Raw genomic sequence first — 72089 nt, 5'->3', positions numbered from 1 at the left:
AAGGGTTTTTGTTTAATAGTCAGTATAAGGGTCAAATAGTCCACTATACTAGATTTTTGGATGATCTGTTCCTGATTTGGAAAGGTACAGAGGACAGCCTCAAGGAATTTTTATTGTATATCAATGGAACTGTAGAGTTTTTCAAATTTACCTTTGAATATAACAAGGAACGTATAGTATACTTAGATGTTGATTTAACCATTGATTATGCCCAGATGAAATTTATGACAAAAATACATAGGAAATCAACCTTTTCCAATACATATTTAGATTATGGGAGCTGCCATCCTGAACATCAGAAAAAGGGAGTAGTCAAAGGACAATTGATTAGAGCAGCCAGGATGGTTAGCTCTGATGCAGATTTTCTAGTTGAGTTGGACTTTATTAGGCATATGTTTAAGCAGAGGGGATATCCTGATTGGCTTTTGGATGAGTTAACAAAGGAGGTTATGTTCAAGTGAAACCATGTGGTATATAAACCAATTTTGGGTTATGGGTTTGTTAGAAATGCCAGTAGTGTGACATCAGGGGATTTATTCAGTTTGTCTCTAGTGTTAACATACAATGGGCTGGCAAATTCCATAATTGAGGTGTTAAATGACCATTGGGATATTTTGCAGGTTGATGCCAGTATAGGTTCCAAGTTAGGTAAAAGCCCCAAGCATGTGCTTAGGCGAGAGGGTAAGACCAGCACAGAGGACCAGTAGAAGAGTCAGGAATTTCAAATGTTACACCTGTTCTTTTTGTCAACATTTTTTGGAAACTGGTGATTATGTCAAAATAAATGGACAGAAGTTGTCCATCAGGAGTCATTATAATTGTAACAGTAAAAGAGTGATTTATATGGCGAAGTGTCAGGAATGTTCCATTTTCTATATTGGGAAAACCATTAGGAAGTTAAAGACTAGAGTGGGTGAACATTTAGGGGACATTATACATGCTAGGGTGACCAGTTCATTGTTTAGACATAAAAGTGAAAACCCCACACATAATTTTTAATTTTTAGTGCTACAACAATTAAAGGAAGATGAGAAAGAGGGCATCTTGGATATGCATTTGGATGTCATGGAACTGAGATGGGAATTGTTCATGAATGCCTCCCGATATCCAGGGATAAATGAGACTATTAGTATTGCCAGTGTCCTAAAACTTGAACAAATTTCAGGCTAGTGGTTAGGAGGTTTATATATATATATATATATATATATATATATATATATATATATATATATATTTTTTTTAACAATAATTTTAAGAACAATATTGGGTTTTAAATTTGTTAAAAGTTTATTAACGGATTGATTTAGTGTAATTTACATGTATTGAATGTCTTTATGATTTTAATGAGGTTTTTGTGTCTTAACCTTTGTTGAATGTTTATAGTATTGCTTTAAAAATGTTTAATTGTTGCTCATTGAATAATTGATGGGGGTATTTAATTTGGTTGGGTGAGGTCAATTTTGTGTTCTGAGGAAGTCTCTGTAGTGGAGAGGAAAGCACTTAACTGTTTGGAATAAACTTTGGTGTCTGTTGGAGTGCTCACATTCTTCTGTTTTTTGTTCTGTGGTTTGCTGTGCTCCAGTAGTGATTAGGGTTTTATCTATGCCTGCCATGTATCATTCCTAAGTTTTAAATTGGGATTTCAATTCAGGAGTTAAACAGTCATCTATATTTGATTCTGAAGTTAAACATTAAAGCATCTACTCCTTCTAAAAGTTTATAATACACCCATTAGTTTTATGAGCAATTTTCACTTTTTTAACATTGCAATATTTGCTTTAACTTACTAGCTTGTTAAACTTGTTGGATGGTCGCAGAAAAATACTAAAAGTAACAATACACAGAGTGAAATTCTAACTCCTTGGAAAGTGAAATATGCAATCTACAATTTGATGTTTCAGTCATTTCTCCAAAAGCTGAATGCACATTCATTGAAGCTTATTAGGAAATTACCTGAATTTTTAATTGAGAATAGTGATTTTAGACAACAATATCCAAATCAAATCATAATGCCCGTAGCTTCTGCACATATTATACTGTCAGTAAATTCTGTGTCAATATAGCAAATCTTACTCTCTCCAATAACAGGGCTGATAATTATGTACATAGCTTCAACATGCATATTTCTTTCCTCCTGAATAATATAATTAATATTCTGGAATTCTGGATATTTAACCTGACTTCTGCACTCACTCTCAAGTGTACCACATTTCTGAGAAGTGCACTGTGGTGACTTTCTGCACAGCAGTCCAAACAAACAAACTGTGTCTGAAATATTTACTAATAATACCAAAACCCTGAGAATTTCTACACACCTCTTTAACCTTGGTTCCCAAGCCTTATACCATCTAAACAAGATCTGTCTGTAATCAATGTATTGCACATCCTGTTATCACATGTTATTCTTGTCAGTATTCTTGACTGAAGGTAATTTTTACAGATTGAAAGTACATTCACTGAAACTACATGCAAAATGTAAAGACCTGCATGTCTAGACTTATGCAAAGTGAATACTGCATTTTTGTCTAACAAACTACATTTAAATGACTCCTGATCTTATCATTTTTGGACTTTATGTTTTGAAGAGCAGGACAAGAAAACCATCTTAATCTTTAAAAATAGTTAAAGCAGAAGAAAAACAAAAAAAAAATATGGCCAAGACTCTGTTCCAACTTTCCAAATGCTTCTGTGGCCAGAGCCTCATTGACCCATAAAACATTTTGCCTATGTCCAAAATGTCCGCACTGGTGTCCTTATTATTAACATATTCATATCTAATATTTGAAGGGATGAGTAACAGAAAGATCATACTTGCAAATTATATAAAAATTATTACTGTAATCCCGGATGGAAGAGAAAGCCAAAAATATACCCAGTAGACCTGCAAAGAGACCACAGAAATTGCAACTTATTTACTTGGCAAATATATCTTTGATCTGATTAATCACAGCAGCATAATTAATTTCTTAATGCTAGAACCTACTGCTCGCCTCTTGCTTTAAACATAACAGGGCTCTCAGAACCTTTTCAGAGTCAAACAAGCATCCAGTATTTCATCTTAGTCTGCTCAGACCACTGTACATGCTTAATTCCTTTTCAGCCTGTTCATGAGCTGTAGCATCAGTCCTTCACCTCTGTTAGCATTATCTGTTAGTCTGCCATCTTGTTGTCTTTAGAGTATCTGCAGCTCATCTAACTGTCAAACAGGAACTTCTTCAAGATTGTCAACACTGTTTCATCTAGCTGTATAATGAATGACTGACTTTACGCTGGGAAAAAAATAAGGTATTTTTGATTCTCCAGCAAGGACTGCATGCATCGTATTCTTCTTAACTGAAAATAACCACAGTGAGTCTGTTAACATTGTCAAAATACCTAGGACTTTTTCAGAATTCTTCCATCAGTTTGACAATCCATGTTAAAACTCAGAACCAACTGTACTTCCTGTGACACAGCATTCCAGCTTTTGCCCCTAAAGCTAGAGCAGCAAAACCTAGGGTAGCCTTCCAAGTGCAACTATAGCATGGCCATGCTGTCTAAGCCAATGTATGTGAAAAAACTAGTGTGACCTTCCAATTATTTCTAAGAGAATATGCAGATTTATTCTTCTTTTTCCTCTTCAGTATGGAAATAACATGCTGACCTTCAACAGCTGTTGCCTATGTACAATATTTGTATGTTATATTTCTTTTCGGATGCCTTCAAGACTCTATCCCAGAATAACTCAGCATTTTTTCATGCCTCAGTCTGATAATATCCCAAGGTTCAAAAACCCTCTAAGTCTTTGGTTTCTTCTAACCTTGCTTTCTGTATATTGGTCCTAGGATCTTGTATAACCATCCTACTAAGATCAGAGATAAACAAATCACCTCCAAATTTGTATCTAAACTATTTGGCTTCTAAAAATTTGTGTAACTTGCTTCTGCCTCTCTCTTGCTGCATTAAGTAAACTTAAAATACTGTAAGTTACCTTCATGTACATAAAACTAAAATAGTCCAAGTCACTATCTGCTCCCTCTAACCTTTTTTCCTTAATTTCTCTTTAAGACGCACTAACTAGATTCTACACTCCCTTTTTATATTCTCCTGTCTCTCTTTCTTTAGCACTATTTGCCACATTTTAGGCTACTCACCACCACCACCTTTCTAAGTACAACAGTTCTAGCCTCCTTAATGTAAGATACAGCATGGAATTGCTTTTTACATGTCTTGATGAGTCACGTTCTTATGACTTATATATATTTTTTATTTTATATATTATTTCATATTTTTATTTTTATATTTTTATAACTTAGGTTCATGGGTTCATAGGTTTATACTAGGCTATCTGCCCTACCTTATATGAAAAATACTGTGCCCATTAGTTTGTTGTGCCTGTCCAGCAGTGACACAGAGATGATTCCTGGGGGTAACTACGCGATCTCCCCATCCACAGGTCTAGATTTCTCTTGAACAGAGCCAGCTTGCCTGCTCTGCCATGGACCGGGATTTATTTTACAGCATAGGAGTCTCTGAGTGATAGATTCATCCCCTCCAGCACGCCCTATTATCCATTTCATAAGGTTTAAGTCCTAAGCTCTAGTGGTTTTTGGTGGTTTGGATTTTTGGAGGTGGGAGCATGTCCATTATTCCGTTGGACATTGGCCTTGTATGTCAGGGCCATGTATGTCTGGAGCAGACGGTATCACGACTGAATAGTATGCATTGAATAGAATCTGGCAGCGCAGATGTCGGGTGAGATACATCCCTAATGGGCATTGCATCATTGGTCTGATAAGTGAAGAAGAGTAGGAACAACAATGACCTCCACCCTGGATGAATCCTTCAAGGATCAGGTGGGTGGGCAATGGTAGCTTTTCAACTAACCACACTATTTGAGTGCAAAAGTCAAAAAAGGAAAAACCATCAACCTGGGTCCCCCTGATAACCCTTCTGTGCTGTGCTTAGTGGATTGCCACCTAACTCTAACCCTGTGGGTTCTGTCCTTTAGCCAGTTTGCAACCCATCTTGTGATATATGGGTTTACATTTCTCATCAATGGCCTTGGTGACTGTTTGAAGAAGTCAACCAAGTTCAAAAGGCATGATCTTCCCTTTGACAAAAGAGACTGGGGTCGGTCCCAATGTCTGCAAGTCCCTATATCTTGTTTTGAGCTCAGCTCCTCCATTCCCCTCTCTTTGCAGACTAGACTTGCACTGAACCTGTCTGCCAGTATGTTGGCAATGTCTGTGGGTTCAGTGTGATTTTTTGTATCATTTTGATTTAATTCTGAGCATTGGGAAGTTTTCCACCCAGGTCCTAACATAGCTGAAAAAGGCCTATGATTGTCCTTTCCATGGCAATTTTTCTCATAGCTTTCTCCTCTTATTGTCTGGAGCATTTTGTCCCCATGTTTGTGACATGAGATCTAGTATATTTTCTCTCCTCGTGGAACAGTGACTGACTAGCTGTTCCATGGCATTGAATTTATGAAACAACCGAACCGTAGAAAGTTAGGCTTGAGTAATGTTCCCAGTCTATATTCGGTAGTTGAAGTCACCCAATATGATGTGTTTTGGAGATACATTTATACCCTCACTACCTCCCAGGAAGGCGTATCCTTTATGAATATGGATACATCCCCTTTGAATGACACCAGACATTAAGCCAATTGTTAAAGCTGATCATCTGCTTAAATTGTCAGTGTATTTAACTAAAAACAAGTTTAAATAATATGTAAACCCTGCATTTCTGATTGCATTATTGTGACTACATGGCTTACCATCACTTGATACAATTGCAGTTGCTTTAAACTCAAATGGTTGAAACAATTTGACTGAAAATCTTTTAAAATGAAACCTCATTTCACTGAATGACAAATGACAGGAAAAGTGAAGATGTGTAGAGACAGTATGTAATGGTTTGTCTCTGTCAATTTAATAGGGACGCAAGTCTAGAAGATTATGTGTGAATTGGCAGTACCACTTGTCATCTTGCACCCGCAAATTTACAGATGTTTGTGCACCAGCACTAATTTGTGTGTTTTTTAAATTTTCTTCATTGTTATGCAACCATGTATGGTTGTGCATGCACCCACAAATTTATAGGTGTTTCTGTGCCACCACTAATTTTCTTGTGTTGTTTTCATTTTTCCATTATTGTGCAACCATGTATGTTCATGTATCCTGTTTCAATTTCTTCTATGCCAAACAGATAAACTCCCTTTTTCTCCTTTAATCTTTCCCTTTAATGTTTAATTTTTAATCTTTAATCTTTCCCTCTTCTACTTATTTCTCACTTCAGTGTAGTCTCTTCTTCCTACAACCCCTTTATCTATTTCACCCAACCTTCTCTCATTTTCCCATCTATTATACTCACTCTCCAAAACTTCTCAACATCTGACTTCTCTACCCCTTTTCTTTCTTCTAGCCTACTTCTTTGCTTAACTTGCCTACTAAAGCTACTTTACTATATTACCACATCTTCTTATTATCCCCATATCTCTTATTATAAAATTTATGATGAATGTTGATTTTTGCATCTCTGTAAATTCCCACAGTTCTTTCTCAGTTTATGAACTCTCTTGAAATCATGCTTACTAACTAGAAACTTATTTTTACTTACGTTTCTCAATCCAGCATCATGTAGTGCAAACTTTTTGTATCTGAAGTTTTTCTCCTATAGATATATATATATATATATATATATATATATATATATATATATATATATATATATATATATATATATATATATATATATGTCTATGGATTCACTTCAGATGATCGAGTTTCCCAAATCTCGAAACTCATATGGTGGAGACCATATGATCGAGTTTTCAGAAACTCGAATATCTGAAGGGGGGGTTAAATAAGTGTTGTGAATATGTTAAGTGAGGGATTCTGCAGTGGGGCAAGCCCTCTGCACCCCTGCTACTTAAATATACTAACTGCGAGATTGCGCTACATCTGGGAACAGGGAAATCTCCCATTTCATAGTGTCTGTAAAAGCGCAGAATGGGAGATTTCCCTTTTATCAATTGTAGCGCGATCTAAACTGGCCATAAGTAAGAGTCTGTGTGTGAGTGTGTGGAGTGGAAAAGCTACATAAGCAAGGCTAGCCACCCAGCAATGTAAACCTTAGCTGTAGATGATTGTCACTTTTGTAGTGACACCTCAACCTCATGTGCAAAAATGGGAAAGGGTTTTGTGTATGGATGGATATGGGGACAAAGTTCCCCATTTAGAGTTGCAGGGGAGATTGACCCACCCCCTGCAAAACAGTCCCCTGTATTTAATAAACTCTGTGTAGGAATAGTGTAATTCCTACATGGAGTGTATCATGGCCATGTATGCAGCTCCCCCTTGGCAGTGCACCTTGCATATAAATGAAGGTTTACTGAATCAGTGCTAGGGAGTTTGTTACAGTGCTCACAGATGTGTGACACATCCCTTGTACAATGAAAGTGCCATACAGCACTACAACATTACAGAAAGTGTCCTTGAACACTTTTTTATATAGTAATTTATTTATTTTACACAGGGTGTGTTGCAGTGTCAATAACATATTCCTGTACTGTCAGAGTGCTGTATTGTACGGAAATCAAATGAGCAAATGTGACTTTCTGTTTTATGTTTATCTTATTTTTTTTTTATTTTTGTCAAGTATAAGCATAGCTGAGCGTGTTTAAGCAGTGCAGCACATTGCTTAGCAGTGCTTAAATGTAAAGAAAAGCTACATGAAAATGTATAGCAGAAATTTTCACAACCAAGTTAGCTGAATGGTTAGAGTCATAGCTTCATGTGCAGTAGGTACATGGTTTGAATACCATGACAGGCCATTCAGCTTTTACATCAGAAAGCATTCCTATTTATATTACTACTTTTATACTGATGTAATTATTAATATTTGCCAACCAGGTTAGTGCAGCTAGTCTAGAAACCCAGTGTTAGTGGAGATATGAGGTGAAAAACTCCAGTTAAACACAAGTGACCAATACAGTTCAGTCACACACCAAGGTAATGTAATTAAAGTACATAGGATGAGTTCATGTAAAGTAAAATACAAACACCTAATAATAAAGTATCAATAAGCATCATCTTCTTTTGGCTGTTCCCATTAGGGGTCGCCACAGCGGATCATCTGTTTCCATTTCTTCCTGTCATTTGCATCATGCTCTGTCACACCAACCACCTGCATGGCCTCTCTCACCACATCCATAAACCTTATCTTAGGCTTTCCTCTTTTCCTGTTACCTGGTGGCTTCATCCTTATCATCTTTTTCCCAATATACTCAGCATCCCTCCTCAGCACGTCAGAACCAACATAATCAAAGTATTAATAATGAGTAATTAATATCAATATATATTTGTTTTGCTATGTACAAGTCTTGTTTGCCCTTAGTTAAATTTAGCTAAGCACTGCTAAGCCAAGCTAAGCAATGGTTAAACAGGATCTGTCTTAGCAATAGTTAGCAATACTCAGCTCTGCTTAGCTCATTTGAGCATTGCTAAATAGTCCCATTCTAAGCAGTCCTCAGCTAAGCTATGCAGATTTGCGCACCACTAAGCACTGCTAAGTATTTGCCACTTTAAGCAATGCTCAACTCAGCTTAGCAGGTTTGAGTGTTACTGAGCTTTGCTTAGCATTTTTAAAAGTGGTCCAGAAGCAGAAAATGGTGGGAAAAATAGCCTTATTTAAGCTACACAGGCTGGAATATAGCCAGACCCTGTTGGAGTTTGACCCATGCAGGAACTATGGCAGGAGTTGGAGAGGGAGTGTACTTTCTGGTGCAGTGCTCGAGCATGTTGGAGTCCAGGGCCATAGTTGGGCTCCTAGTGAAAGACCATGATAACAGATTGCTCCAGGGCCAGTACCAGGGCTCCAAATATAAGTCTGAGGCCTGAGACCATCTGGCATGTGAGCTTACCAATGCCACTGGAATCCCCCACACTGGTGAGTAGGTGCATCATTATGATGATCTGAAGCAAAGGAAGGGGTGGGCTTCACCCAATGGATCCAAGATGCTTGGGATGGGAATGCCTAGAAGTTTGTAAGTATAGGAACGATTGCTTCATGAAATTCTAGCATGAATATGTGATAGACAAGTATGCATAACGGTGTGTTTCCCTTCCCACAGCTGCAGAGGAGAGGACTCACAACTTAGAGGTCCATGCAGGGTGTCTACCAAGAATGTGCTGAAAATGTGGTGAGTACATACCTATATTGCAATATATAGTACAATAAATAAGAAAGAGCACATTGTTTATTGCCAGTAGGTATAGTATGTTCTGAATGTACTGCAATAAATGTGTTCTTAGACCCACATTGATATAACTGAGTAATGTCAGGTACTATGCAACACAGATGAAGACATCAAACAAGCTACTACTGATGAAAGAAACCTAATACTGTAGTAATAGTGTGTAGGAATGACAAAAGTATATACTGTATTAATGCTAAGAATCTTGTAAAAAAGTACACCATGACTGAAATTGTGAAGGTAATAAATGACATTCATTCACCATCTATAAAATATGCAGTACAACTGAAGTCAGAATTTTTAATGTAATAAATCACTGTGTCATGTCACCCTCAATAAAGTTATTTCCACCAACTGTTGTATTTATTCTGGTCTGTTGTTGAAAAAATACAGTCGTACAGGTCCCCCATGCAAATATGGCTATGACACCATGAAGTGAGTGAAGTTTGGCTGATAAAGAACTGCTATGCTAAAGTGTAGATGTGGAGCTGTACAACAAGATACAATCCAATTTGATATATCTTCTGCATTAAGATCTGAACCTTGAAGAGTAATGTATAATGTATTATAGTGTGTTTCCCTCAGCATTGTCTTGTGTTAACCTTTGGATTTCAGCTACATGTATTTCTGAATGTAGGTACACTGATACAGAGAAGTATGAGACTGTAATAGCTGGAGATTGCAAATATGGTCTGTACAGACTACACATATTCACATGCACAAGAGGTTAAATGTGCACACCTGCATTCCAAGTATGAATACACAGTTCATCTATCTCTGTCATGCATGAATCTCATGCATGTATGTTCAAATGTCACTGCACTCGTCTGTGACACTCTAGGTTCATAGGTGTGTACTAGGCTAATGGCCATGGAACCTTTGCAAGCCTAGCCCATAGAATTACCCTGGCATTGTGCCACCTGAAGTTAGTTCCCAGTGCCTCTATCGAGTAGAACCACATGATCCCTGGGGTGAACTTTCCATTTCTCATCCACTCATCAAGATTTCTTGTGAAGAGGGCCAGTGAGGTGCTCTGTTTGACATGTATGGGAAGTCTATTCCAGAACATGGGCAGTCTCTGGGATATGAACCTATCCCTCCAGCATCAGCATGTTCTGTTGATTGTGGTAATGAGGTTGAGGTCTCTGGAGATTTCTTTAGATGTAGCATTTCTGACAGAGCTGGGTCAGATATGGCTTTGTAAGTCAAGCAGAGATCGCCTCTTTTAGACAATATGGGACAGAGAATAGCTGGAGTTTTTTGAGTCTGTCCATGTAGACATGTGTTTAAAGCCTACGATCCTCTTTGTGAGGTACTTTTTGGCCTCTCCAGCTGTTGCAGGTGTCTAATGAGGTACATGCCAAATGGGGCAGTATACTCAATAATTGGTTTAATGAGAGAAGAGTAGAGAGAGATGATGACCTCATTCTTCCTGGATGCAAAACCCTTGGTAATGAGATGTGTCACATAGAAGGACTTTCTGACCACAGTGGCAATGTGGTGGTCAAAGGAGAGGTTGCTGTCAACCTGTGTCCCCAGATCTCTTCTAACACCTTCAGTGTTCAGTGGGCTCCCAGTGTTGTGGTAATTAGTGGGAACTGACTTTTTCCCAAAGGGGATGATGACACATTTTTTGGCATTAAGCTTAAGGCCATGTTTTCGACACCAATCATTGGTCTCATTGAGGCCTTTCTGTATGATGTCTGCATCACTTGGGAAGTTAATAATGGCTCCCAGCTTGCAGTCATCTGTGAACTTGGTCAGCCAGAGTCCGTCCGCGTTGGCCTGGACTTTTGAGAAGTAGATGCCAAACAGGAGAAAAACCAGGACCAGTCCCTGTGGGACTCCACTAGTGACTAGTCTGCAGTCTGACTTGGAGTCTGCTACTTTCACACTGTGGGTTCTATTTGTGATCCAATTTGCAAACAACCTGGTGATATAGGGGTCAGTACCTAGACTGGTGAGTTTATCAATAATTCCTGAGTGATGAATGGTATCAAAGGCCTTGGCCAAATTGAGGTAGGCTGTATGAACTACCTTACCCTCATCCACAGCTCTAGTGGCTGACTCAAAGAAGTCGGCCAGTTTGAGCAGGCATGGTATCCCTTTCATGAAACCAAATTGCGTGGGATCCAGAGTTTGGAGTTTACCTATATCCTTGTTAATTAGGTCCATGATGATGTGCTCTATAGCCTTACATATCAGACTTATCAGGCTAATGGGGCAATAATTCCCATAATCTGTAGTCACTCCCCTTTTATGGAGATGGATGACTGTAGCAGTGTTCCAATCAGTAGGGGCAAAGCCTGAGGTGAGGCTGTGAGTAAACAGGGCATACAGATGTGGTACCAGTTCACTTTGCAGTTCATGCAGAACACAGCCAGGGATATTATTGGGCCCCAAGGAAGTGGTATTCTTGGCCTTGGACAATGCAGCTTCAACCTGGCTGCAGTAATGCTGCATGCCTGGCATTCTTCCGTCATTGTGATCGGTTCTTTGGGGGGGAGATGGATAAAGTTGGCACTGAATCTTTCTGCCAGTATGGTGCAATATCTGTTGGCTCAGTATAGGAGGTACCATTGTGCAGTAACTCAGAGCATATCTGGGTATTGACATCTAGATTTTTGATATAACTATAGAAGGCTTTGTGATTGTTTTTAGTGTCTGCCACAATTCTGCCTTCATAGGTGGCTTTAGAGGATTGGATGAGGAATCTCAACTTTTTGTTGAGGCTAATAAGGGAGTTTTTACAGTCTTGGGACCTCACCTTTTTCTGCAACAGTTTCTACCTTCTGTTGTGCAGTCTATTAATGGTAGGGGATCACCAGATTGGCTTCCTTTATTGGAGGAATGTGTCTTGGTTCTGTTGGGTATGGATAATTCCATGCATTTATGTGCATGTTCATACAGTACATTGGTATATGATTTGGCAGTCCTGCATCTATTTTCCATTGACATGGGTGCCGTGAAGTTAACCACCTCTGTTTTTAGGAGCCCAAAGTCAGCTTTGGAGAAGTTTTTCATGTTGGTTACCTTTGCGGGGGTGTGGGTGAGATGTGGATTTCCATGGTAATTAGTTTGTGGTCTGATCTAATCAGGAGAAAACTGGCTATTAGTGTACAGCAATGATTGCCCATGTTAGTAATAACCAGGTCAAGGATGTTGCTTCCTCTAGTGAGAGTAAGAATGAGCTTGTCCAAGGCATTGGAACTGATGTATTCCAGAAAGCATTGGGCCAGTGTATTAGTGCATAAATAGTTTTCCCAGTTGATAGAGTGGTCATTGAATTCACCTAGTATGAGGGTGTTGGGCTGGACTCTAATAGATTCCAGGGTGCTTAGGAACATGGATTGGGAGTCTTGGGACATAGTTGCGGACCTGTAGCAAGCTACGACCTGAATCTCTGTCTTACTCAATGTTAGCTCTACCTGAAGTATCTCAGATGCATTATGCTGGGCTACTAGTCTGGAGGCATGCATATCCTTTATGAATATGGAGACACCACCACATTTGGAGCTTTGGTCCATGTTCTGGGACCAAAAGGTGTGAAATGAATAATAGCCTGGTAGTGCAGGGGTGCCTTCTGTCACTTTAAACCAGGTCTCCGTTACAGCACAAATGTTGGTCCTCTCCATTTTGAGGAGTGCTTCAAGCGAGTGCATCTTGAGATTTAGACCTCTAGCATTGAGCAGCATGACCCTCAGATTGCATTTATTTGTAGCTGTTACAGTGGTAATTTGGTCTTTGGAGCACTGTCTAAAAAAGGCACTATAGGGGTGGCAAAAGCCTTAGTCAGTACCTGGAAACCCAGGGATGACAGATGCAGGCCATCTCTGGCAAAGCATTAAGGTCTGCCAATCATGTCATCCCAAGAAGACAGTGGATCCCCTTAGAATAACACAAGAAACTTAGCCAGTTGTTGAAGTCAAACATTTTCTGCTTGTAGTGCAGTATCATTCTGGGCAATGGTAGGATCCTGCTCAGGGCTAGGGTCATACCTGCCTGGTCCACATAGTCTGAGAGTTCCAACATGTCTCTTTTCATGTTATCCAGGGAGGTGCATCTCAGGTTATTCATACTCACATGGACAATGACAGAGTCATACTTGTACTTGTTGTGAACTGACCTGAGTGTGTGTTATGTGACAGATTCTGCCACCTGATATACAGCTGACTGGTACCTTCTCCTTACTGAGCCTAATGAGTGGGACATATGTGTGCATCACTATTGAGTCAACCATTATTAATGTATTGGGCAAGTTGTAGGTGAGCTACGTATCTTGTGATTTGTGCTGTGTAGTGGTGGTCGAGTGCATTTCTGCCTCGGAGGACTCTGCTGTTTGGATAGATTTTTTATTGAGAGCCTCCATTTAGGTGGGTGTGTTTTTGCATGACAGCTGTGATGGTGGGTGTTCTGGAGGGTTATGTGTTCCATGTGGTGTGGTGCAAGTGTTGACCTTCTCCTCTTGACCAGCTTTTCTGGTCTTGGCTGGAGAGTGTGTGGCTGCCAATTTGGAGATATAAGTGTATCTCTCACAAGTCTGAGTGTTGGGAGGTAAGAGAAGATGGTTGCCTGTGCACATGTGACAGTTGCTATTCTGCCTCAGAATTCCTAAGTTCACTAGGTTAATAGGAGAAAGCACAGAGAACTGTCCTTTAGATATGATAGGAGGGATGGTCATCATTACTAAGTACTGGAGCTGTTTCCTTATAGGACGTTTAGTGCTGATAGCACTTATGTGTGTCCCTTACCCCTTGCATACTTTCCTCTGAAGTTACCTTCCACTCCATTGATTATTTTTTTTTACTTCTGATTCTTCCTTCCCTTGGCTCTACCCACTCCATTCAACCTGTGGGCTCACTCACCTCCCTTAACCTACCCCCAAATTCCACCCACCCCATTACCCCTATACTTATACTTACCTAGCTACTCCCACCACTTCCACAATCCAATCCAAACTACCCATCATATCCCCCAAAATCCCCACCCACAGTTCACCCATTAAAGTAAGCCTACCCTTCAGAGTTTACTGCCAAACATAACTTATCCTGATAAACTACCAATCAACCTAAACCATAATCTCTTACTCAAATAAACTAACTTCCCAACTTAACTCACCCTTTACTTCTACTCTAATAACCATCATAATGACCTTTAAACCTCTATCCCTATTTACTCAAATAATACTTCTAATTACCTAACTTACCTAAACTATATCATCCAACCTACTAACACAAACCACTCCCCCACTTCACACCACTACCCCATCCTCTACAAAGTACACATTTACTGTTACTCTTATATCTCCCAGTCTCTACCCCTTCAACACTAGCATATAGACTCTTACCTAACTCTAAAAACACTGTTCCCAACTACGCCAGTCTAATGTCCACAAATCTCTCTACCTATATACTACACCCCAAACAAACCAAATACCTCATCCATCATCTTATCTCTATCCTTCTCTCCTGGGATATCAACCCAAACCCAGGTCTATCTACCACACATAATCCAACCCCCCCAACACCACCACTACTCTCGCCAAGCAACAGTCAAACCTCTCTGCTTTTCAGCTCTAAATGCTCAGATCCTATGTAACAAAATTCCTAACCTTCATCCCTGGCTTCTACATAACTAGCCTGATATTCTCTCCATCTCAGAAACCTAGCTTAAGCCCCACATACAAGATTCTGAAATAGTTCCTACCAACTACTGCATGTTAAGGAATGACAGAACACAAAAAAAGGGTGGTGGTGTAGCACTCCTTTACTTGGCATCCCTCTTAGTCACTCCTATACCAAACCCTTTCCCAAATTTGGCAAGGCAGAAATAATACCAGCCCTACTCCACCTAAACAATCATAAACTCATATTTGTTCTCTCCCTCTATATTCCCCCTGGAGACAACAGTATCTCATCCCTTGAATATATTCCCTCGGATTCACTAATCTTCTGTGCAGGACTAAGCTAGTCCTGCATGGAAGCGGCCATTTAGGAGGAGGACAGCAGCACACCATGCATATTAATGAAGGCGCGCTGCCTGACCGCCTAATCCTACATGGAGCATGGATGAGTGCTGGGGGTGTGTCTGAGAGCAGAGCTCTCAGAATAAACATACCTCTGCAAAGTAGAAGAGAAGAAACTGTAAATAAATGAGCGAGACCACTCATAGGTGTCAGCATATCCCCACCAACAGTCACCAGTGCATATAACAGCAACATGACATAAAAATAAAAAGAAGTAACCTCTGTATTTATTTCTAAAACTCTGAGTACAGCTAACCATAGGTACACAGGTGTGCCCACTACTTAGCTACAGTTAAAGCAGCTTAAAAGGATGAAGAGGATAACAAGGAAGATATGCAAATGAAACAACACAGCGATAGTGTAGTGGTCAGAGCATCCACCTAACACACAGGCATTCCCAGTTCGAGTCCCACTGCAACACATACCATTTACCATGAGAAATCTGTAGATGAACATATATTTACATTTTATTGCTGTATAACCTACTAAATAACATTTAAATTTGAACTGGAGTACTGCATGAAATGCAAATGTGAAGAGTCAGTACCATAATTAATAAGTCAGCAGTAAGCAGGCATAAGCACAGATAAACAGTAGTAAGCATATGCAAGCACTAGTAAGCAGCGCACGTGCGTATGTGTGGGCTGAAGCACCGCCAACACAGATTAAGCAAAGGAGAAGCTAACTACGTGTAAGACACTCTGACTGGAAGTCAGCAGTGCTTACCGCTGCGCAAACCCACTAACAACCACTTGAAAGTGCCTTAAACACACCGTATCTAATGGCCAGTGTTCTGCCCAGCAACAAAACAAACAGCCTCCGCAAGGCCGAAACCCAGGACCATGCACACCCTACATGAAACCATTTACCACTAAGCCATGCCAGATATGCAGAAATTGTATGTTGTCAGAAACATAACCCCACCCCAGTCATGCAACAGTACATAGAATTAATACCTACAGCTAGATGGGCGTGTCTGCAAATATATCACTAACTAAATGGATACAATATATCTATAGATGTAGTCACACATATATATATATATATATATATATATATATATATATATATATATATATATAAATATCCAGAGATATACACATATAAATACAAATATATGAACAGATATGCATGCAAATGCTGAAAGCTACCCATATATATGTCAACATGTATATGTCCACATATACACATCAAGTGACATATGCACGCAGATATATGTCTCTGTGGGTATATTCCAACATAGTTAGACAAATATAAGCAAATATATATACCCACAGAGGTATATATGGCCAGACATCTCTAGATACCAATTGTAGATGAACAGAAACATATATGCCCACATGCACCTGAGAGGCTCCAAACAGAGGCTCCAAACAACAACACGTCCGCCCTGCCATACACTACCAAGCTCATAGTATTGTACATCTGTCATTGAACTAGGGAATTAAATCAGCCCTCTGTTATGTGACACATGTTGACATCACATACCCCTCTCCCCCACCCACTAGGTGGGCCGAGCAGTACAGGCCCATCCAACCCAGGCCATCCCCAACCCATGCATGCTTAACCCACAGTTCTGCTTCCCTCACCTGCAGCACACACACAGTAACCACCCCTACCCTGGTTACTGACCTGTAGCTATCACACCACCACACATTGCCGCCCCTTCAGGACCCATCCCGTATGATGTCTTGACAAAAGTATTCTAGGTGTGGCACACGCCAGAGACCATGCACATAGCCAGGGGTGCCTATGTAACCCTGGGTGTAGACGAAGGTTGAATACCCAATGTTTGGGTTGTCCAGCATGCAAAAAATGTATTCCTGGTACTAACAATAGATGTCACGTGTGACTCTGTGTACACCAATGGATGTAGTGGTAGGTATCCTAAAGCATACATGGCACACAAGGCTGGCTGGAATGCACACGAAACACAGTATCCAGCAATACCAGTCAACATTACTGGATATGTAGCTAAAGATTTACAGGTATATGTGTTAGTATAAGTACCCATAACTAAATAGATATATACCTACCCCTCTCTGTAGTACATATGTATACAGACATAGAGATAGACATATAAATAAATACCCACATATACATATATACATATGCAGACACCCATACATCCACGTCGTCAGATATATATATATATATATATATATATATATATATATATATATATATATATATATATATATATTTATATATATATATATATATATATATATATATATATATATATATATATATATATATATATATATATATATATATATATATATATATATATATATATATATATATATATATATATATATATATATATATATATATATATATATATATATATATATATATATATATATATATATATATATATATATATGTATGTGTGTGTGTGTGTGTGTGTGTGTGTGTGTGTGTGTGTGTGTGTGTGTGTGTGTAGATATACACAGATATATAGCTATGATAAAATACAGCACTTAAGAATGACAAATGTTCACAGGTCAGCTAATTAAGGTGAGGCGCCCAAGCAAGAAACGTGTAACACCTAGCATGAACCCCCCCCCCCAGCTGGACAGGGGAAACATACAAACAAACCCACAAACAATGTAAATGATCCACTGCTCCCCAGACCACAGGCATTATACAATGGGGAGGGGGACATAGTGGACCCAAGAAGTCTAATTTTGGAATAGAGACAGGCGCGTCCCTTGCAGGACACCCCAAACATGTCTTGTTATAGGAGGAAGCCTGTGCAATGACCTATCAAGTTGGGACATGTACATTTATGGACTACAAGGGTGGGAAAGCCTAATGAACAATGGTTCGAGACAACATATGAGATGGGTTCCATGAAGTGGAGTGTGGGCAGTGTGTAGTGGTGTGTTTAGACCTGACCTGCACCCAGAGTAAGGATGAGTGCTGTAGAGGAGGCATGGCTGGGGGAACTATAGGTATGTAATTATGTGTCTAGGCGTGCATCTGTTTGCTGCAAAGGGTCTATGCAGACTGCCCAGGGATGTAATCAATAGTGTTCATTGGGCATAGCTGCCACCCAACGTCTACACACTCACGCTGCGAGTCCCACTGCAGCACAGTCTATTTTACATGGCAAAGAACGGTATAACCAGATGTAGATGTAAATATGTAGAGGTATGTGTGTGTGTGTGTGTGTGTGTGTGTGTGTGTGTGTGTGTGTGTGTGTGTGTGTATGTGTGTGTGTGTGTATATAGATATATACAAGATACCCACATATATATATATATATATATATATATATATATATGTATGTATATATATATGTATATATATATATATATATATATATATATATATATATATATATATATATATATATATATATATATATATGTGTGTGTGTGTGTGTGCGTGTAAATATGATGCACATATATATAGCTAGGATATGATACAGCAGTTAAGAATTAGGGTCTGTATTAGAACACTGAACTTTCAAAATTTCGAGTGTTCGAATATCGACCCATTTTCAGCAAATGCTGAAAATATTGAAGAAACAGAAAACCAAATTTTTTCCTAGGGAAAGAATTTGGTAGTCTGTTTCTGTTGCTTGGGTATTTTCAGCACTGTAGTGGAAAGTTAGGGGTCGGGTTCAGGTAATTGTGCGATTGTGTGGATGTGAGGGATAGGGTGGGGTAGGTGAGTTAGGGTTAGGGCGTGGGTGAGGTGACTGTGCTATAGTGATAGACCTTAGGGTTAGTGTTTGGGTTAACGTAAGTGAATAGTTAGTGGTGCATGTATAGTTTAGTGTAGGGTTAGGTGTATGAGTTTAGGTGCATGTGTGTGGATTGCTGTTTGTTTGGTGTGCTTGCATTGTGTGTATGTGTTTTGGAACAGAGAATTTTTTCCCTAGGAAAAAATTTGCTGTTCTGTATGTTTGATGTTTTAAATTTTCGATTAATAGGGTTCGATATTAGAACACTCAAAATTTTGAAAGTTTGGTGTTCTAATATTGACCCACGAATTACATGTGTTCACAGGCCGTGCCAATGGGGGTGAGGGGCCCAAACAACAAACGTGTAACATGTAGCATCAATCCCCCCCCCCAGCTAGCCAGGTGAAACATAGAAACACAATAAAAGTAAACAAACCACTGCTTCCCAGACTACAGGCAGGATACTACCAGTGGGCGAGACCCACAAAGTCTAATCTTGAAACAAAGACAAGAATGTCACTTGCGGGACAAGCCAAAAATGTAATGGCTATTCAGGCTTCCAGCCATTACACAGATAACCTACGGCAGGGCATGCATGCTCCCAGACTACATGGTTGGGGAAGCCTGATGATCCATGGGGTGAGACAACGTATGTGATGGGTCCCGAGAAGTGGAGAGTTGGCAGTGTGTAGTGGTGTGTTTAGTCACAACCTCCACCTGGAGTAAGAAAGACTGCTGAAGAGGAACTGCGGTCTTGGAACTATGGGTATGACATTATGGGCCTAGATGTGCAGGTGTTGGCTGGAACGGTTTTATGTGGACTGCCTGAGGGATGTAAGCAATAGTGTGCATTGGGCAGAGCCGATGCCTAATGAGCAGCCATGCCCTGTAAGAGTCCCGCTGCAGCAAAGTCTAGTTTACATGGAAAAGGACAGTAAAACCAGATGTGTTGTTGCAAACCCACTAAATGACACCAAAGAACACATGGTCACAACACCCCACTGTAGGCATGTAAGCCAAACTATTTGGCATCACAAGGTATGATTGCCATCCAGACCTCTCAACTGTCCCCGATCTTCAGGGATGTCCCTGATATAGACTCTGATTGTAGGTCTGTCCCTCTTAATCCCTCTTAAAACTGGTGACTGCTGAAGAAAAGGTGGTGAGTCACCCTTTAATAAATAATGATAGTAATCCAGAGTTATAGACGTTTTACGTCAGAATATCTATATTACACCACAGTCTCTTAATCTGCAAATGTTTCAAGCTTATAGTACAAATATTTAAAGATTGTCCCTGATTGTCCCTGATTATTTGAGGATTTGTCTCTAATCGGTTGAGAGCTATGTTGCTGTCCTCACCCTCACCCAGGGGTGTGATTGTCCAGACCTACCCCCAAATGCAGGGTATATACACAGCTGTCACTGTAGAAGAAATGGCCAGGTGTGGAACTTCTTGTCAGCCTTCCTGCACATCCCTGGACATGTCCCCACTCTCAGCCCCTCTTTGTGGCCCAATAACACCACTTACCTATCGACCCCTGTTGCATTCGTAGTAATGTTCACAGTCACAGGTAGGTGACATCCTCCACACAACTATATTGGCAGAATCTGGAACCCCCAATCCAGGTGTATTACCGCAGCTGTCCCAGACTACACATGTACATAACACATGAAGGGAAACCCAAGCACACTTGGATCACCACCTTGCGAAGTCCGCCACCCCCCAACACTCCAGACCCCTACACCAACTACTGACACTGACACCTCCTGTCCTGCCTCGCATACATATCCCAATAAAAGTAAACAAGCCACAGAAATGGACAACCAAATTCTTTCCCTAGGAAAAAATTTGGTTTTCTGTTTCTTCGATATTTTCAGCGTTCGCTGAAAATGGGTCGATATTAGAACACTCAAAATTTTGAAAGTTCGGTGTTCTAATATAGACCCTAATTCTTAACTGCTGTTTCATATCCTAGCTATATTTATGTGTATATTTGCACACAGACACACACACACACACACACACACACACACACACACACACACACACACACATATATATATATATATATATATATATATATATATATATATATGTATTTGTATGCATACATGTGTGTATGTATATATATATCTATATATATATATATATATATATATATATATATATATATATATATATATAAATATATTGCTGTACATATCCCAACACCCTGAAAACCTGCACTACCACTAACCTACCAATCAGTCGAATGGCCTACTATACACCTACCCGCCTACACCTCCACTATTCACATCTATTCTACAACACAGGTATGGCATACCTAAACCTAACCTGAATACCTGAGTGCAGCCTAACCAGAAATGCTAAACTGGAATTCCACTTAACCTTACACTGACCTTCATGAACAGTCATACCTGACGTACACCTGATGTAAGCATGTATAATGACATGTACATGAAGTAACACAGAGGTATGCAGTAGCAAGTGGGAGTATGCCTGTGTAGGCGACAGTAAGCAATGCCCATACTGGTTAAGCAATGTGCAGGCCAACCCAGTGTAAGACGCAAGAACCAGAGGTCAGCAAGTCCAACCCTAGTGCATACCAGCGCATACCCGCCAACACTTCCCCCGTAGTGCCTTAGGCATGCTGTAGCACACAGCCCTCATCGTGGCCAGTAACAACATAATCAGCACTCCCAGTCCCCCCCCCCCCTGCACACTATAGTCCAAGTAAGTTACCACAAAGGCATGGCAGATATACAATCAGCTGCTGTTATCACAAACATATCATCCGGCACAGTCAGTCAACAGTATAGGAAATGTGTGTAAGTATGTACATTAATGCCAGCAAACATGTGCACACTGCTCAGTCACAGTATTCTGAGCAGTCTATGAGCACCAATGAACAATGCCTGCCACGCATACTGTGAGAACAGTAGTGTTGTATAATACTGAAGAGAGGAATGGAAAACAGGCCATGGCATGGGGGAGTGTTTCATCCGCGGAAGCGGGAGATGAGGCTGGTCTTGTGTGTGAGCAAACCACTGCATCTGAAAACCCTGGCAGGATGCTACCAGTGGGAGAAACAGTGTAGACCAGCAAAGTGTACTCATGACACAACAACAGGTCCGTCCCTGCCAGGATGCACGAGACTTTATGGGTCACAATAATGTTCCCACCAGTATCAGAGGTGGATGAAGGGAAGGCTCGAATGTACGTGGACTAAACTGATAATGAGCTTGCAGAAGGTTGCATTGAGACAGTAATATGGAGAAATACCAAGACGTGCAGACTGGGAAATATGTGATGGTGTGGTATGGCAGGGCTAGCAACTGCAGAATGGATGGATGCTGAGTATGTGGAGCTTAGGGGCTGGGGAAAGGGAGCATGGGTATGAACATTAATGTAGGAATATGCAACTTACGCAGAGCTGCAATAGTGTAGTGGACAGAGCATCTGCCTATCGCACACGCATTCTCTGTTCGGGTCCCACTGCAGCACATTCCATTTCCCATGTGAAATCGGTATAAATAGTTTTGCTGTATAACCTACTAAATGACATTTACACTTGAACAGGAGTACAGAACTACACATAGCCCACTCACTATTCATAGGACATGAGACAACACACAGATATGTATATACAGACAACTTGTAATGGTCTGTTTTACAATAATGTATGTCATTACCGACAGCACATAGATCTGCACTTATGTAATCAGTGAGGAATGCAAGACCCACACAGAAAAGTAGATGCAGACAGTGCAGATATATAACATACTGTGCTGTCCAGGACAGGCTCATCAATCCGTACAACTGTGGCCAAAGTATTTTGCATCAAGATAGGTAACAATAAACAATAACTGATGTAGGTCAGCAGCCACCAGTTACTCCCCGTAGTCAAGGCCTAGGGTGAAAATTATTACCTACGATAATGTCTATGTATCTGTCACATGTATAGACCCTGACCAACAAATGTTGTGGGCGTCCATGATATGACTGGGATGATAGCAAGAATGCTAGCAGTATATTATGATAGGCCAATACTGAACAACACCTAACTGTATCACAGCAGGACAAAGCCAGCCATATATGTGGAAGACGGTGGCAGGAACACAGGGCCATACCCATAATATTGCAGTTACACACCCTGCACATTGCTGGTGTTACAGAATTCAATGCAACATACCCTTATGCAGGAATAACACATCATGAACAGAACTGGAAGTAGCCATGTACTGAAAGCATGCAACAAACAGATTGATGGAGCTATATCTAGGACAAGCCCTGTGTGGTGCACAGGCAAAAGCAAACAGACAATCCACTGGCCATCATGTGGATAGGCCTACTGTTGAGAGCTATGCAAACAGACTGCATTCCATTCTAAACTACTATGTACACACAAACACTGCAAGACCAGCAATATACAAAGCATGTAACAACACCACTCACTCTGCCTATAGGTCTGGAACAACCTAAGAATGTGTAGTTGTCCTGTGTCTGCAAGCCCCGCTGTAGTAGGTACCGCAACCTGCCATCTGTAACACTGCTGCCAACATACAGGAAGGATGTCCTCCATACTGGAAAGGTGAAGGGACAACACCCACATAAGTAAGCATTTTATAGTACTGGGTTGCCATGACAATGGTTGATAGAATCACTACAAAGCAGGCTGCATGCAGTCAGCAACTGTTGCACACTGATTGGTGCACAGCCCATCACGTGATCATGTGCATCACCTACAAAAGCCATGCTGTAATCCATTCAAACCAACTTGTTCACTCTAATGGACAGGGAGAGAGAGAGAGAGAGAAAAGAGGAAACCAACCAAAGAAAAAGGGATATTGAAAACATACGTATACCACAGAACTTACACGGTAGGGAACACAGTACTACAGGCCACAACCGGGAAGGCGTCACATCCGTCCAAACACTAATAGGTATGTAAAACACAACTGTATGTAATTTAATGTAGGATGTGGTATAAATTAATAGGATGTACATTGTAGAATGTTTGATATGTGCCAACTGTAGTTGTCCCTGTAATGATGTCCCACTGAACAACTGCTCTGGACAATACTGTCTGTCCCTGTAAACAGTGAGACATACCTGCCAACTGTGCAAATCAGCAGTGAATGATAAAGATGTCAGCCATAATATCTGTGTATATTATGTTAGTATGGAGAATATCTGTTGGTGGATGTACTGCCGTCATGATAGACACATGTGTGTCAGTGCACAGCACTTGCAGGGCAGTCATGTGAATGTGTAATGTAGCATGCACAAATGCCATATGTGTGTAATAGGCATACCAGCAATCTCACACCATAGTTCCCAACCTAATATTAGGCTGTGTTCACATGTGGCACCTGTCTGTGTTGCAGCAAGTGCAGAACAGTGCAGCTATGAATGAAAGACGTTTACAGAATGTGGACCGGATGACTGTATGCACTCCACATATTTGTGTGATACGGACTGTGATGTGTATGTGTACAGATACAGACACTCATATAAACATAGGCATATCAACAACATACAACATATATCTGCGCATATATGTACATAGATGTATATTCATACACACATATATATATATATATATATATATATATATATATATATATATATATATATATATATATATATATATATATATATATGTATGTATAATGGCACTGACAATGCCATGCAGGTGCAATAGTCTGTAACAGGCCAGCAAAGATAAGTGTCCCCACAGGGAACATGACTACAAACACATAGCACAAAGCATGGCACATACACATAGCACAAGGCTTGGTACAATACAACATATGCCCCAATGGTAGGTAAGCAGCTGACATAACAATTGCAGTCTCTGAACATGTTGCTGTAGCTGATATGGTGGGGGAGACATATATGTGTATTAAGAACTATGGTAACCCTGCTGTATGGGTGGCTCATTCCTGTTTCCATCTTTATGCCTTCCAGGAATCATGTCATATTGTCGTCTTCCTGCGTACAGCGCCACAGAAATGGCTATCATCATTGACCACCTGGTACAGCACTATGTACTTCTTTTAGGCCAGACAGCCCACAACAAGCAGGAGAGGACTGCCATGTGGAACAAGCTAGTCCACAGGGTCAATGATGTTGGACTGCAGAACCACAGCTATGAGCAGGTCCAGCATCATTGCACCGACCTGCTTCACCATGTACGTCGATGTGCAGCTGCTGTAAGGGGGGACCACCTCACAACAGGGGGGCAACCCAACCATCCACCCCTCACCCGTGTGGAAGAGCTTATCAGCAGCCTAATGGCACCTGTCTGCCCACAACATCAACACCTGGCAAGGCACATCTTGGAGGTGGGTGCCAATGACACATCAGCTGTGGAGCATGCAGGTAAGGTCCCAGGGCAGATTGGTACACCACTCATGTGTATGCATCTGCAGCTGTACAGGTACATCATGCAGAACTGTGATGTCATATACTTTGCTGCTGTGTAATAGTAATAAACAGTTGTGTAAAAGCTGTAATATTGTGTAATTCTACTGTTGATGTAACGTAATGCTGCACTCACCTGTTATGAATGCCACAGCTGTGGCCACTGACATCATCTTTCTCACACTCCTATATAGGTCCCTCCAGGTTACAACCACAGCAGCTGCCTGTAGACAATGAGTATGGTTCATGTTCATGTGTTCATGTATGATGTTTAACTGGGCATGTAATTGCTATGGGTTATCCCCCATGCACACATCTAACACACCTACCCATACTGCATGCTGTACATGTTCACGTTTTGTTGCTGAGAAATGTACTGCATCACAGTAGAGACCATGCTGGGGTATTGCAAGGGTACAACAGACACATGCAAGATGACTAACATCCTGTCAATGTGCAATGTGCCCACAGTGATGTGACATTTAGCAAGATACACAGCCTACAGTGGGAGCATGTGTGACTCAACACCACCATGGCTGCAGCTGCACACAAGCAAGTTAATTAAACATTGCAGACATAACCCTGACCATACAGCACTCGTCACAGCAGTGTGTGCACTCCAAGGGATGTGCACATGTGTAGACCTTGCAACCATGCAGAGGTCTGGGACATGTGTAAGGGACCCCTCACAGCCATGGTAAGGTCCGATGGTTGTCAGTGCAATAGTCATGTACTGGTCATACATGCACTGATGATGTCGTGATCCATAACGCAGACATCAGGCATCCACAACTGATAGCTGTTCACATATCATCCCAGGTATGTGTTGCTACAACACACAGGGTCTGTGAGCACTGGAGCTGACATAACCAACACAGTACTACAGATGCATCAATGGTGTCTACATCTGCGAGGTATGGTGCACAGTACTAGGCAGGGTGTTGAACAGGCCACAGTAACACATTGTACATGGGTGCAGTGTTAACACGGGGATGGGCCATCACCTACCAACAAAGCCCATGCCTCACTCACATGTATACTGCGGCTAGCGTGATGTCACTATAGTTGCACTGCATGCTGTTGAGCTCCATGTGTAATGCATATTTACAGAAGGCTAGTGGGAGGACTGTGTGTACAAATGTTGTGCAACTCCACATGTAGGAGTGTGGGGTGTGTGTGTGTGTGTGTGTGTGTGTGTGTGTGTGTGTGTGTGTGTGTGTGTGTGTGTGTGTGTGTGCAGCTCGGTTGTGTTTGTAGTTGCAATCTAGTGGGGTGTGGATGATGCATGTCAGATGTGTGTGTGTGTGTGTGTCCATGTATGCTATGCACAGGCGATAGTGGGATTGGCCACTTGGCAGTACTTCTCCTTGGGATTGTGCCGTACATGGATTGAGACATGGGACACCAGGACAACCTGTCAGGTATGCGAACACAGGACAGCTGATAGCATAACAAGGGCTGTAGCAGGGAGCATGCATTGGGAGGTGCAGGACATACCAGGTATACACATCATATTGCCAGCAGCAGATAGGTAACCGGCTACCCACATATGCAGCACTACAAATGCAATGGAGAATTACCACAGCACATCAGTGAGTGTATCCAGGTAGTACTGTCATCCACATGATGGGTTGCTTGTGCAGCAGATGTGGCATGGACTGAGCAAGACTGTAGTATGAGGCTCTGGTGTGTGACATATGTAGTGAATGTAGAAACCCCAACCATATAGGGGCCTCGTACACCATTACTGCCCATACACAGGGTGACAGCTGTGAGGCCATGTACAACCTACTCCACCCAGGTCAGGGAGTCGATGGAGTAACAGGTCAGGTGTGGTAAGCACATGTGTAGGCATGGGAGGGATGATATGTTAATGGGCTGTAGTGATGAATGTGTATTAGTAAGTGCCATGCAGGAAGGTGAACATATGTAACTGATTGTGGGACTATCTGCAAACACAGGGAAGGCGAGGTTGTAAGGTGGCTATCAGTGTGAGTGTGTGTGAGTGTGTGCACTGTTATGCACTGCTGTACAGGTCTTAACATGTGTATTTGTTTCCCCCACAGGTGGCGAGGTGGGTCAGGGTCCCTCCTGCTCGTATACTGAGGTAGGTGTCCCTACAGACACCAATGATGATGAAGGTACAGGTGAGGCACAGGTGGGGTTGTAAGAGGCTTACACTGTGCCACCATGTGTCATCACCCTCTTAGCCACCCCAAGCCACAGTTACAGTGCCCACACAAACCCCATCACATGTGGCCATAGCAGAGGGACAGTTGTCACTTGGTGGCAATGGCCAGGAAAGTGTGGTGCCCATGCCACCTGTGATGGGTCACAGTCAGCATAGCTGGATGTCCAGAAGGCCACCACTTCAGCAGATATACTGTGGCACTAATGGGAGGACTGCAGGTCATCCTGCCCCTGGCAGAGGTACCACAACTGGTATCACCAGGAGCATATTTCAGGCTATAATGGAGGCACATGCATGTATGGAAATGCACTGCAGACAGGTCCTGAGGCTGCAGAGGTCTGCTTTTGCAGCTGTATGTGGCAACTTCCATGAACTCGCTGTTGCCTTCTGTGAATATACTGAGGTCATGGATAGACGGTGGGGTGAGGTGGTTGGCCTCCTCGACCGTGGTATGTCTGTGCTAGAACGTGTGGTGGGACTGGTGCAATGTCCGTGTGGACGTAGGCCAAAGACACCAGCAGCTGGCAGTCAACGTGGAGGTGCGAAGATGCACAGCCGCTCCCGTAGTGGCAATACCAGCCCCAGCACACCACAGGGGCTGCTGTCTGCACCACACCACAGCAGGCCACGTGCACGTGGCCCTGGCCAGGCCCAGGTGGGACATGGTACCAGCTGACATATGTCATCATTAGGGGAGAGTAGCACCTCAAGGTCTGTACCTGTACATGCCTATGGAACCCCTGGCAGGCACACTCAGCATGTCTGTGGCTGGAGGCGCTGAACTGCACACCCTGCCAGGTATGGTCTGCAGCTGTCCAACATTACCCATGTGGGACAGACACATTGTGGAACTGTGTGCATGTATACCCACACACTATGCAACCACACCTAGGGCGTCCCCATAAAGGCACACACCACATCACCATGCCCCAATCAAGGAACAACACTCCTCACCCACACACATGGTGACACATGTTTGGACCACCCTTGGCATCTGGCACACCTGCAACACACCCTGTGCATATGATGAAACCTGTGACACATCCCTGTCATCCATAACATTGATGATGGGACAGGCTAACATGGTTATGATGCACACGGTGACTGTAATGGGGGGCCGCAATGTACCACAGTGTAGAATGCTGTCAGGGGTAATGTGTACTACATACATATCAGGTAGTGCAGTCATGCAGCTAGGATGACAGTCACACACACTGTGCATATGATGATACCTGTGCCACATCCCTGCCATCCCTAACATTGATGCTGGGACAGGCTAACATGGTTCTGATGCACACGGTGACTGATAGAGTGCCACAATGTACCACAGTGTAAAATGTAGTCAGGGGTAATGTGTACTGCATACATATCAGGTAGTGCAGCCATGCAGCTAGGATGACCATCACACACACTGTGCATATTATGATACCTGTGCCACATCCCTGCCATCCCTAACATTGATGCAGGGACAGGCTAGTATGGTTCTGATGCACACGGTGACTGTGATAGAATGCCACAATGTACCGCAGTGTAGAGTGTAGTCAGGGGTAATGTGTACTGCATACATGTCAACCCATCCACATACAAACACATCCTGACTTGCTGACACTGTGTCTAGACCCCAATCCGGGTATGTAGTGCTACTGAACTGTGTGGCTGTCATTGCACATGCAACACCATCTGTAGGGTGGGGTGTGTGCCAGGTCACATGCTACATGCAGACCATCTACAGCCATGTACAATATGGTAATGGGGATGTAATGTTTGTATATGGTAAATACATAGTGTGGCATACCATCATATACAAATTGACCGACACGTAATGGGTAGACACATATCTTGAAGACCTGGTTGTATAGTTGATAACTAACTAGTCTATGTGTCCAATGTGTTACAGGTAGGCTGCACACAGCACTTGTGTAACTGAGCTGTATCCTGTGATCTGTTACCTGTATGGGTGATGGTGACATTGGCCACCTGAGAGTGGTACGTGGCCATATACCAGGTGTACCATGGTGTAAAGACAGTGTACACAGCACCCACATACCCACTGGGTATTGTACACACTAGAACCCATCTAGATACTCTGACATACCAACTGTCACACAGTGGCCTCAATGCAAAAACAACCCATTGCATATCACAACAGTGGTACCACAGGGATATGCATGTGATGCACATGCCACAGGCATAGTAGGGTGTTGCATTGTTAAAGAACAAACATTGTGTTGCCACACCTATGGGCGACAACAACATTATCCATACTACTGTGTGGCAATGTGTATTTTAATAGGAGTATGTGGACTTGGACCGGTGTACCCTACAGATATGCACACATGCACATATAAACACACATGACAGACCTCAATGGGATTCCCATGCCTACTAACCCATTGATGCAACACTGTTGTGCTGGTACTGCAAGGCACATGTAGCTGTTAGGCAGTGGAGTGTAACAGGCTACATGTTACATTAATGGGGCTGAGAGGCACCACACACTATACGGGTTGTATGAATAGGTATGCCCCCAGCCATACATGTCTGCTCTGCAATACACTACCAAGTGTTGGCGATCCCATAACCAGGGCCAGTGGCAACATGGGCACACGATGTTACCTGTACTATATCCACCTGTATGATGTCAGGCTGTTATTGGTAACATATCATGCAGTATGTTCTGGCTCCCATGGGGAATGTATTATGTGGATGCCATCAACATTACCAGGCTTCAGATACACAGACACAGAAATGCAGATACAAGTATACATATACATGATTTTATATATATATATATATATATATATATATATATATATATATATATATATATAGATGTGTGTGTGTGTGTGTGTGTGTGCGTGTGTGTGTACATATACATGTAACTACACATACACACGCAGTTATATGTACAGTATGAAACATAAGCGGTAGGTGCACACAATATGGAACAACCACTATGCCTACAGTTGACCCCTGAAAGAGTGGACACTGTATGTGCCACCCATACAAATGACAATTGTTGCCTGTAACATGCACCCACAGAGAGGTCATAGGCAACATAACACCCACAGGTTTGCTGACATGGTAACATATCATCGTGTACTATTACAGTTCTACATGCCATGCCATATAGCTGTTCAGACACGGACAACTATATTAATGGAGTGATGATACAGTGGACCAGTTACACTCATACAGTAGGTTGGAAAGTTTCACAGGTTTTGCTGTCTAGGCCAAGCCATTCACATTGTACAATAGAAAAGACACACTGGGCCACAGGATACCTAACAATCGGCAGTATGTACTCCAGGTGTGTGGTTAAGCAGCCTCTATCTACACACTGTTCAAACTCAGTAGGTGGTATGAACGTCTTATGACCACATGGGTTGTAACTGCTACATAAATTGGCATAACTGACACCATCACATGCACACCAACACACAGAACAGTTTGTATGTCAGGGGCAGTAGTCTTGCAGTACCCAGATCCATGGCAGTAATGTGTATATAGGTGAAGTATGTGGTACTGTACATCCAGATACCTTAAGGCAGCTCAGCCCTGACAGCCCCACATTTTGTAGTGGCCTAGGTCTTTTCTGGTGCTCCCCCCCTGGACTCAGTTATACAGGGCCATATATCACTGTTACATACACTGGGCTCTGCAGTGCATGAAGGCACACAAGTACTGTGTAGGTGGTGTCCACACATATATGGCCCCAGCCCCACCATATTTGTGGGGGATACAATGGCAGTGGGCTGATGGCAGACATGGCAGTGTGTTATACTATCAGCCCACTATGGATCAACCACCAACAACATGACATATGTGCACAGCTTGGTATGTAGGTGATGGACAGAGGCTGAAATACAGGCACATATGTGGACAACTATTGCCATACACTCCGCAAGGTGCATGTGTTACAGTATAGTCCGTAACCTACCCTCAGTCAGGGATTTGCTATTATGGACGGCCATGGATGTAGCCATGTACTGGTAACATGCAACACACACACTGCCAGTGTATTATCTGACCAAAGACCTGTGTGGTGGACAGACAAGACATGATAGGCACAGCTCCAGCCAGCATGAGTGTAGGCCCACAGTTGTGTGCTATGCAGACGGACTGCATTCCATGGCAAACTAGTATGTACACACACACCCTGTAATACCAGTACTGTACAATGAATAATACAACTCCACTCGCATTCTGTCTGTATGTCCTGATCTTTCGATGAATATGTGGCTGCCTTGAGTGTGCCGCTTATCCTGTATGGGATATAGCTACATGCTGTCGAGATGTAATGGGACTATGCACACATGATGTGGGAGATCAATAGTGGGTGGTTGCCATGACAGTGTTAAATGGGTGTAGTACACATGTGTATTCATATATCTGTCTATCTGGATATGTAAATGTACATAAGGTCCCACCATAGTTCCTGGACATGAAGTGTAAGCCACCCCAGCCTGTAAGTTTCCAATGTCGTAGTTGCAGGGGATGTCAGGTATCTCTAGCAGGTATACTAGTAGCAAAAAACACACCTCAGTGGAACAGAATAATCTTTCTCCAAGAACCACAAGCACAGCCAGAAGATGAAATTAAAACAATTTAATAATCCAAAATACTTAGTCACAATAAACAGTAAGCACTTTCATCCAAATTGGACTTCCTCAGACTGAATAATGTGTAACAAAAACATTGTACCTTAAATACTATCTAAAAAACACATGACATCCTGTTAATTATGTAACTTCCTTCTTTTGAGATAGGCAACAAAATCAGATCAATCATTAAGGCCAGGTGAATAGCAAGCATTCAATTTAACCTGCCATAAATATTCTTTCCAACCCAACTCATCTTCTGCATCAAATCTATTAGTAACATTTGTTACTTCATCCAGTAGAACAAATTTAAAATCTACATGACATCTTGTGCTATTTTATTATGTTTACTAAGTGCATTTTTGTCATCTTTTGTAAGGACAGCATATTTATGCTCATATATTCGTCTATTGAGTTGTCTGATAGTACGCCCCATATAGAAGGAATCACAGCACGTGCATAATACTAAATAAACAATAAACTTAGATTTGCAATTATATCTTCCTTAGATTTTGATGGTGTATCCACCCACTTTTAGCTCAATGATGTATGTCATTAAAAAACTACACATGTTGCAATTAAAACATTTATACATTCCTGGATTAGTAACACTATTTTTAAGGTAAGTGGTGAATTCAATTTAGCTTCAAACATATTTTTGAAACTTTTACCTTTCTTATGCACAAATACTGTTTTTTCGCCCATAGCCCTAGCTATCTCTACATCAGATTGTAACAGTTTCCAATTATTCATAATAATACTTTTAATTGATGTTGCATCTATACTGTTTTCTACCTGCATAGATGTGACATAATCACTAGAAGTAGCTTTAACATTGGCAGCAACATTATGATTATTTCTGAATAATCTACTCTCTTCTAAGGCTTCAACCACTAGTTTTTGTGGGTATCCTCTATTAACAAATTTATCACAAAGAGACTCACTTTCTTTTATAAAATCAGCTTCTCTATCAGTTAACAAGTCTATTCTTTTCAACTGACTTTTAATGATGGTGTTCTTAGTCTTTTTAGGGTGCAAACTATCATAATGCAAACAAGCATTATTTTGGACCTCCTTTTTATATATAGATGTACAAAGACATTCTCCTTCTTTATAAATATTTAAATCCAAAAAAAATAATACTCTGTTTGTCCATTCTAGAGGTGAACTTCAAATAAGAACTTACTTCATTCAAATGAGAAAGAAATAAGTGAATACCGTCCCCTCTCCAAATTAAAAACACATCATCAATAAAACGTTCATAGAACAAAATATTTTTCATATACACAGTTTCATAAATATGACATCTTTCCCATCCTTGCATGAAAATGTTTGCATAGCTAGGGGCCATTGCTGCACCCATGGCTACACCATTTATTTGTTTATAGAAATTTTTATTAAATTCAAAATAGTTGTAACTCAAAATTAAATCAAGCATTTCCATCACAATGTTAATCATCTAATAGGAAAGTTTGTGAGCCCTCATCAATTCAAATCTGTTTCCATTCCTTCAATATTTGGAATGACCATATACAGAGACTTGTTGTTAAGGGTGACCAAATAATCATCATCCCTAACTTTTAGCTCATTGATTTTATTTTTAAAATCAAAAGAGTCTTGAATATAATCTTCATTGGCTAACACCATGGGTTGCAGATGTTTATCTACAAAAATGGCCAAAGTTTCTGTCTTGCTTTCACCACTACTTACAATAGGGCACATTGGCGGATTGTCTAAATCCTTATGAATTTTGGGCTGAGCAAATATTCTACTTATTTAAGGAGCTTGTACTCTGAAGTAATGCCCAGTTTGGTCAGTTATACATTCTGTCATACACCATTCTTCTATTTGCCCATATATAAACATATATTGTTTTTTAATTTCTGCAAAGGAAACTTTTTTGTAAAAAGTTACATCCGATAGTATTTCTTCCATTTTATTAACATACATATTCCTATCTAAAACAACTAAAGCATTTCCCTTGTCTGCCTTAGTAACTAAAATAGCTTCATTATTTAACAAATCATTCAATATTTCTTTCTGCCTGATAGTTAAATTAAAATACTGAAATTGGGCTTTATTATTAAATAACTCAATAATCTGCTGCTCACATAACATAAGAAATAATTCCAACTCCTTTTTTTAATAGAGGATTGTAAACACTCGGTTGTACAAAACCTGCTTGCTGTTGACCAAAATTAGGAAATAATAACTTGAAATTTAACTTCCTAACATATTCTCTCAATGCATTAATGGTACTGCATTTATCTGCCCTTTTTGAAGGGACTAAGTTCCATCCTTTTTTCAGCACTTGACAGAGATCTTGATTAATGAAAACACAAGCTAGGTTAACTATAACAAAAGCTGTGTCTACAGTACCTTGTGTGCTCATTGTTTGGAGAATTTCTTTTTGACATTGTGCTGTTATTTCTGCCCAAGTTCTTTTCTCTTTCCCATTGCACTGATACACCCTCACCAGCTGACTGTAATTGGGCTTCTGAAAGTCCTTATTAACATTATCAGACATGTTATTACTCAAATTAGCTGATATTTCTTCATGAGACATACTTGCATTCTCACCACATTGAGCTATTCTTTTCGAGTTCCTTGGAACATTATCTCCCAACTGAACAGTCTCTGTCTCACTACGCTTGCCCGTTGATGATGTAGCTACTGGCGCATTTGCTACTGCTCCTCCCTCTACTGGTTTGGATACTGTCACACCCTCGTAGTCAGCCTTATCACGAACAAACTTGCTAATTTTATGTTTTTTCAGTAGTTTGTTTTCTTTCTCCAATTTCATTTGGACTGCAGTCAATTTAGATTGAAAATTGTCTGCACTAAGGGAATCTTTAAGTTTAAAAAATGTAGACCTAATATTTTTATTCAGGTCTTCCATTTTATTTTTATTATATTCAAGAAGCACCTCTACATATTGTAGCCCAGTTCTTTGGTTCAGCTCTACCCATTTATTCAGAAAATCAGAAGGATACTCTGTACCAGCTGGCATAACAGAGACCCTAAGTCCTTTAGGAACTCTCTGTATTTGCAGGCAGCATTCAAAATACACATTGTCCCATTGCAACCTTTTTAGCTTAAGTAGATCTTTCTCCAAATGGCCAAACATTTCATAATAATTGAAAGATGTTGTAGCAACATTGTTAAAAAGTAGTATTCCTTCAAATGGATTACTAGGGGGCATTAACCAACTATTTAGTGCCTCATCAAATTGTAAAAAGGCCCCACCATTGCTTGTAACAGGAGCAGCACTAGCAACAAAATGATTAGCTCTTCCTTCTTGGTTTAATAAAATAGAGACATTAGGAGTATCAGTTAAAATACCTCCTGGAGTTAAAGTTAAAAAACTGGAACATCCTTGGCCATCCATGTATATCGAAAAAGTCTCAAAAAACACACCTCAGTGGAACAGAATAATCTTTCTCCAAGAGCCACAAGTACAGCCAGAAGATGAAATAAAAATTATTTAATAATCCAAAATACTTAGTCACAATAAACAGTAAGTGCTTTCATCCAAATCGGACTTCCTCAGACTGAATAATGTGTAACAAAAACATTGTACCTTAAATACTACCTAAAAAACACATGACATCCTGTTAATGGTGTAACTTCCTTCTTTTGAGATTGGCAACAAAATCAGATCTATCATTAAGGCCATGTGGATAGCAAGCATTCAATTTAACCTGCCGTAAATATTCTTTCCAACCCAACTCATCTTCTGCATCAAATCTATTAGTAACATTTGTTACTTCATCCAATACAACAAATTTAAAATCTACATGACATCTTATGTTATTTTTATAATGTTTACTAAGTGCATTTTTGTCATCTTTTGTAAGGACAGCATATTTATGCTCATATATTCATCTATTGAGTTGCCTTGTAGTACGCCCCACATAGAAGGAATCACAGCACATGCATAATACTAAATAAACAATAAACTATGATTTGCAATTATACCTTCCTTCTATTTTGATGGTGCATCCAACCACTTTTAGCTCAACGATGTCTGTCATTAAAAAACTACACGTTGCAATTAAAACATTTATACATTCCTGGATTAGTAACACTATTTTTTAAGGTAAGTGGTGAATTCAGTTTAGCTTCAAACATAACAAAACTTCAAACAGACTTGTTAACTGATAAAGAAGCTGATTTTATAAAAGAAAGTGAGTCTCTTTCTGCTAAATTTGTTAATATAGGATACCCACAAAAACTAGTGGTTGAAGCCCTGGAAGAAAGTACATTATTCAGAAATAATCATAATGTTGCTGCCAATGTTATAGCTACGTCTAGTGATTATGTCATATCTATGCAGATAGAAAACAGTATGGATGCAACATCAATTAAAAGTATTATTATGAATAATTGGAAACTGTTACAATCTGATGTAGAGATAGCTATGGCTATGGGTGAAAAGCCGGTATTTGTGCATAAGAAAGGTAAAAGCTTCAAAAATATGTTTGAAGCAAAATTTAATTCACCACTTACCTTAAAAAATAGTGTTACTAATCCAGGAATGTATAAATGTTTTAATTGCAACATGTGTAGTTTTTTAATGACAGACATAACTGAGCTAAAAGTGGGTGGATACACCATCAAAACAGAAGGAAGATATAATTGCAAATCTAAGTTTATTGTTTATTTAGTATTATGCATGTGGTGTGATTCCTACTATGTGGGGCGTACTACAAGACAAGTCAATAGACGAATATATGAGCATAAATATGCTGTCCTTACAAAAGAAGACAAAAATGCACTTAGTAAACATTATAAAAATAACACAAGATGTCATGTAGATTTTAAATTTGTTGTATTGGATGAAGTAACAAATGTTACTAATAGATTTAATGCAGAAGATGAGTTTGGTTGGAAAGAAAATTTATGGCAGGTTAAACTGAATGCTTGCTATTCACCTGGCCTTATTGATAGATCTTTGTCGCCTATATCAAAAGAAGGAAGTTACATCATTAACAGGATGTCATGTGTTTTTTAGATAGTATTTAAGGTACAATGTTTTTGTTACACATTATTCAGTCTGAGGAAGTCCGATTTGGATGAAAGCGCTTACTGTTTATTGTGACTAAGTATTTTGGATTATTAAATTGTTTTAATTTCATCTTCTGGCTGTGCTTGTAGTTCTTGGAGAAAGGTATACTAGTAGGCTATTGCTACAATCTTTGAGATTGTCTTCACAGACATGGTGTGTGTGGCAGATCACATCTGGTCATAACATGTGTGCCATTGGTTACTGAGCAACATCCAAAGGACATCAGTGTACAGTACTGCTGCTAGCATGTAATGCCACTGTGGACTGCAGCAGAGATATTGCCCAGTATATGTGGGGATCTGACTCAGTCTATACATTCCAGAGGTATACACATATGCCCTTACTGCTACACATGTGTACCATGCCTCACAATATGGATGTGGATGGCCATGTAGATGGGTATAACACATGATGACAGGTATATAATGTCCACCATAGGTCATGCATTCACACACCCCTGTCTGGCCTGTAATGGTATGACCGCTGGTACAGGGGTGCCATGGCCGCATACTACATGATAGGTATTGACATACATCCGCACTGCATCCCACTGCCCTGTCTGACATACCTGACTGTTAGGGGAGGCCCAGCAGTGGGACATCTGTCTAGTATCTGTGCATGACATCCCACTGGGTAGCTATACTCAGCTGCTAGGCATGTCACAATGCACTGTGCAGGCTGCAGGCAGACTGGCTAAACACTGGCCTACACCTCCCAAGGGGGAATTCACATGTACCTGCATATACAGCAGGCTCCACAGGCATGTCACAGCACAGGGTAGTATTCACCTGTGTGACAGTGCATATCCACAACTACTATGAACACAGTCACAGCCACATATGGTTAGCTAGCATGGTATGACAGTATATGGACTATGTGTTCAACACCATCCTCATAGTGCCACTCACAGACTTCTGGCCTGCTACACAGTTTGGTCTGGTTGGTGTCTGTGGTATGGGACATGTGTTTTTATGGCCCTACAAACAGGTACTCCACTACAGCACCATACAGTAGGGCAGAATGTAACATCTACAAGTAGGGGAACTAGACCAATGTCATCTACCACAGTCTGTACACAGGCTAAGGTGCATATCAACACTACACACACTGTCGACATTCACCATAGGTACACATACCTCAGTACTGTACTAACATCCTCAGAATGTGCAGGTAATGTAATGTAATGTAACCCCTACTGTACATAACATGTGTAGCAGTCAGATATATCCGTGGCTTGTTCTCAGATATGATGCCCCAAAGTATGGAGTACAGCACATATGCACCACTTCATGCACGACATATGTACAAAGGTTGACAGAAGTGTGGCTGGGAGCACATGCACAGGACCAATATTGACATGCTGCTGTGATGACCACATACATTTACTGTTGTTAAAGGGTTGTTGCAACATATGTCCTTTGAGAGATATGACGTCTCTGACTACCACAGTTTTCTCCATCTACTGACCACAATCCTCACATTACCTTCAGCAGTCAACAACTAGATGCTCCATGGGTGGCACATGCAGTCATGGATACAACAATGCCCAGGCTGCAGATGACCCTGCAGATGGTGATTCCCCATCGACATGGAACTGACATGACAGGTATTGAGACAGGTACATCAGCCGTATCCACACAAACAGTGTGAAAGCAACATTACTCCAAATGCAGTATAGTGGCACATACAGGCTGTAGTCAGGTCAGACACATCCACCTCCCATTTGATGCACTGTTTCCACAGTGTATGTTATGAGAGGTACACCATAATCCATCTGGAATGCTGTTGGGCACACGCAAGATCTAGTTCCTGCTCACAGTGGGTGACAAGGGCAAACACCACCATGATGTTCCTGGGTATTGGAGTGTGTTTCCATACAATTGGCAATGGGGATGTTACCACAACTGTTTCACATGCATTCAGCTTGGGGAGGGCTATGATTCATGCAGAGGCCATCAGCTGATCATGAGCATTACCTACATTACACATGCTTCTGCTTAAGCAAGGAAGGTGTAGGTCTTCATGTCCACCTGAGAGGGGGTGGGGGATGCAGTCAGAGGCTAATATGTGTCAGGGAGGGGTGGGAGGGTAAAACTGAGGCAAGGTTGTGTCACACACCTAGCAGCACAGGGTATATAACCCCTAGTGACTATGTAGTGCTAACACAGTCTGCTACAATTATTGGATGCACCGCATGGATTACCTGTTGTGGAGCACTCAGAACATATATGTGATGGGGAGTGACATCTGCAACAGGGATACAGTAGCTGTATGGTAGGTGACATACACATGCCTGTCGGCATGAACAGGTGCGAACGTCAACACAGCTGCACTCTCACAAGGACATACACACATTGATGCACGTGGCAGGGCCAGGTGTACAACTCATCAGTTGTGGGATTGCCACATCACATCACTGTGCAGGTATCCCATGCACCACACAGGTCATACAGGAGCTGTACGGGTGAAGGGAATGGGAAGGTGCCTGACATCAGACAGCATTCTGTAGTATGCGGGTTATAGGGATTGTGGATGTGAACATCTGCAGCATTCAACACACACACAAACGCACAGGGTGCCACTATTGACATGCATGTGTGCATGTCTGCACAGGTGTGTGGTGTACGACTGTGCCAGATGGCTGTCCACGGCTAGGCGATGGGTGTACCTTGGCATCAGGCCACATGATGAAGGTCTACATTGTGGCTCAGGGATGTAGCATCTGCATTTGCCCACACAGGCGGGTATTGTACCCCTATCCAGTCACCTGGGTGACTACTGTGTGTGGGCATTGCTTGCCATGTCTGTGTTCCTTCATCCATGACATGGACTATGTCTGGGATGTGCACACCTCCCACATGCATGTACAGTGACATGTGGAACTGTACCTGGGGTGTCCGGCCCATGTTGTGAACACAGATTATCATCAGATGTGCCAGTCCTGCCCACCTGTGGCAGGGGCTGATAATGGCCAGCAGCTTTACCCTGCACCTACATGGTGTGCATGCTATTAGCATTCATTGGTGTCAGTGGCATCTGTCCATATGGGCATGTTGTCAGCCATGGTATGTCCGTTGTGGGTCATATGTGATGGCACCATAGGTGGTGCAGTTGTCCATTGGAGAACATGGGGGTGGTGCACTGTCTGCATGTAGGTACATATTGGACAGATGGACTGGGTGTCATACCCTCTGTGGCCCACTGCTGTCACTCCATAGTTACTATCAGTGACTAATGTGCAGTGTACTACTCACATATTGGCTGTTACCTAGGCATGTGTGTGTGTATGACACATGAGGTGAGAGTGTGGTCTGAGTAATACTGGGGTTGCTAACTATGATTGCCTGGCCTTGACGTCACATGTCTGGGTATGGCTCTGCAGCCCGACCTCTCAGCCATATGACATCTGTTATCACTGTAAAGTGGACATTGTGATATATAGTATGGCCACCATATAGGAAAATGCAAAACAAAGTACACTCACACACACACACACACACACACACACACACACACACACACACACACACCTGTCATGTTTGGGAGTAGAAACCCCACCTAACTAGTGTATGACACCACAGCACTCACGGTTATAGTAAGCACCATGGATATTACTTGGTTAGTCTTTGCCCACAGGTTTATTTCACACTGTCTGACGTCAGCAGGATTGTCAAAGTAGGGCTTTGAAATGACTGCAAGAGACTAGCCTAAAATGCATTGCTCCCTACACAGACAGTGACACACACAATACATCTGGAACTGCAATGTGCTGGGATGGAACCCAACCACAAATCTAATTCATACTACAGCAGTACGCAGTTACAGCATGCGCTACAGAGATTACTGGGGTACAGCTCTCTCAGGCAAGTATTTCTAGGTGAGTGACATCAGCAGCCTTGCCAAAGGTGGGTATGTGAAATGTACGCGTTGTGAGTTACCTAAAAGCATTGCTCTCAACACAGTTGGGCATGCATGCATACACACACAGTCGTCAGATCAGTGGCTAGAATTCCCAACAAACTCCTTACTCACACTATGGCCATATGATGTTATGGGACATGCTACGAAGATTACTTGGCTATGATCGTCCCAGAGGTGTATTTCAAGTTGCGTGACATCAGCAGCCTTGCCAAAGGAGGGTATTCGACTTGTAAGGGGTGTGAGTGGCCTAAAAAGCATTGCTCTCTACACAGTCAGTGACAGACAGACACACACGTAGAGACTCATGCACGTGCAGTTGCCACATCTGGAGTTTGACCTCCTACCTAACTACATTATTACACTACAGTACACGCTACAGAGATTACTGGGCTACAGCTCTCCCAGGGGAGTATTTCTTGGTGAGTGACATCAGGAGACTTGCCAAAGTTGGGTATGTAAAATGTACGGGGTGTGACTTACCTAAAAGCATTGCTCTCACTATAGTCAGACATGCATGCATACACACACACAGTTGGCAGGTCAGGGGCTAGAATTCCCTACAAACTCCTTATTCACACTATGGCCATATGATGTTACAGGACGTGCTATGGAGATAACTCAGCTATGACTGTCCCAGAGGTGTATTTCAAGTTGCGTGACATCAGCAGCCTTGCCAAAGGTGGGTATGTGAAATGTACGAGGTGTGAGTTACCTAAAAGCATTGCTCCCAACACAGTCAGACATGGACACATACACACACAGTCAGCAGGTCATGGTCTAGAACTCCCAACGAACTCCTTACTCACACTATGGCCATACAATGTTATGGGACGTGCTATGGAAATTACTTGGCTATGATTGTCCCAGAGGTATATTTCAAGTTACGTGACATCAGCAGCCTTGCCAAAGGAGGGTATTCAACTCGTAAGGGGTGTGAGTGGCCTAAAAAGCATTGATCTCTATGCAGTTAGTGACAGACAGACACGCATACACAGAAACACACAAGCACAGTTGCCACATCTGGGGTTTGACCTCCTACCTAACTACATTATCACACTACAGTAGTATGCAGTTACAGCATGCACTACGGAGATAACTGAGCTACATTTCTCCCAGGGGAGTATTTCTAGCTGGGTGACATCAGCAGCCTTGCCAAAGGTGGGTATGTGAAATGTATGGGGTGTGAGTTACCTAAAAGCATTGCTCTCTACACAGTCAGACATGCACTCATACACACACAGTCTGCAGGTCGGGGGCTAGAACTCCCAACAAACTCCTTACTCACACTATGGCCATACGATGTTACGAGAAGTGTTATGGAGATTACTCAGCTGCAATTGTCCCAGAGGTGTATTTCAAGTTGTGTGACATCAGCAGCCTTGCCAAAGGAGGGCATTCAACTTGTAAGGGGTGTGAATGGCCTAAAAAGCATTGCTCTCTACACAGTCCACACAGCGATTGACACACACACAAACAATGACACACACTCACACACACAGTTGCCATGGCTGGGTTTAGAACTCCTACCTAACTAATCTATCACACTACAGCAGTTATGGGATGCACCACAGAGATTACTGGCCTACAAGACTCCCAAAGGTGTATTACACATTGGATAACCTCAGCAGGCTTGTCAGGGTACTGCTATGGGGTGGCCAGTGTGTGCATGGCCCATACACCATTCATGTAGGGGTGACATGCCACAGGCAGCAATACACGGGATCATATGTCACAGGTGCATGTCTAGGACAACTAGCTGACTATGTCCTTGTACAGCCATGTTGCACAGCTGGCACGTGGACCACATTGTCATTTCTAGTAATCATTTTAAATCGAGTTGCTGGCTACTGAGATTTGTCTGCATACATCAACTGGACATAAGCTGATTTAAGTATATTTTCTGCATTTTTTGTGGTTTTATAATTTGGACTGTGATTCCTCAGATCTAGCTTTGTTGAAACTGTCTTCCCCACCCCCTCCCTGTTCTTGGTCGTAGTTTAAATTTGGTGGCTTTTGCAGTGCCCGCCCCACTGTAGATTTGCTCTAGGACACTCCCCCAGTCCCATCTCTTTACCGCATTCTATCTAATAAACCCTTTCTGCACTTGCTTTTAGTCCATTTTAATTTAATTACATTTTTTCAAACTGTGTGTGGACTAATATTGCTACATATTGAAGTGTACCAGCTTGCACTGCATGTGAATTGTTTTTACTACTGTTTTGCTACTTTTCTGAAAAAAGAAAAAAAATGTATCTGCTTTTACTGTATTTCTGTTTCTTCCTACTTTATTTTGCTTTTGCGTCATCTTAAAAGTACTCAGTTATATTTATTACTTCTTGGTGTAACTCATTCTAAGCCTTTTAGTTTAAGCACTTGGGATTCAGACCAGTTGTTTTACATTAAGAAGGTTTGTGGTTTGCACTTTAGTGGCAGGACAGGTAGCTTACGTCATTCTAAGTTGGGAACTGCTGATTGAGGGCTCAGTGTCAGTTATTCTAAAAGTGTATTAATTCTAGTTTAAGCACTTGGGCTTCAGGCCAGTTATTTTACATTAAAAGGGTTCGTGGTCTGCATTCTTGTGGGAGGAGAGGCTGGACTCTGTCCTTTTGAGCTGGAAATTTCTGGTTAAAGGCTTATAGTGCCTGCATATTTGAACTGCTTCTTACTGAAATTGGTACACCTTGTTTGCTGTAGCATAGACTAGATCCAGGCCTGCTGAATCTAGCTTTGTTTGTATAACTTGAGCACTAATCCAGGCATTCTTCAAAGTATTCAATTGTATTTATTACTGCTTGGTAGTAACTTGATTAAAGTGTAGCTATCATTCTAAGTCTTTTGGATTAAGCACTTGGGCTTCAGACCAGTTGTTTTACATTAGGAAGGTTTGTGGCCTGCACTGTGGTGGCAGGACAGGTAGCTTACATCCTTCTAAGTTGGGAAATGCCGATTGAGGACTCAGTGTCTGTTATTCTAAAAGTGTATTAGTTCTGGTTTAAGCACTTGGGCTTCGGGCCAGTTATTTTACATTAAGAAGGTTCGTGGTCTGCACTCTTGTGGGAGGAGAGGCTGGACTCTACCCTTCTGAGCTGGGAATTTCTGGTTAAGGGCTTATAGTGCCTGCATATTTCAACTGTTTCTTACTGAAATTGGTACACCTTGTTTGCTGTAGCATAGACTAGATCCAGGCCTGCTGAATCTAGCTCTGTTTGTATGCTTGTTGTTTGCTTGTTATTTCCCTGAAATGCTAATACCACCTAAAACGTGGCTTTTCAGCGCTTCTGTGGATCCCTAGTGATATCTGCATTGCTTACTGTACTCATTTCCTTGTTTCACTTAAAAGAAAGTTACTGTTTGTTGTTTTTGCATTTAAGTTATCTGTAACACATTGCATTTAAGTTACCTGGCACTTGCTCACTAAAGGCACTTGCTCACTAAAGCAATTATATAAGTCAGCACTAAAAAATTAAAAGCACTACACTCTCACAAAGTCCTCTTGAGTACCTTGTTCCCCATTGGCCCTTTTTTTCAATTATAAAGGAATTCCCAATACTATTCTAGCATGTCCATAGGTCAGTTGTCAATCTTCTCTCCGGTCGAGCTGGTGAATCTGGGAATATTGAGGCAATGTTACAACTGCCTCATGTACACAGACAACCCTCTCCTCCTCCCAACAAATTCCAACACATGTGAGAGATGCATCCATATAGCCAAACTGGAGGCTAAGCTCTCTCAACTCAGTACTGGCGTAACCAGTCAGGAGGAGAAGGAAACCACACTCAGTACAATTCCAGTCTCACATAGACCTACCACGACTGCAAACCAAACACATAAACACACAAAAACATACTCAGAGGCTCTAAATAACAATCTGCCTAAGCAGCAGAGACCTCAAAAGCAGACACCCAAGCAACCACTACCCCAAAACAAAACACGTGCAACACATAGCTCTCAAAGCCAGTGTGCCGAACAGTCGCAGCCCTTAAGGCTAAACAACACACCCGATACACTTGTAATAGGTGACTCTATTGTCAGGCAATCTGACGTTCCGCTCAAATGGCTGAAAAAGGAGAAGGTCACAGTGAGTTGCCTGTCGGGCGCTAGGATCTGCCACATAACACAAGCACTCAGGTCACTCCAAGGCAAGTACAAATATGACTCAGTCATTGTCCATGCTGGTGTGAATGACCTGAGACGTACCTCCCTGGACTACATGAAAAGAGACATAGAGGAGCTCTCTGAGCATGTGGCCCAGGACGGTATGACCCTGACCTTGAGTAGCATCTTACCCTCACCAAGAATGATGCCACAATATGAAGACAAGATGATCAATTTCAACAACTGGCTTAAGTATTGGTGTCATTCAAAGGGGATCCAATGCCTGTCAGCCTGGGATGACATGCTCGACAAGCCACGATGCTTCGCTAGGGACGGCTTGCACCTGTCACCCCTGGGCTTTCAGATATTGGCAAAGGCTCTTGCTACCCCCATAGTGCCTTTTTTAGGCAAGGCTCAAAAGACAAACCCACCTCCATAGGTATCACAAGGGATAAGAAACTAAGAGTAATGCTACTCAACGCCAGAAGTCTAAACCTCAAGATGCATGCACTCGAAACTCTCCTTAGCATGGAGAACATTGATATCTGTGCAGTAACAGAAACCTGGTTCAAGGCTCCCGAGAGCACCCCAGCACTACCAGGTTATACATCATACCATGCTTTTCGGTCCCAAAACCTTGGACCGAGCCACAAAAGGAGGGGGAGTATCAATATTCATCAAAGATACCCACACCTCCAGGTTGGAGGCACAGCACGAAGCATCAGAGACTATCCATGTGCAACTAACAGTGGGTAAAACTGCCTTCCAGTTTATAGCCTGCTACAGACCACCCTCCCTAACCCAGGAACCCCACTCGGCCTTCCTGAGAACACTGGAAAATATGAAGGTCTCTTCAAACACCATTATACTGGGCGACTTCAACTACTCAAACATAGACTGGGAGCATTACTCTAGCACCAACACCCTAGCCCAAAGGTTCCTAGAATTTATAAACTCAAATGCTATGGAACAAATTGTTACCACTCCCACAAGAGGGGAAAACATACTGGACCTGATCATCACCAACATGGGGACTCTATGCTCCAGAACAGAAGTGTATCCCTCACTGGTAAGATCAGACCATAAACTAATCTCACTGGATATTCACATCCCGACACCACCCCCTGCCCAGAAAACCACAGTGAAAAACTTCTCTAAAGCAAATTTCACACTCCTCAAAACCGAGGTGGAATCCTTCAAAGCCCCCGGGCCTGTGGAAAATATTGCCCAGACCGCAGAATCCTTTATAAACGCATTCTATGAACACCTTCAGGAATGCATGGATCATGCGATCCCAAATAAAACCAAGACCCAATCCTCCAAAGGCAGATGTCCTGTCTGGTATCCCAGCCATAAACAAACTATACAATAGAAGGAGGAAGCTACTAAATGATAGAGCAAAATTCCAAAAAGGGAAGGCATCTCTGATCAGTATTAGCAAAAAACTACGGGCACTCATAAAATCGTCTAAGGCCAGCTTCGAGAGAAAAATTACACAGGACACTAAGGATAATCACAAGGCTTTCTTTAGTTATGTTAGGAACCTGGGTGGTAATTCCCAGATATGCTCAGAATTAGTCCAAAATGACAAAAAATACACCGAACCCACAGACATTGCCAACATCCTAGCTGACAGGTTCAGCGCAAACCCCCTCCCACCAAAAGGGCAAATATCTATCCCAGCAGAGTGCTGCCCCCCTGAAATCTCAGATGCTCAGGTAAGAGCCGCCCTCTCCAAAGCAAAAAACACAGCATTAATGGGACCAGACTGTGTCCTGGGCTGCGTCCTACATGAACTCCAAGAAGAGCTAAACTCAAACATAAAACTACTGATCAATCTCAGCCTTACTACAGGATATGCACCCAAAGAGTGGCGTTCAGCAGCTGTGGTCCCTCTCCACGAAGGTGGTGCCTCAACGGATCCTGGAAACTATCGCCCCATAAGCCTGACTAGCTTGGTCTGCAACACTATGGAAAGGATCATCATGGACCTCATAAATAAAGATATTGGAGACCTACAGACACTGGATCCTACCCAGTTCGGCTTTTTGTTAAGGGCAGATCCTGCCTCTTAAACCTGGTTGATTTCTTTGAAACAGTCACCAAGGCCATTGACGAGGGGAAGGTGGTCCACACAGACTACCTGGACCTCGCAAAAGCCTTCGATACAATACCCCACTCGGGCATTATAGATAAGCTCACCAGCTTAAATATAAACCCCTATGTCACTAGATGGGTTGCAAACTGGCTCAAGGACAGAACCCACATGGTTAGAATTGCTGGAGCCATGTCAGACTCCAAACCAGTTACAAGTGGCGCCCCACAAGGCTCAGTCCTGGGACCTCTCTTGTTTGGTATATATTTCTCGAAGGTACAGGCCAACACGGAAGGACTGTGGCTGACCAAGTTTGCAGATGACTGCAAACTGGGCGCCATAATCGACCCTCCAGCCGACACAAGCATCCTCCAAAAGGGCCTCATAGAAACAGACAACTGGTGCCAGAGCAATGGCCTCAAGCTAAATGCCAAAAAGTGTATAGTCATCCCCTTTGGTAAAAACAAAGTGCCCACAAATTACCACATAGGTGGTAATCCATTAAGTACAGAAGAAGTAATTAGGGATCTGGGGACCCAAGTTGATAGCAATCTCTCATTTGACAACCACATGGCCAAAGTGGTTAGAAAAATATTTTATATAGCCCACCTAATCATGAAGGGATTCACATCTAGATCAGGGGAGGTCATCATGCCTCTTTACTCATCCCTCATCAGGCCCATAATTGAGTACAATGCCCCTTTTGGGATGTACTTACCAGACACCTGCAGCAACTGGAAAGACCCCAAAAGTACCTCACCAAGAGGATCAAAGGGCTCAAACAGATGCCATATGCTGCCTGGTTAAAGAAACTCCAGCTCTCCTCAGTGGCATACCGCCTGTTCATAGGCGATCTGTGCCTGATGTATAAAGCCATGTCCAACCCAGAATTAATGGACATGCTGCACTTCAGAAAATCCAAATCCCATCGAGCTACACGCTCGAGAAACTTGAACCTCAGCACTGAAATAAATAGGACATGCTGGAGGGACAGATTCATAACTCAGAGGCTCCCTTCACTCTGGAATAAAATCCCAGTCCAGGTTAGGCAGAGTCCCTCATTGACTCTCTTCAAGAGGAATCTTGATGAGTGGATGGGAGATCATAGGTTTACCCCGGGTATCACTTCTGTGTCACTGTTAGACAGAGGCACAGTATACTAACCTCAAAAAAGGGCATAGCAAAATTAATTTAAAATGGGTGGCGAAAGCCAAACACATTCTGGCTAGGCTTAGAAATGCCCTAGGGCAGATAGCCTAGTATGAACCTATGAACCTATAGTCTTTGGTGCTGACAGGTACTGTTCGCTAGTAACTGCTGTTTGTGACATCTGCAACTGATGCGTTTGGGGCCATCTGGCTGTGTGCTTGGAGGGTCAGGCTTGGATGGCTCCTTGTCACAGTCACCCTCTTCCACACATCTATATCCATCTACCTTTGGCATATTATGGTGTGTTGTCCTTACATATATGTCTGTATTCCTATCCACTGTGTGTGCAAGGCATGAGTGGTGCATACTGACATGTGTCTGCAGTAAATATTGCAACTGCTGGATATGTCTGGTCCACTGGTGTTTGCATACATGGCCTTCATGTGTTTAAGTGTTTGAGCATGCCTTTTGCATACATGGCCTTCATGTATAAGTGTGTGAGCATGCCCAGTATGACCTTTCGGTATGTTGATGACTGACATTGCTTTCATTACTCTAAGTGTGTGAGCATGCCTAGTAAGGCCGTCTGTTATTCATGTGTGGAGCATTTCCAGTGGTTTGTACTGCACAGCTGACCTTTGTGTTGTACACCGACAGGTAGCATGCTGTGTCTGCAGGGTATCCACCAATCATTTGGCATTGACTGTTGCAACATGTCTGCATAGCAGAGAGTGCACCTGACTATTTCTATGTTTCTACACAGGAGTGGGGGGGCACACCTGACTGTTACTGTATTTCTATGTGAGGTGGGGGGGCACACCTGACAGTGTACACATTTGCTAGGACTGTACTGGTATATCCTGTAGTCCAATTCTGTCAGTGGTCTTACCCATCAAGCTGGCTATGCCATGCTGGTGTACTTCTGCTTCTATCTTTTATTTGCTTACACATTGGTTTCAGACTTCCTAGCTGTCACAACTGACATCCCACTAACTGGCCTGCTGTGGTCTGTCCATGTAGGCCTGGGTGCCGGTCAGTCATACCCCTCATTCAGAGGACATAATATGGCATCTGTTTGTGTTTATCTATACCTGTCCTGCTGGCGGTGACTGTTGTTGGGTATGTGACCCCCCCCTTCTGACTGGCATGAGTGAGTCACTTATCCTGTGGGTGTCCCAGCATTGGTGCTGCAGGGCTGCCTATGTCGGATGCACATAGTACACTGCCTATGCATGGTTAGGCACAGGTAGTGTAATGTTTGGCATCCCTTTTACTGTAATTGAGAGTCAGAGAGAGGTGCTATTACCTGGGTCCCTCCCATGTCAGTGTATGGGCTATGCATTGCCTCTTTGTCAGGGCCAGGGCATACTGGGCATGCCTCCTTCTGCCTACTGGGGCAGGCTCAGGTTGTTCCTTCTCTGAATAACTCTGTGCCTATGCAGGCCTTGGCACTGGTTGGAGGCTATATGGCCCTGCCCTTTGCTGCTCCTGCTGCAGTTGTTTCCGCAGAATGATATTGTGTAGCATGGCACATACAAAGATGATTTGGGTACATGTAGTTGATGAGTACTGCAAGGCTCCACCAGATGTGCCCAAGCACCGGAACCATGACTTGAGCATCCAAAACACATGCTCTATTATGATTCTTGTTTGTGCGTGTGCCTCATTATGGAGTTCTTGTTCGGGTGTGTCTGCATTTCTGATGGGTGTCATCAGCCACGGCTCCAGTGTGTAACCAGCATCCCTCACTAGGTGACCATGTGGGATGTCCCCATTGGCAAATTTGTGGAACAGCTGCGTCAGATGCCAGGTGTGGGAATTGTGATAAATTCCATGGCAGCCAGCACACACATTCAGTTATCTGGGGAACTCAGAAACTTACAAAACAGTCCTGGATACAGCAAATCTGAATCTGGACTAGACTAGTTAGGCATCGCACATGACCTGGCAGTTGATGGAGGGGAAGCCCTTGTGGTTGATGTAAACCCTACTCTACTCACCATGTGGTGCTTTGATGTGTATGTGCAAGCAGTCTATTGCACCCACTACCTCAGAGTATTCTGCTATTTGGTGGAAGAGACGCATACTGCAGGCCAACGCCTCATGGGTGAGGGGGAAATATACGTGCTCACCGACATGTGCTGTGATGGCATCCAGGAAATGGTGGAGTACCCTGGATGCTGATACCTGTGAAATCCTCATCATATCCCCAGTTGGCCTTTGGAAGGTACCTGTAGCTAGTATTCTTAGGCCTACACATATCTTCGTTTCCACTGGGATGGGTTCCCCTCTGTTAGTTCTGTGTGTCAGGCATGGCCGGCACAGCTCAACAATCTGGTGAAGGAAGTCCCTGTCCACCCTATAGCACTCTACTATCTCCAGCTCATGTAGCCCTTGGTAGGTGACCCTGGGTCTGTACACTCTTCTCCGTCTCCTCACTGTGGGTTGGTCAATAGCATTTCTATCCTCACCACCTTCAGCCTCTTCCACAAGTATGATAGTTATTGCAGCCCCTAACATTTTGCTGTTGTGAGTGTTAAAACTTCGCTGCTTGTTTACATCAGTGGTGTAGGGTGTGGGAAAAACTAGAGGGGTAGGTGTTTGCATAGTTTATAGTGGTGTTCTGGGCTGGGTTGGACTGCTGCCTGTGTAATTGGCTAGTTCCGATCCATTTCACCTGTCACCAAACCTAATATCCCTTGATTAACTTCCTACTGCTGCTTTCCCTTCCCATTGCCCTTCTGATTCATCCTAGGTACGCATCGCACAATTGGTGTACTGCAATGTGAACACTGCTACTATTTCCTGGGTTCACTTCCTTTATCTTCCTGTAGATCCTGTTGCACTGTGCACACCCACTTACACTGTGTCGTATGTGCTGGACAGGTTTAGACACACATCCTGGCTATGCTGTGCTAATCTGGATGCAACCCCGAGCCACAAGGCTCCAATCCATTGACAGTATGCCTGACACTCCCACACATGATGTCGCCTACCTCCTAGTCTTGAACTCAGTTATCCATACTCATATACTGTTTGGACCTGACTCACATGCTGGAGAAAACCCGGATTCACTATCCTTCCCCTCATTTGCATAGAATTGCCTGCTAATGCATAGTTAAATGTGTCACACTGTGCCTCCCCCATTAGCAATGACTACTCACTGGCCAGGTTGTCTTTTGCCTGCCATTGACTTGTATGATGGAATACTGATTTTAGTTAGACTGTTGTTTTTAGATTTATTTTCTTATTTCCCCACCGGTCCCGTTTACGCACCGCTGCCCTATGCTTCAACGGACGTGATCCATGGACATATCATAAAAATTGTATTTTGTACATTTGGCATTGTTTGCAATGCCAATGGTTTTCTACTTGGCTTTTGGCATGCTTCCTCAATGCTAAAAAGCCTTTATTCGGAGCTGTAAAAGCTCTGTTTTGCAGTTATCAGTGCCGTACTCGGTTACTAACCAAGTACATTTCTGCATATTATGCTAGTCCTGCATGCCCTATATCCTGCTTCCTGGATGGCAAATTTACCTCATTTGCATGTTTTTCACCTGCAAATAGGGTGATTTGCATACGGGGCTGGGGACGTGCAGCACTAGTGCTACAGCACTCGCGCACGTCAAACGTGAATTTCATCTAACAGTAATCTGCAAGCTTTTGAGAATCCAGGGGATTCTCTCCTGGGTCTCTACGAACATTACTCACAAAACCATAATCCTGGGAGATGTGAACATAAAATGGGCCACAATCCAATCTCCCACTAACTCACTCAATATAAACTTACATAACTTTACATAACTAATCAATTCCACTACCAGGCCTTCCAAGAACTCCATTACTGGAAGTACAATAGACTGGATTCTTGTATCCCATCCTCACTATATCTCTTATACTCGTATTCTCCCAGACCCACTAGCTGACCACTTCCCTACTTTTGTCCAACATCTCCACTCTTCCATACGATTAACTCACACCTAAATTTCCACTTGCTGCCTAAAGAACTTCAATTCTGAAACCTTCTCGAATACAATAAAAAGCACAAACTGGAGCCCATTAAAAACTCTTCCCCTAGATAATGCATTCTCCTACTTTAACAAGCCTGCTCAACTCCTTTGCCCCTCTAAAAACAAAATGTATAAAAAGTAACCCTGTACCCTAGTTAACCAAAAATACCTTAGCTACCATGCAACTCCATGACAAAGCCTGGACACATTACCATAAATATAAAACCAATATCACCCTAAATGAATATAAACACTACAAAATAAAGTCAAAAATCTTATTAACTCAGACACCAAAGTCTATTTCTCCACTCTCCAAGCTAACCACAACACCAATCCCAAACTATTTTTGGAAAGGAATCTCATCTCTCCTCAACCCAGGAAAGAAGAAAACCGTTGCCCCAACCCAGATTCCTCTGACATAGGCTTAGCCACCCAATTTAACTCTTTCTTCACAGAGTCCTTAAGCAAGCTAACATCATCCTTCACCAACACCTCTACAACCCCCTCCCTTACTCTCCTAGCATCCCTTGCCCCCGACCTCCACCTTTCTCTATTAATCCCATCTCTATATCCACCATAAAAAACTTCTCCTAAAATAAAAACCTGGTTCCAATGCCCCTGATGGAATTTCCTCCTACTTCCTAAAGGTAGCCGCAGAATCCATTGCTCTCCCTGTCAGCATACTAATTAATCAGTCTATCTCAGAAAGCCATATCCCCCAGCTCTGAAAGAAAGCCTTTATTATTCCTCTACATAAAGGAGATAATAATATTGACATTCCAAACGTCCACCCTATTGCTATCTTATCCCCTATTTCTAAGCTTCTTGAAAAATGCATCCACCAACAACTCTTACCCTATCTCATCAACAACCAGCTTCTTACCACCACACAGCATGAATTCAGACCTGATCATATCACCTCCACTGCTCTCCTCCCTTTCTTTGAAACAATTAAAAAAGCCCATGATTCCAGCCATTTCATGTCCACCCATCTCCTCAACCTCTCCAAGGCATTTGACTCTATTTCCCACAACCTGCTTCTTAATAAACTTTCCAAACTAAACCTATCTCCTTCCTGTACCAAGTGGTTCTCCAGCTACCTCACAACCAAACAACAAGCAGTCAAATGGAATAAAGCCACTTCACCATTCCTTAATACTCCCACAGGTGTCTCCCAATGTTTCATTTTAGGCCTCCTACTATTCAACATATTCATTAAAGACTTCTACCAAGTCATTCCAAACTCCAGCCTCATCCAATATGCCGATGATTCTACCATTATCTGCTACTCCACTTCTATCCCCACTCTAAGTAAGCTTACCCAAACCACCTTCTCCTCTACTGAGCAGTGGATGCTAGACAACCATCTGGCTCTTAATGCAACCAAAACTAAACTTATGTTATTCACCACCTACAAAACCTCCTCCCTAGATAAACACTCATTTATAATCACCATCAAAAATAATATTCCCCTAGTAATAGTCTCTGACACTAAACTACTAGGAGTACTCATAGATGAGCAACTAAAATCTGACAAACCTTTAGAAGAAAATATAAAAAAATCCACAAAAAAACTTGGTATGCTATACCGCCATAATCATTAAACCTCTCCTTCCACTAGGCTCATACTAGCCAATACTTATATAATCCCACCCCTCCTACATGGTGCATCTGTCCTCACCAACCTGCAATCCTCCCTGAAAATAAAACTCTCCCCTTGCTATAACAAGATATCAAAATTTGAAGCAGGTCATAGAGCCATTTCTCACCATTGTAATTCTCTTCACCCACTAAACTGGCTTGAGCTACCTAACCTCCTCACTTATACCTAACTCATCTAAGCACACAAACTCATTTACAACCCCTCTCTTTGTCCCTCCTTAGCTTCTACCTTTGAAATGTATGAACCAGAATGACTTTGAAGATCTAATTCCTAAAAACTAATTAAATTGCACAAACCCACACATCCCGCTGGGAATCACCTAATGTCCTTCTCTCTTGCACGCCTGTGGAATTCTCTACCATCTCTTATCTACATCACCAGCAGTCTCTCCTCATTTAAAACCTTGCTGCACTCACACCTAACTTCACAATGGAAGTGCTCCTGTTCCCATCCTACCTAATCCTTCTAATACAATTTCCTACTCTCCTAGAACTAAATACGTCATCATTGCCTCCTATAATTCCACAGCTCTATTGAACTATTTCACCAACTACTTAACAGTTACCCTATGCAACTACTTTTTTTGTAAAAAAAAAGTGTTTTTTTATTGCTGTTTTACAAACTATACTGATGTATTCTATCATTGTTAACCTTTTCTTATTATATTTACTTTGTATTCCTATGAGATAATCTGTAATATAAATGTGCAATATGTACTATGTATTTGTATTACTCTGGAGCATTTCTCCCCAGGATGCCATTGAAAATGGGCTCCTTGTGGCCCAATTGGACTATCCTGGCAAACAAACTGCTAATAAAATAAATAAATACATACAATAATTGCTACAAAACATCTGATGAAGTGCTAGGTAAATAAGCTAAAGTGCAAAAAAGAAGACATCTAGCAAGATCTAAGGAAAAAATTGAAGAGCAGACTTTCTGGCACCAGTAATAGTTTACCTCAGATTAGCAGTGCTGTGTGGTATGCAAACCCGTAAACCAGAAAGTTGAAAGGGATTGAAAACTGCCCAAATGGCCAATAAATTACAATTTCTGGGCCAGAAACCACTACCTCTTGTGGTAGATAGGCTACCTAGTTCTTACCACTCCCATTCATAAGCTAGAAGGCTTCCCTCCAATACAGAAAGGTCTGGGGGACTCAGAAACTTACAAAACAGTCCTGGATACAGCAAATCTTTATCTGGACTAGACTAGTTACATGAAAGGCAGGAAACGAGCTTAGAACTTTTTTTTTGCAGAAAAGCAGTTAAACAGTAATAAAAATACTTTAAATGCAATCCAAGTTAGCACACTTGATTGTGTAGCAATATTAAGGCAAACACCATTTAAATAAATGCAGCTAAATTAAAAATGACTTAAAACAAGTGTAGAAAGCAGTAAATTCAGCAGAAAATCAAAAAAGGCACTTAAAGTTTATCTTTCTCCTTCTATTTGCTCTTGTAGTCTGCAGGACACCAACACAGGATCCGTGAGCTTAAACAAGGGCAAACCTGCAAAAACATGTTTTTTTAAACCAGGAAGTTGAAAGGGAATGAAAACTGCCCAAACAGCCAATAAACTACAAATTCTGGGCCAGAAACCAATCATCTTGTGGTAGGCTACCTTGTGCTTATCACTCCCACTGATAAGCCAGAAGGCTTCCCTTCAACATAGAAAGATCTCAGTGACTCACAAACTAACAAAACAGTCCTGGATACAGCAAATCTGCATCTGGACTAGACTAGTTACAGGAAAGGTGGTAAACAAGCTTAAAACTTTTTTTTTTTTTTTTTTTTTTTTTGCAGAAAAGCGGTTAAACAGTAATAAAACAATTTAAATGCAGTGCAAGCTAGCACACTTGAGTGTGTAGTAATATTAAGGCAAATACAGTTTGAATAAATACAGATAAATTAAAAATGATTTAAAACAAGTGCAGAAAGCAGTAAATTCAGAAAAAAATAAAAAAAGACACTTAAAGTGTCTCTTTCTCCTTCTAGTTGTTCTTGTAGTCTGCAAGACACCAAAATGGCATCCACAGAGCTTAAACAAGGGCAAATCCATGCAAACACGGGCTTTTAAACCAGAAAGTTGAAAGGGATTGAAAACTGCCCAAATGGGCAATAAACTACAATTTCTGGGCCAGAAACCACTTCTCTCATGGTAGATAGGCTACCTAGTGCTTACCACTCCCACTGATAAACTAGAAGGCTTTCCTCCAACACAGAAAGGTCTGGGGAACTCAAAAACTTACAACACAGTCCTGGATACAGCAAATCTATATCTGATCTAGACTAGTTACAGGAGAGGCAGGAAATGTTTTGTTTTTGCAGAAAAGCAGTTAAACAGTAATAAAAACATTTTAAATGCAGTGGAAGCTAGAACACATGAGTGTGTAGGAATATTAAGGCAAATACAGTTTAAATAAATGCAGTTAAATTAAAAATGACTTAAAACAAGTGCAGAAAGCAGTAAATTCAGAAAAAAAATAAAAAAGGCACTTAAAGTCTCTTTTTCTCCTTCTAGATCCTCTTGTAGTCTGCAGGATGGCAAAACAGGATCCACGGAGCTAAAACAAGGGCAAACCCACACAAACATGGGTTTTTAAACCAGAAAGTTGAAAGGGATTGCAAACTGCCCAAACAGCCGATAAACTTAATTTTATAGGCAAAGAACCACTCCTCTTGTGGTAGATAGGCTAAATACTACTTACCACTCCCAATGATAAGCTAGAAGGCTTCCCTCTAACACAGAAATATCTGGGGAACTCAGAAACTTACAAAACAGTCCTGGATACAGCAAATCTGAATCTGGACTAGACTAGTTACAGGAAAGGTGGGAAACAAGCTTAGACTTTTTTTTGGCTTTTTTTGCAGAAAATCATTTAAATAGTAATAAAAATACATTAAATGCAGTGCAAGCTAGCACACTTGAGTGTGTAGCAATATTAAGGCAAACACAGTTTAAATAAATGCAGTTAAATTAAAAACAACTTAAAAACAAATGCTGAAAGCAGTAAATTGAGAAAAAAATCCAAAAAGGCACTTAAAGTCTTTCTTTCTCCTTCTAGTTGCTTTTGTAGTCTGTCTGCAGGATGCCAAAACAGGATCCGTGGAGCTTAAACAAGGGCAAACTCATGCAAACATGGGATTTACAACCAGAAAGTTGAAAGGGATTGAAAACTGCCCAAACAGCCAATAAAAAACAATTGCTGGGCCAGAAACCACTCCTCTTGTGGTAGATAGGCTACCTAGGGCTTACCACTCCCACTGATAAGCTAAAAGGCTTCCATCCAACACAGAAAGGTCTGGGGGACTCAGAAACTTGCAAAACAGTCCTGGATACAGCAAATCTGTATCTGAACTAGACTAGTTACATGAAAGGTGGGAAACAAGCTTAGAACTTCTTTTTTTTGTTTGTTTGTTTTTTTTATTTTGTTTTGTTTCTTTTTTGCAGAAAAGCAGTTAAACTGTAATAAAAAACATTGTAAATGCAGTGCAAGCTAGCACACTTGAGTGTGTAGCAATATTAAGTTAAATACAGTTTAAATAAAGGCAGTTAAATTAAAACCAACTTCATAGGTTCATAGGTTCATAGGTTGGTACTAGGCTATCAGCCCTAGGGCCTATACAAGCCTAGCCATAACAATTCCCTGGCTATTTCTTCCCACATTATTTACTTTCCTGGACCCCTGTCTAGCAGGGCGACTGACATGATCCCTGGGGTGAATTTCCTTTCTCCCATCCAAACGTCAAGGTTCCTCTTGAAGAGGTCCAAAGAGGCACTCTGCTTGACATGTATGGGCAATCTATTCCAGAGTCTGGGGAGTCTCTGGGTCAGGAACCTATCCCTCCAGCATGTTTTGTTTATTGTGATGACAAGGTTTAGATCCATGGAGCGTGTAGCTCTGAGGGATTGGGATTTTTTTAAGTGTAGCATGTCTAACAGCTCTGGGTTTGACATGGCCTTGTATGTTAAGCAGAGATCGCCTCTGAGTAGATGATATGTGACAGAGTATAGCTGGAGTTTTTTAAGGCGGTCAGCGTAGGGCATCTGCTTTAGGCCTGTGATTCTTTTAGTGAGGTATTTCTGAGGCCTTTCCAGTTGTTGCAGATGTCTTGAGAGGTACATACCAAATGGGGCGTTGTATTCTATAATGGGTCTAATGAGGATGAGTACAGTGGGGCAATGACCTCCTTTTTCTGGATGAAAAGCCCTTCGTGATGAGGTGTGCCACATAGAAGGATTTCCTGACTGTTGTGGCGATGTGGTTATCGAAGGTGAGACCACTGTCCACCTGTGTCCCTAAGTCTCTTATCACACTTTCTGTGTTTAGTGCACTGCCACCTATATGGTAATTCATGGATACATGTTTTTTCCCAAAGGGGATAACAATACATTTCTTGGCATTGAGCTTGAGCCCATGGCTCTGGCACCAAGCATCTGTTTCTGTAAGCCCTTTTGTAGAGTATCCACATCATTTGGGGATTCAATAATGGCTCCCAGTTTGCAGTCATCTGCAAACTTTGTTAGCCAGAGTCCCTTAGTGTTGACCTGTACTTCAGAGAAGTAGATGCCAAACAAGAGCGGCCCCAGGACTGAACCCTGAGGTACTCCACTTGTCACTTGTCTGGAGCTGGATTTGGAGTCAGCTACTTTTACAGTGTGGGTTCTATCAGTAAGCCATTTAGCAACCCATTGGGTGACATAGGGATTAATACCCAACTTAGTAAGTTTATCTATGATTCCAGAGTGGGGGATGGTGTCAAAGGCCTTGGCAAGGTCTACATAGGCTGTGTGGACCACCTTACCCTTGTCCATGGCTCTGGAGACTGATTCAAAGAAGTCAATCAGGTTCAGGAGACAAGATCGGCCCTTTACAAACCCAAACTGGGTGGGGTCCAGTGTTTGAAGGTTGCCAATGTCTTTGTTTATAAGTTCCATGATAATACGCTCCATGGCCTTGCAGATAAGGCTTGTCAGACTGATGGGATGGTAGTTTCACTTAAAACAAGTGCAGAAAGCAGTAAATTAAAAAAAATCAAAAAAGGCACTTAAAGTCTCTCATTCTCTTTATAGTTGCTCTTGTAGTCTGCAGCATGCCAAACAAGCAGTAATAAATATGGCAAACAGCAAAATGAAGTAGAAAGAGGTACCGCGTATTTATTTTGTAGAAAGTGAAGAGACAAAAGATAATGAGATAACTCAAGGTTCAGAAGTTAAAGTTACTAAGTTCTATCTTAAAACCAACTTAAAACAAGTGCAGAAAGCAGTAAATTCAGAAAAAATCAAAAAGGCACTTAAAGTCTCTCATTCTCCCTCTAGTTGCTCTTGTACTCTGCAGAACACCAAAAAAAAAGGAGTAATAGATATGGCAAACAGCAAAATGAAGTAGAAAGAGGTACACTTTATTTATTTATTTATTTTTCTAATTCAAGGTTCAGAAGTTAAAGTTACTAAGTTCTCAAAAACAGTAGAATGAGCTGATGTAATGTAACCTAGGGGAGTGTCCAGTATCAACTTTATACCAGAGGTGGGAAACTCAAAGGCACCAAGATTTAAGACCACCACAACAACAGTTGTTCAAATTACAGAGATATGTAGTAAAACAAGAGCTGAAAACAATTGAAAATAAACCCTTATCCTTTTCCAATATCACAGCAGGGCAAAAGGCAGAAGGCCAGTCTCTCTGCAGCTTTGAACAGCTTGAGCAAACAAGTATAACTGGTTTAAAACACTGGTTATTAAAGGCATTGAGACAGAACAGAAACCAGCCCAATTAACCAATCAAAAATAACAGTTTTGCAGGAAAGCTTTTAGCAAGATTAAACCAGACTGATTATTTTTTGCCAGAAAGAAAAACAGCTAAGCCTCTCAAGACAAAATATTTCACTACAAGCTGAAAGGGTTACAAACAGTAACATATATTCAGCTCTAACAGACAACAAAAAGGAGACTAAAAACAGTTGCACCAATTGCGAAAAACAGTTTTACAGATTACAGAGATATGTAGCAAAACAGAAGTGCAGAAAACAATTGAAAATAAACACTTATCCTTTTCCAATATCATAGCAGGGCAAAAGACAGAAGGCCAGTCTCTCTGCAGCTTATCAGGTCAGACTTTGTAACCAAGTGAGTTTTAGGGACAAATCAGTCAAGCACCACACTGCAGTGACGCAGTAGCTAAGTGTATTAATAAATAGCTATGATGTTCATTTTTGCACACACAGCCCAGGGTTTGAATCCAGGGACTCATACTAATATGTATTAATAGTAACAGACAAGTAGTCCTGACTATTTGTAGAAACAGTCATGTAGGGTTAACATATATTTTATCCATAGGGCTTACAGGTAAAGAAATGTTTGCATTAACTGTATGAAGGGTATATTAATAAACTGTGTACAGCTGTACTAATGTATGCCTGGTGCATCTGTGAATGTGTGCCGATAGAACACTTTCAGCTAGGGCAATGCCTAGCCTTCTTCAGACAAACAGTTAAAATATGATAAACCAATGCCTTTTATCTAATCAAGTTAGTGATGTCATCAATTAAGCAGTGTTGTTAGTAACCATAACAACATATTATCGCAGCCTACTTTTATGTAACAAGTTATAACTCATTAACTTATAAAACAGGAACAAATAATAAACAAAACAATGTGCAGTCCTATCTCATCTTGTGTTAAAAACACACTTTAATATGTGTACATGTTAAAAACTAAATTATACAAATTTAATAACAACATACTCTACTTAAAATACTGAAGTTCATACTAAATAGGGTTAAATTCATAAAAAATACTTGTGAATTGCCTGGTTCTCCGTTGTGTAAATAGAAGGACTAAAAAATACCTAATTACACAAATGCTGCATTAACAAACCTTTAAATCCTGGTTAAGCTATTATATACAAAAACTTTATATATTTATTTTGTGTTCAATTTTTATCTGTTCAAAGTTAGAAGTTTTAAAAGACTTTTAATAGAAATACTATCATTAATCCCTGGGGGCATATGAGCCCTCGTTCGCACTTACCACTTCAGTTCATCTATTTTGAGCAAAATCTGCCAAGGACCCCCTCGAATACTCTCAATTCTCTGTTGTAAAACTGTGAACCTAAAGGTGTGTGCGGGAAATTCAGAGCAGTGCTTGGCTAAGGCATTGTTAAAATCTTTCTTCTTTATTGCATAACAATGCTCATATATTCGCTGCTTAAAACGTCTCTCCATTTTCCCAATATAAAACACATTACATGAGTCACAACAGGCAGCGTAAGTCACACCTTTAGATACACAGTTAAATTTTCCTTTTATTTTATATGTGTTATGGTTCAAAACCACCTGGCTGCCAACCAGAATATGTCTACATTGTGGACATGAACCACATTTGGACGTCCCATTCATTCTTCCATAAGAATTCCTGCTGTTAATGTTGCTCTCTAAAATGGCTTTAAGATTTTGACCACGTCTGTATACTATTCTGGGGCTAGAACCAAGAATTCTAGAAAGGGAATCGTTATTTTTAATGAGGTCCCAATTTTTGTTTATTACCTGTCTAATAGACCAGAAATCTAAAGAGAATATGTACAAAAAGCTGATTTGATAACTTACATTACCAGCTTTTTTGTTTGGGAATTCATCAAATAGACTAACCAATCCATTAAGGACTGAATGAGAAGGTGAGCTTGATTGTCCTTTTATTTATTTATTTATTATTTATTTTACATTTGTTAACCGGGATGGTCCGACTGGATACATGTCCTTTTTCAGCGGTGGCCCGGGGAGAAAAGCTCCAAACAGAGTTACATTGATAATTAGGTACAGTAAATGAGCTGAAAGAACTTAACAAAAACATAGGCTATTTACATACAAGTACAAGACTGCCATTACTATTTCTGAGATTACTACAAATGTAACATTAATAACATATTAGCAAGGACGGTAGCAGGTATAATGTTAGACAGGATACATATTTCTTTATCACAGTATACAAAGTACTTATCATCTTAGCTAGTTGTTTATGTTTTAGTTAATGGCACAGAGCTAGTCTGGGTTTGAGCAAGGACATAGCCAGTGTGACTTGAAGTGGAGTTTTAGACTATTTTTGAATTGACTTAGAGAAGTTGCAAGCGTGATGTTATTTGGGAGAGAGTTCCATATTTTACCAGTGGTGTTGGCGGTTGAGAGATTTAGTTGTTTGGACAAGGAGTCTGTTTGCTGAGCGAAGGCAGCTTAGATTGGAGTAGGGAGTCATTAAGTTTTTTAGTGCTGGGGTATTTTAGTAAAGGAATAAAATAACCAACATTACGCTTAAAAACTACTTCTTTTTTTGTATTGTAAACAAGTTGACTAGGATAGCCTCTTTTAATAAACATGTTACAAAGATGGTCACATTCAGTTTCAAAGTCTACTTCATCCGAAATCATACGGGCGGCCCTCACCATCTGGCCTTTGACCACCGCTTTCTTTTGTTGGTACGGGTGGTTGCTAGTAAAATTAAGGAAACAGTTTTAATACGTCGGTTTCCTATATATAGAGCTTTTGTATCTACTGCTGGACTTATCATTGACTAACCAAATGTCCAAATAATTGATTGCAGTTACACCTATATTGTAAGTAAACTTTAGGAAACTTGTGGTCCTGTTAATGTTGTCAATAAAAACTGTTATCATGGACAGTTCTCCATTCCAAATGCAAAACATGTCATCCTGGTATCTTGTATACCAGTTGACACTGTTTTGAAATAGTTGATCTTTAAACAACAAGTTGTTTTCCCAATAAGCCATGGTGGCATTGGCCTAACTAGCTCCACATGGAGAACCCATGGTCACACCAGTTTTCTGCAGGTAAAACATACCCTCGAACAACATAAAATTATTCTTCAAGACCATTTCAAGTAAAGTCTCGATTATATAAATTATGTTATCATTTGCTTTTTTACTATGCAAAAATTCCCTTACCCATTGTGTGCCTAAATCCTGAGGGATCACTGTGTATAGATCTTTAACATCTATAGTTAGGAAATACACCTCAGGTTGATATTCTAAGGAACTATTGTTTGTAAGAAAACTCCACAAGTCTTTACAGATCTGTGGTTCGGTTTCAATAAAAGGCTTTAACAAACTGTCAACATATTTGGCACAAGCGTATGTGATTGAGCCACGGCCATCGACTATTGGTCTGAAAGAGGGGGGGGGGCTTTATGTCTTTGTGGATCTTCGGACACCCAAACAGTACTGGTGTTTTAGGAGCTAACATGTTTAAGTATTGGTAAAGGTCAATATCTATGGAACTTTCCACAAACAGGTCATCCAAGGTTAACCTTACCTTCTTATAGGCTACGTTAACCTCATTGATTGTTACCTGAGTGTAATTGGGAGTGTTTAAATAGTTGATTTATTGAGCATGCTTTTGTCTTTAAAAACAAGACTTCATCAGAACCTGATGAAGTCTTGTTTTTAAAGATGAAAGAGCGCTCAATAAATCAACTATATTTTTATATAACACATCGGTGTGGATTACTGTTAGCACTACTCGAGTGTTCCATTGGAACTCTTTTTCTTTTGTTCGTAACCTATACAGTTGTTAATGGAATGTTTTTTCTCCCCCCACCCATTATCTACATCACTAATTATTATTCATATACTATGGGTATGTTTTTCTCAAAATCAAATGGTGGGACTTGTGTTGCATTATTGTTCATATATTTCAATGGTTGCATACTAACATACCTTGTTGAAACTCCACTGTTGTTGGCCTGTTGTCATAACTGTTACTGGAATGCTATTACAATAATGATTGTTGACATTTATGCATGTGTTCCATTTGCTATTCAAGTCTATTGTTCTGGTTAATTGAAACACCCATGCATGCTGTTAGAACTAACATTGAAATGTTTTGTTCATGGCTAACCAATACACTTTGACAAACCTCAAAACCATAGCACATTTGGGTAGGCAGCAGATCCACCTTTCCTGCCTCATCTGGCACATCTGGGACCCTGGGACCCAACCTGGAGCTGCCTCTTCCACTGATCCTACACCAACCTTGAGTGGAACTGCTTCAGGGGATGGGGCCCATCCCTCTCCAGGTGTGGGCCTGGTGAGGATCCTGTCACCGGTAATCAGCTCTCAGGGATGGTGCTCAGGGTCATCCATTGGGATTGGATGACTGCCTGCTCCAGATAGAGGGAGGACTGGTGCACTTTGAGGGGCAGCCTGGCCCCGGTACCCATCCCCCAGCACAGCCACCCTTGGGGCCATGAATGGGCAGTGGTGACTGCCCATGAGTGGGGACCTCAGTCCCACTGTTTCCATCTGGGGCACTTGCCAACCACCCTCCCCATGCAAGGTGCTTATCCACCTCATGTGTCATACACCTCCCCTGTCTGCTATCTTGGTTGTCTACAAATTCAACCTTCCCTGCTCAACTTACCTCTCCAAAGGTACTTAAAACCCTTCCCCAAGATCCCACTCACCTTAAAGAAAAGGCCAACTGTCCCCCAAAAAATGTAGTTCCATACATAGCTCTCCATTTCGCACCCACATACACTGCCATTAATCAATTTCCCCATGAATTAATCAATGAAGTTATGTCACCCACACCCCTCCCTGTGGGATGTGAGGCTCCAGATTTCAAATTGTCCACATCATGCGCAGCTGTTGTGGCACAAGAAATGGAGAGCTATGGTCCTTTCCTACACCTGTCCTGCACATCCCTAGCTGCCTTTCATAACATTTTTCCATCTGCTTGCCCCCATTTCACCACTTTCCTATCACCCTTTTTTTCTTTTCTTTTTTGGAAATTGCATGGGTTTAAGTGAGACTAAGCACCACAGCACATCACACAAACCTGCTTTAATCACCCTATCAGATTCTGACACTGTTCTGCCCAGCAACAGACTAACCAGCTGCGGCAAGTCTCGAACCCAGGACCCTGTGCACTAGAGTTAGAGCTACATACCACTAGGCCAAATCAGCTCTGAGGAGTTGGTGCTGCTTTTGTAAACATATCACGATGTACAGTCATGAAACAGAGGAAAAAAAAAGACATCACTGCTAAGGATTGAAACCAGGACCTTCTAAACTGCATCAGAGCAACATACCACCATGCCAATGCAGTTTAGAGGACTTAATGCTTTTTTTTACAATATATTATGCAGTACAGTGATGTAACGTTAGGGAGAAAAGACACCGTTGCCAAGTATTGCACCCAGGACATTCTGAACTACAGTCAGAGCAACTACATCAACTCAACTCTTGGGTCTTAATGCTTTGTGTCTAAGTATGTCATGCAGTACAGTGATGTAACATTAGGGAAAAAAGGTACCATTGCCTGGTATTGCACCCAAGACCTTGTCCAGTACAGCACAGTGCATTACACCAGTAGACCAACTGAGCTCTGGAGGTGAAGTGGTGTTTTTACAAACATATCCTCATTGCCAGTGTCAGAATGCTCCTATATATACTGGGACAACTCACAATGTACTTGTCTTGGGCCTCTGCTGCAGACAACATGCCAGTACACCGACAAATAAATGCTGCTGGTTATTCGGTAGGCCTGCAACATCAGGTAGAGCTGACAACTGCACAGACGGTTGCTGAATGAACATAGTTGTGCCCCCTACTTATGGCAGGGTTGTCATAAAATCTATGCTGTGTGTTGACATACTGGCAATGCAGTGCAGATTGGGGATACAAACCATGACAGACGGCTCAGTGTCACACGTCATACCCATCTGAACACACATGTCCATGCCAATCATGTGTATCACACTGTATCCATGCACATATGTTTTACAAATACACCAGCGATTATATAATACATTATTAGTAATATATTATATAATATATTCTTATAATATAACATAATATAATATAATATAGTATTATGATATATATAGTATATTATTATTATTAATATATATATATATATATATATATATATATATATATATATTATTAATATATTATATATACTCTATCTGTTATATTCCTAGCATGTGCCACATCTGGACACCCATATTCCTGGCCCACAGCCAGTCTGTGGCACAACAACTACATGCATGTCAATACAACATAGGAATAACTGAGCCATGCAATGTCCAGCAACACTGGTTGCTCCTGCTGCAGTAACTGCCACCCAAAGTAGCACGTTAAAGGCCTGCAGGGTGGAACACATTATACAATTATCAATATGTGTACTAAATTTCATCTACCACTCTCTGGATGGCACTATTATGTAACATATGTAGCAGAGGCACATGCTTCACCTGGACTGTTATGAGTACCCTCAACCAGGCCATGCTGTGACATAACAGCTGACACCGCTCTCTCACTGACATTAACAGCTTGCTTTCCCCCTATGTCTTCACAATCCCTAGTCTGACTCCTGGCCGGAATGCAGCAGCTGTGGCCTGCTACACATGCAGCAGTATGTCCAGTTACCTGCTACAGACCTAACATACCTCCCAAACACCTAGTACAGAGCATCCACACAATACCCATACATCAAGGGTCGGCAGGAATGCTCAGGTGAAAGGGACATGTGTCACAGTCTTCCCCTAGAAACATACACTGCTGATAGACCAGCGTCAACTGTAGCAGCATGCACATTCAGATCAAAATGATGTATGACACCCACATCTGCCTGTCTCCTTAGTGACCCCAAAACACATTGTTCAACAGTACACTGCTACAGAATCTGAAAGTCTGTTAACAATGAGTGGACATAGCATGCAAAACTGTGGACATAACACATCAATCCAAGCAGTGGACAGTATTTCTACCTACCCTCTGTGATGCTTTAGCTCCCACACCTCGATAATGTCCTCCTCACAGGCTAGGAACAGGGGCAAGACCTACATGAAGGCCTTAATTATAGAACTGTGTTGCCATGCCATTGGCTAATTGGAAACGCAACCCAACAGTTCTGAATGCAATTAGCAAGTGGGAGTCACAGAATGGTGTGGAGGCAATCGCTTGTTCATGAGCATTACCTACAAAAGGCAAGCTGCTGCCTATGGTAAACAGGTCTGGCACTTTATTCCTGAAGACAGACTGTGATTCTGTAGGATATTACAATTGGATTTCTTCTCACAAAGGAGTACAGCACTATACCAGTATGTCATAGAATGAAGCATGTAATGGAATGCAGATGGGGGGATGCAGTCATGGGAAATAATAATTTAAACAGTAGGTTTCAACAACATTGCCTGGACTGACATGTTGCTGTTAGCCTGCTGTCCAGCACCTATTGCCATCCCTTATGGCTCTGTCTGCAGTGACATAGATCACAGATCTGGCCCCTGAATCACCTCAGAAATGGTCAGCTCACATATGACTTCTACTTTTATTATCTGTTGTACAATACTGACAGCATGTACTGGTGGAAACAGCTGGCATATCACATCATGTACTGTCAGTGAGCTCCTCTTAGTCTGTGAATGTCATACAGGCTTAGTTCAAAGATTGCCCATTTGTTCCTGATCATTCATGATGTACTATGGCTAGGTCACTGTGTATTCCACACCTGTATCTCATTGCCTGACACCTATGGCTAGCATACCTGGTGACCCACTGCATCAGGACAGCAGGTTATAGGTACTAATAGTGGGAGGATACTGGCTCTGGCTCAGCAGTAGTGTGTACATATTGAGCATACAGTGTAAGGGAATGCATACAGTACCAGATATTCCTGTACTATTACTGTGTTCTCAAGGGTCTGGCATGTCATAGACACATTCACCAAACTCTGGGGACAGCCATCATGTGTTATCCAACTGGTGTCTGGAAATACACATTTGTCTAGCAGGGGGTCTACATCTAACAGGCACATGCATACATTCCACAAACATCTGGGTACTGCAGATGTCAGACAGCTATGAGGAGGATACCCTACACCACATATGCACTGCTCTCAGTTAATGTGTAGCACAGATGTTGCTGGAATGTCCACAAGCACTTGTAGTGCCACTCAGCTACTTTTCAGATGTAGGCTGGATGACATGGTACAGTAACGTTGCCCATAGGAGACACCCATCAGTTGATGACAGGGATGGGAGTGGATGCATAACAACACAGTCTGTCACAGCACTCAGGCCATATCTGGTACTCCTGGTACCATATGAGGTTACTAGGATGTGGGTCTTGAGCATTCTATTCCTAGACCAAATGTTAACCGATGTGTATGCAAGACAGCACGCAATGTCCCTGTCCAACAAGGGCACAGGTGGTATCCCAAGGGTGTATGTGCAGTTAACCATCCAGTTATTCAGGCTACTCCTGCAAAGATGTAAATAGCGACCCTGCCTGATTTGGACAGGGTGCCAATTCCACTGAGTGTGTTGGACACACATCTGAGCTGCCAACAAGCCTAGTTCATGTCAGACACCTGGTTGAGGGCATGTGTGTGTGTGTGTGTGTGTGTGTGTGTGTGTGTGTGTGTGTGTGTGTGTGTGTGTGTGTGTGTGTGTGTGTGTTAACAGAGTGGAGCATGACTTGTAACTGTGCAGCAGTCCCAGCAATGTGGAGTTCATGAGTGCCTTACATGCCACACTAAGGTCACTCATGAGATTTATGTATGAAACTGGGTACAGAGTTGGACTTATAGCCTATCGGTGTGTGGTAGATGTTTGATGCCCTGGTATTCCCTGGTGGGGAACCTCTGTGATATCACCAGCTGCTGCATGTGCTGTGTGATGTGAATGATGAACAGGGCATTATATACATTAATGGTCCTCATTGGGGGGAATGCAGGGGTGTTTATAGCCCATGCCCCATGAGGACATACCCTTATGTATGACATTTGCCATGTAGAAGGTTTACCTTATAATGGAAGCAACATTGTGTTGAATTGTCATGTTGCCAAAGATCTGTCTCCACAGCACCCTCTCGACTGATTGCATGCCTAGGATGTTGTTTGCATTCTGATAATATGTGGGGATGTCACTCTCCACATAGAGGTTTACACGGCATGTCCTGGTATGCAGCCTGAGGCCATGTATGTGGCAACAGTCATATATCTGCTTGAGACCCTCCTAGGCAGATGTCCACATTGCTATGGAATCTGGTGACGGCACACAGCACGTATGCAGTCATCTGCAGACATGGTCGGGCATAGGCTAATGGCTGTTACATACACCTCAGATGTGTACATCACACATAACAGAGACCCAAATATAGAACAACAGGTTACACACCTACTTACAGGTCAACTGCTTGTGGTGCATTTCCCTATGTGGAATAGGTGGGTCATGTCAGCACACCGGTGTGCTACCCTTATGGTAACATATGGTGTGATGCATACTTGGGACTGTTATGTCTATAATGGTCATGTGGGTGACACTGTCACAGAGTTTGTCCAGGTGCAAATTTTCACCCCTTCCATGGATTTGGTGACTGTGTCATATAGGTCAACTGAGTGTAACAGACATGAACCCTTCCTTGAGAAAGCCTTAATGTGCATAATGGAGTGTGGCCAGGTTGCCAATGTCCTTGTTAATAGGGTTCACTCAAAAAACTGTGCTATGGCCTTGCAGAGTAGCCCAGTTAGGTTGTTGGGTCTATCATGAGACTGAATGGGGGACACCCCACCTTAGTCTAATGGGGTAACTGTGGTCATCCATGAAACGGATGGGACAAAGGTGTTAGTCAGTCCTCCTTTCAATATGGTTTCTTATGGTGTTGCAAGGTTATGCTTGGGGTCATTTAGGATGCATTCTGTGATGTGACAGGCTTCCACTGTAGATGTATACCATGACTATCACATGGCAGTGGTAACCATTTCCCTGCATATAGGAGATGAGGGAGCTACTGTGGATAGCCTGCTATACTGTTGGGGAACACAGGGGGTGAAGCCCACACCGACTCTGTCAGGTATCCAGTATGCTATACCAACAGCACTGGTATAGCTGGTGTCCTTGCACACCACATGTCAGCAGCCACTACCTGTGCTGTTGCAGACATGTGTGCAGTAGGGGAGATGACTGTCTGCAGTGGATGTAGACAATGTAAGCACTGTGTTTGTTGTGCAGGTTTGCAGGACTGATCCCTTTCTCATTACACTCTAAGGAGATATTGCTCCAGAATGTGGACCTGCCCCTACTTTGTCTTGGACATTGATAGGTCATCCCTGTTATGGACAGTATGTATTGCACATGTCCACCAGGCAGGTGTACATATCCTACCAGAGGATGATGTAGGCTTGTTGGGTATACCTAACTACATGCATTTATACAAATGCATGTATAGCACTTGTGTTTATGTGTGGATATTGGTGCCAGTCCTTAACGAGAGGATGGGGCTGTGAGGCTGTGTAAACCCCTCCTAGGAGGATGTATTCCATGTCAGAAGTGTATGTATGGCTGAGCCTAGCTAGCTGGACATTGTGAGAGATGGTGACTGCAAACGTGACTGCATAATGGTTGCTTTGGCACAGAGGATGACACTGTAAGATGCTGCAGTGGTAACCGGTGTTGTGTGATGTCAACTGCAATACACCTTCACCTTATATGGAGGTAGCCCCTGGCCACACCGAGGTGTTTGTACATCCACTGTTGATGGCTTCCTGGCCATTTGTGTGCTGGCATGGGTATGTCTTGCAATGTATGTTAGGGTCGTTCAACTGACCCAGGATCAAGGTACAGACTCAACTCCTAATACAGTTCATGAGGTGCATATAGGCAGAAAGGACATCAAGGTCACGTATTGTGGCTGGTACCTTGCTGTGAATTGCATAGGTTTGTGTTGGCAATGGTGTACTTCCCCTTCAGTGTCTCCTGTGCATCTTACTGCCTGTACAGCGTGGAGGTGTGTATGTGTCTCATATATATGGAAACCCCATGTTCCATGGCATTACCGGTGACACTTTGGCTTCAGCATGTATGATAGGATGGTTGACCATGTAAGACTGGGGTGGTCTCTGCAGCTTTGAATCATGGTCTCTGTGACTGCACAGATGTCTGGTTTTCCCAGTGTTGGACTGCTTGCAATAAGGGCAAAGTCATGTGTACACCTATAGTGTTTTGCAGCATGACCTTCAATGTGTGCTGTGCTGACACTTGTATGTTGGTAGTGATAACTTCACCATTGTTACTAATGGAGTCACTGTGGGGCTGGCAGGAACCACTGCTAGATGCATGAAGACAAGTGAAGACAGATGGAGGCCATCTTTCATGGGGCATTGTGGTCTGTGCACCCTAATATTGGGTGATTTCAATTACCTAAACATTAATAGGGAGAACTACTCAAGTACTAACTCCCTTGCCCAACATTTCCTAGAATTTATAAACTCAAACGCCCTGGTTCAACTGGTCAACACTCCTATCAGAGGTGACAACCTATTGGACCTAGTAATCAAAAACATAAGTGACCAGTGTTCCACACTGGAGGTCAACCCCTCACTGGTTAGATCTGACTATAAACAAATCACTTTGGATATCCACATTCTGCCCCCACAACCGAATAAGGAAACCACCATGAAAAACTTTTCAAAAGCAAACGTCACGTTACTTAAGACCGAGGTGGAAAGTTTCAAAGCCCCCATGCTGAAGGATAACGCTGTCCAAGCTTCAAAATCCTTTACTAATGCATTCTACGGGCAGCTACAAGAATGCATGGATGGTGCTATCCCAAGCAAAACCAAGACTCACTCCTCCAAGAAAAGGAAACCAGTCTGGTGGACACCTGCCATAAACAAGCTATACAATAGAAGGAGGAAACTAGTACAGAAAAGAGTAAAATCCCAAGAAGGGAAGACATCCCTGATCAGTATCAGCAAGAAACTATGATCCCATATAAAATCATACAAGGCGAGCTTCGAAAGACAAATTGCCAAGGACTCCAAAGATAACCACAAGGCATTCTTTAGCTATGTCAAGAATCTAAGTGGCAATGCTCAGATCTGCTCA

This window comes from Protopterus annectens, chromosome 2.part2 (assembly GCF_019279795.1).
Source record: "Protopterus annectens isolate FY-2018-M chromosome 2.part2, PAN1.0, whole genome shotgun sequence".
Classification (NCBI taxonomy): Eukaryota; Metazoa; Chordata; order Ceratodontiformes; family Protopteridae; genus Protopterus; species Protopterus annectens.
Note: the sequence above shows the minus strand (reverse complement) of the source record.